The sequence below is a fragment of the Pholcus phalangioides genome, unplaced genomic scaffold (assembly GCF_987345545.1).
Source record: "Pholcus phalangioides strain wild (caught in Gottingen) unplaced genomic scaffold, Ppha-v1.0 ptg000001l_1, whole genome shotgun sequence".
NCBI lineage: Eukaryota > Metazoa > Arthropoda > Arachnida > Araneae > Pholcidae > Pholcus > Pholcus phalangioides.
In genome coordinates this window covers 19,517,643-19,589,731 of record NW_028301594.1, presented here as the reverse complement: position 1 = coordinate 19,589,731, position 72,089 = coordinate 19,517,643, and the positions used below count along the sequence as shown (strand labels likewise).

Genomic DNA, 72,089 nt, shown 5'->3' with positions numbered 1-72,089 from the left:
TCTATAGCCCAGGGCGTTAAATTTAAGCATTTAGTGGTCAAGAACATTAAATTATAAGTATAACGTGAGAAGGAAGGCAAAGCCCTTAATCCACCCCGATCATGGATGAAAGTAATTTTCATATATTACAAATGTTACTGTAATACACAGGGTGATTCAAAACTCAACCTACAAACTTTTACGTAGATACAAAACAGAATCACAAAAAAAAGAACAGATTTTTTTTTTTGGTGCATAACTGTGGATGGTAAGAACTTTTAGCACTTGTGAAACTTAACGTGTACACGTACTGTCCTCGTGTAAAGTATCGCTAAATAAAGAGTTTTTCCACCCATTATTTGCTTGTCATTTCCACATTTTCGTTTATCCTCCAGCTGATCACGTTGGGTTTTCAGGTCCATACATTCCAATGTGATTCTTTTTTGCTTTTGTGTTTTCTACCTCCCCTAAAAGTTTGTAGGTTGAGTTTTGAATCACCCTATTTATGACTATAAATACTCTCGCATTTTTGTCATGCTTGAATTTTCGCCCCATCAAATGCATTTTACATCACAGCAAAAACTTGCTATAGTACTGCATTTCTCTCCCTATTTATAAGCAATATATTTGGCAATTTTTCTGACAATTAGCAGAATTTCCGTCTATAATTGACGATGCTTTGCATTTATGATTTCAATCTCTCGTATTGTTATCGATTTTTTAAAAAAAACCCTCAGTTATAACGACAAAATTTCGTGGAATCTTCGATGTCATTATTACCGAGTTTGACTGTGTAAAAAAATGACGAAGTATAAGATTTTCATCCCTGATCGACAGAAGCAGGTTAAGGTCGATTGAGGCTCCTGGCGTAGAAGAAAATATTGGGCCCCTTAAATTAGGAAAACGTGAAATTGGGGTTTTTTGGGGCCCGTCCAGATGTCGGGCTTCAGGGCGCTCACCGTTAAATCTGCCTCTGCTGATGGAAAATATTTTTATCTACTTATATAATGAAAATTGGGATCGAATAATATTTAGTCAAATACAGTATGCATATATGTTCTGAGACTGAAGCACAAAATACTCATTCCGTATAATAAAAGAGCGTTTCCGTATAAAATCTTGTATGAAGAGCACAGGAAAATGATATACAAGTTTTCAAACAATACAACCATGGCAAAATGCTTACGGAAATTGTGTTTTTTATTATTTTTTTATTATTATTATTGCAGACGTTTTTTACAGTGTTTGTTCCATTTAATACAAGTCTTAAGCATGGGAAAAGAAAATCAAAAAGAAAAGAAAAATGAGTATCTGGAGCACATTTCAAGAAAAGCATTTTCCAATTTTCCCAAGCAAATATTGACAATATTGGAACGCGATCCGCTTTTGTGAAGCCTCGATATTCTGAAACCTATAAAATGTTTTCCTCCCGTTATTCGATCTATACGATGAAAAGTTTAAAATTGCTGTTCAGCTCCGTCCATCCGCATGGGATTTTTCGATACCTTCCTCCACACCCCATTCTCTTCAACCTTTAGAAACTGAGTCTGCCACCATTTCATTCAATTCCCTTTATATATATATATATATATCCCAGTCTTTTATCCTAAAAAATCAGCAAAGCTGCTTATAAAACTGTTAATGCTTTAATCTATAACCAACTGTAATCCGATTGAATCTCTTAGAGGGGGGGGACTTCAATAAAAAAAGTAGGAGAATACCAATTTTTATTTTGTTCTGAAGATATCGACAGTTTTTTAATTTTGAATGTTCGAAACGACCATGCAACGAACGTAGACGAAACATATAAAAAATAAATTATCTTTGTTCGTCAATGTCCTTGGGAAAAGCTGGCTCAGGGTTGGAGTGCAATGGATAATACAGTAGACTCTCGACTATCCGACTAGCGACCATCCGGTCTCCGCACTATCCCGGCTCGTAAAAAATTCATACATAATAATTCTCTATGTTTCCAAAGCTGCATAAAAACCGGTTTTGAGGTGTGGCTACGTGAAATCTCCCACGCTTTGCTAGCCACTCCTTAAAACCGGTTTTTGCGTGAGTTATAGTGTAAAACCGGGTTTTCCTAGGAGTAGTATTTCTGCGCCGTGTGCAGCGTGAAAACGCTGATTGGTTAAAAACTTGAAATTCAGGTTTTTTTCCACCAATCAGCGTTTTCAAGCTGCGCGCTGTAGAAACCTTCTCCTAGGAAAACCCGGCTTAAGTGGAGGGATATTGAGCCACAGAAGTGGGCTAAAAGGGAGAAGCCCTGAGTCATCTACATCAAGGACATAAAAGAAACTAAAATCTTTGAGTTTGACTCTTCCATCTTAGTCCTACCTTTTGCGTAAGACCTTCGATATTTGTGTAATACTTCATCAATGAACAGTAAAATATGTTTACGTATTTTTAGTAAAAACTAAACCTGCGTTTTGCGTTAATGATTTGGTTATTTTAAAAGCGTATGTATTCACACTGTGTAGCGTATACGTTTGATTTTGTTTCCTGCAATCAAGTTAGACATAATAGAATTTATCCTGAATTGTCTCCGATATTTTTTATTCATGGACCATTTATTCTGTAATAAATGTTTAAAACGTACTTTTCAGTACATAGCAATTTATTAAGCATTTATTAAGTGATCGCCAGTACTTAGAGATTGTAGAATAAGAATAAGAACGACTTTTGGTATAAAAAAGGTGTTTTTTCTAGGTCAAACGCCTAGAATATGCGTTTTTCGGGATTTATTCCGTTTTGCATGTGTGTGTAAGGCTTGCTTTTCGGCTTCTTGTTCATTCGTAAACAAAGACTAGCTCGTAAACAGATTTTGTGTTGTTCGTAAAGCGCATTGTCCGCAATCCAAGACGTTCGTAAACCGAGGGTTGACTGTTGGTTCTAAAATTCACGGACACCTTTCATGTAATTTTTTTTTTCTTTTCGTATAAACACGATTCTTATGATTTTAGAAATTAGAAATTTTAGAAAGTACCGCAAAAGTACCGTGGGCTTTCAGACTACTAATGATGGCACAAACTGGGACAAATACGGCTATTATATGTTTATTGGAAACAAAAAAACCACTTATGTCTCTCACGAAATCCCAATTTCCAGGAATTATTTCCTGACACACACCTCCCTCCCATTCATAATAATGAAACACGTTAAAAATGCTTTAATAAAAATACAAAAAAAATTATCATATCATTAATTATTATTCACAGCTCGTAATATTCAGGGATTCAACTAAAAATCTCACCATTAAAATTCATTATTACTACATCGGTGGTATATATAAATATTATTAAAGAAATTTCATACAAACTATTCTTTCTCCAATTTCTGCTAACAAAATTAATGAAACCTTCAAAATGAAACGATACATAACATAGAACAAAGAAATTAAGTATATACATTTGCATGAGGGTAGAGACGATATACATAAACATAAGTAAAACAATTCAATGTCGTCCATAAAAATGACTCTCATAAGAATAGAAATGCTTGTGGAAAATGTTTAATATCATGATCCTGGAACGCGAAACATCAAAAACATACAAATCCCTACTGGGGAATAAACGTCAGTGATTTCTCTCACGTTGTTATCCATTATTATTAGTATCATAATCATAAACGTGTTGCGTGATGTGCGTGCTTATTGTGATTATGATGATGGTGTATTTTTTGAACATGAGAACATATTTGCTTGGAAAATCTCGGAGAATTACAAAGAAAAAAAGGGCTCTTCTTTTTGTCCACTTAAACTATTTTACATGGCTGAAACTCTCATTAGCGTTAAACTCAAACGTTTTTTACGAGAGAGACACTTACAGTGTTGAATTAATGTTGAATGCGGCTCTCTGGGAGTGCCCCCCTCCTTAAACTCATTATATGGTTTTTTTTTGAAGACTATATTAGGTACCCGTAACCAACACTCGACTTTTTTTTCTTATAGTCGATCTCCATCTACGTCCTTTGTCTCATTTTCTTAAAAGAAAAGTAATTCGAAGTAAATATTAAAGTTTAGATAAGGTGGAAAGGTTAGCCAATTTTTTATGCAGCATTTTTATTTCGTGTAGAATCCAACAAGTTGTGCTCATGTTAAATGCAGCTATATGCTCGGACATGTGATATACCAGTGGTTCTCAGCCTGGGGATATGCCACCCCCCCCCCTCCACCTGCGATCTTGGAATATTCTAAGGGGGACCAGGAGTGAAAATGAAATGAAAGTTGAGCCACGACAAGTGGTGAAGGGGGTCACAGAGAGCTCTGTGAAGAAATTACAGACAAATAATAAGTTATTTATATCCTATGTATATGGAAGAAATAAAGCTTTCCAGTAAAATATACTGGGCGGGGGAAGGGGGGGGAATGTTGCTACTTTCAGAACCCAGCAGAACTGACCATAGAATCAGGGCCATCTCAACCCATGGACCCAGATTCTTATATCCAAGAGGGGGGGGGGGAGTGGTCTACACGATGAGATCTGGTACTATGATTTTCAAATGTAAGTATATAGATATGTAACTGTTACTTTTCAGCTAAGTATGTGGCCCCAAAACATCACTTTGCCCGAGGACCCATGATGTTGTGACGGCCATGTATACAACCCCTACAAGGAGGAAGCATACTGAATTCTAGCCCTAGGTGGTGTGTGGATGTCCGGTGGAGGGTCGATTTATTGCGTAAGTCCCGTTGGACCGTCCGTTGTATTTCATATAGGCCTATTTTTCCCTATGTAATTCGGCTTTTGGGAGGGATGATCAACTCCCATCTCCCATCTTCTGCACCCATGCCTGTCCCAGGGTTCCAGAGATCGATTTTACTAATAAAAATTGTGTTCATTGTAAATTTAATTTGTTTTGATTAAATTCAATTCAATAAGAAGAAAGGGGGTCTCTTTCTTGTATGAGGGGGTAGAAGGCTCTAGATAAGACGGGGGGGGGGGACAAGAAAAAAAGATGGTCCAAAGGGGTTGAGAGCTGAACGAGCTGAAAAGGTTGAGGGACACTGTGACATACCATACCATAATTTGTTTTTTACGTCGTTTCCTGCCCTGAGAAGGTATCTGACGAATTAAGAATAGCTCGTAAGAGCTTGTGAAAAAACGGGGAAAGACAAGATTGTACATATGCAGTAAGCTAAGTGTGGTTATGTAAATGCATGTGTGTATAATCAATGTTGAAGTAGGTTGGTTCTGCAATTTTTTCAAAAAATTAGTGTCCTCGCACATTCATTGAATGTAAGTTGCCAGAATTTCGGATGTAACTCATATAAACGTCAATTCGATCATGCTACAGTATTCGTCTATACAGGCTGTATCAAACTGTTTGCCGGATACCTCTGCAACCGCAGACTTTAGAAACATACCTTCAATCATAAAAAGTTTTCAAATAACGTGAAGTTACTCAAAATGCCTATTTTCCACGTACACATAAACTTTTTATGTAGACCTTTGTGTGCTAAAACTTCCAATTAGTGAGATGTAAATGCGGCTGTAAGAAGGCATTTACAAAAAAAAGCGTGTTTTAAATGCAATGTCTCGGAGATGTTTTTCAGCGTTTGTTGCAATTGACTGAGGGTGTGGTTCACAAATTGAGAATATTAAACTGAATTCAAAGTTGTAAAAATTCTAAAATTGTCAAAATATTTGTCAAAAAATGTAAATTGCTGTTTATTAATAATAATGAATAAATAAAATACGTGATGTCACATTTTATTTGTGTACAGTCCCAAAAATCGAACTTTCGAACTAATAAAAAATTGTCAATATTGTGATGTTTCTTTCTTTCAAGCCGAACACAACTCCGGTCCTATCGCAACGGGTCATTTACTACCGAATGAGCTGTGCCGGAAGTGTGTGCTTGTATAGCCTACCTAAATAACAGAATTTCAGTGCGTATCTAGCGTGCGTGAATTTTTTTTTGTGCTGCCAACAGTGATAAATTGCCAAAACATAGTGATTTTAAATATTTAATATCTAGATATAGATATTGCATTAAAAATATGATTTTTCTTTTGCAAATGACTTTCCGAAGTGGGATCTATATTTCAATAGTTGGAAGTTTTAGCACAGATGGAAATTTTTAGAGGAATGTATGAAAAGTTAATTTCTTTATTTTCTTATGTATATGACCCCTCAAACAAATTTTAGGATTTTAAGTGCACGTCATTTGAAAACGTTTTGTAATTGAAAGTATGTTTCTCAAGTCAATGGATGAAACCACACATTGACTTGAGAAACCTTCCGCTACCATACGAAGGTCGTATGCAAAGCGCTTGCAGAGACCTCTTCAAGCGCTTTGGTCGTATGAGGTTTGTTAAAAAACCTTCGTATGGTAGCGCAGAGTGACGTCATCATTGTATAAGTCGCCATCTAGTGGCAGCGGCAGCAGTTGTGAGCTTGGCCTGAGTCTGGTCTGGCCGTCCATGTACGGTCCCTTTCAGCAGGGTCGTCTTAAGAGTATCGTGGGCTCTCGGGCCAAGTGATATTTCTGAGGCCCTACCTGGCCAATTCTCGAAAAATTCCACTACTTCTCGTTTTTCCGAGGCCCCTTTTCTCTTGAGGCCCCCCCGGGTGGGCCCCATGCGTTAAGGCGGCACTGCCTTTCAGTGTACACGAGCTCCAAGGAAAGATTGAGAGATTCGGTGCCTCTGTAGTCTAGTGGTCTAGGGCGTTCCCCCGGAAAGTGAAAGGACGTGGGGGTTCGATTCTCCGCAGGTGCAGTTGAATTATCTCTCTTTGCAAAATATATCTTCGCAACAGCCAGTCGTTAAAAAACCTTCGTATGGTAGCTGATAGTGACGTCATCCTTGTACGTTCAACTACAATGTCATGATTTTTAGAGAAAAAAAATTTACTATTTACTGTTTGAGACGCAGACCTTGGTTTCCTTTATAACAAAACACACGCATTCCAAGATATTTCTTACCATTAACTATTTGGTTAGAACATAGTTTCCCAACCTTTTTTGTACCATCGCCCCCTTCTTCAGAAATTTTTTTTCTCCCAGCGCCCCCCTCCCAATGCAATCTAACCCATAGGATCCTATGCTATACCCGTAGTTTCTACCGCCCCCCCGTAACATTCAATCGCCCCCCCCCAGTGGGCGTTAACGCCCACGTTGGAAATCACTGGTTTAGAATATCATAATACGGCTCCAAGAAGAATAAGTGAATTTTGCCCCCCCCCCCCCATGGCTATTATTACCTTAGATGCCTTATAACGCTGTGCCTTACTATCCATAAAAATATTCATAGGGTATACCTTAAAACTTGAATATTTTGTGGTTGGTTTTAGTTCGAATTCAAAATGGAACAAAAATTTCACAAGAAAAATCCTATAAGACACGAAAGTAGAAAAAAAAATTCTATACATATTGAAACATCATAAAATTTAGCGTTTTTGAACGTCTGACATATTTTTATGGTAAATAAATGACGAAAAATAACACAATATAGAAAAAAAAGAGTGGAGATCAAGAGCTTCCATTTCTTTGACATGTTTTAGGACAAGAGAACTCAAAAAATACATTTTATATATACGCTACTTCATTTTTTATTATCTTCCAACGTCAAAATTTCCGTGTCAGGAATTTGTTTGTGCATTTCTTGTCAAATAGGCTACACAAATTCCTCGAGAAACACGGAAATTGTTTGAAAACTTGTTTCCCGTTGAACGACAACGAATTATTATTATTATTATTGTTGGGAATGTTTCAAGGAGAGCAACGACGAAATATCAAACATATCTTTCGTCCGATGTTGTGCTTGAACTAATCGACTGCTCGGATGTTTCTCGAATGTGAGACGAGTAAGTAATTATCTCGGCAGAGACGAAATAGATATCAATCGGAATCAATAGCTCACTGCCGACTAAGATGCTGGTCTTGACGGAAGCCCTATACTATGGCAAATGAATGGATGCACTTCCCTGACATTTTAACCCTTCCGCCTTTGCTGTTCGTAGCCTTCGCTGCAGCAATTAACATTTGTTCCATCGAACTCCTACATCGGTGATATTCATAAGGTAAAGGCTCACTGTGTGTCTCTCTCTCCCTCTCTCTCTCTTTCTGTTCAAAGGTCAATACTAATGAAAGCTTTCGAAATATATGTAACGCATCGTGCTGGGGTTATTATGACTTGCCATCAGCTTTTCGGCATCTTTCATCCTCGTCATTCTCTCCGGAACTGATAATGTGAGGAACTAAAAGAAGTTTCCATTACGGGGCATGAATTGATTCTTCTTGGTGTTTTTCCCCCAAAAAATAACAATTTAAAAATTGTAATAATATTGGAATTGTTCCTACAAATAGATAATGTTAAAAAGAAAATGTCCTTGTGGTATACCAAATGTACTACTAAACTATACGTGCACCACGTCGACACATTTCTCTGCGGAACTTCTAACGAATTGGCACATGTTGGAATGTACGTGTGATTGTGACCTGACGTGTAGTTTGTTTCTGTGTAATGCTTATTATGTGTAGTGCCGCCATCTGCCATCAGTTTTTCCAACTATGAAATAGGAAAGGATTGAAAATAATGGAAAAGGATTGAATAATTGCATCGTTGTAGGCCTGTTGCTCTCTCTCTCTCTCTCTGTGGCGAGATTTTTTAATGGGGAGATCGGCTCGCATTCACGCTTCGAAGTTGGGAACCAGAACCAAATATGTATTGCTTGAGATAAAAGAAATCCTGAACATCTACTCGTAGAATTCACAAATATAAGTAAGCCGAGAGTGATAAGTAAAATTGACAGGGATAAATATCGACAAGAAATAATAGAATCGTTCGACGTCACTTAAATTATTGCAGCCCATCCAAGACCATCCTCGGACTATAAAAGAGATAATCAAATTGATTGATATTTGTGATTCTTCACCAAAGTTTCTCTGAACAGGTATCTTCGAACCTTTCAACTACTTCCACGAGTTTTGATTAATTCCCCACTGGCACCGAATGAAATCGCGTTGATTCGCTTCGCCATTCAATAAACTCGTTATCTCGTCCCTCCCGTGGAGACTTCAGGAGATTCCCAGAACTTCCGAGCTTGGACATACATTCATATATATATCCGCTAATACTTTCCTTTATATTCAAAAAAAAATTTTTTTTTTTTCTTTTCCTATCTCGACATGATGCTTCTTTGTAGGTTTCGTTCTTTGTTGGTTGGGTAATTGCATTCACAACTGAATGAATGCGTCTTGAAGTTCTGAGCGAAACTCCAAACTGTGCTTAGATGATATTAAAATAAATAAATAAATAAAATAGTCCGTAGCTATTTTCCAAATTAGGTTATCATCGATCGTCTTTTTTTTTATATTATTTTATTTATTTATTTTTATTCTATTATTCTTGTTCTTTTTTTTTTTTGGCTCATTATTTGATTCGGGAAAGCAAAGCCGCTCCGGTTAGACCTTATTTTCTCTCTCTTCCCTTCAGAATCAAGTCAAAGTAGATGATGGGAGCTCATTTCATTAGCAGTAAATGTGTTACAAGTCCAAACCCTTTTTCTTTTCTTGTTATAAAGAAAAAAGTAATGTCTTAGATAGAAAAGGAATTTGTTTTCTCAAAGAAGCTCACATCAGACTGACATTGTTTTGTTTCTATTTCCATTATAGGTTTTTGTGTGTTATTATTACTGTTATAAGTGTGTTGTTTCTTTTCGTGTCATTAAAACTTCCTTAATATTGAATAATAAATGACTGTCTTCATTTTTGCTCGTGTAAAGCATACTTCAATTTTAGTTTGCCGTTACATTAGTAATTTTAATATAATTACTAATGACAGACTCGGTGTTTTAAAATTATTTCGAATTTTTAAAGTTTCAAATTTCAGTGAAAAACGGTTATTTTTCAGGAAAAATAATTTCTATTTTAATATGCACCGTAATTTACGGCGTATAGCGCACACGTACGAATTCCGCTACTTTCAGGAAAAATGTCGTCCTGTAAATGCACCGAGATGCAAATTTATTCACTGATAATAAAATCTTTAGATTTTTTCGATAAGCGTTTAGTAGAAAAAATGTCGATTCTTCTACTCGTGTCATACTACCAACTCTATACACTAGCAATTAGGAGAAATGGAGTTTTTATTTAATTATAGATTTATAAACATTTTAATTGATAAAATTGGCAAAGAATAATATTGAGTATTCACAAAGATTTGAGTCACAAGAGTTAAACATCAACTAAATTTTAATAAATTCAAATAAATAAATGTAATAAATTCAAATAAATTTAATAAATTCAAATAAATTTAATAAATTCAAATAAATAAATTTAATAAATTCAAATAAATAAATTTAATAAATTCAAATAAATAAATTTAATAAATTCAAATAAATAAATTTAATAAATTCAAATAAATAAATTTAATAAATTCAAATAAATAAATTTAATAAATTCAAATAAATAAATTTAATAAATTCAAATAAATAAATTCAAATAAATAAATTTAATAAATTCAAATAAATAAATTTAATAAATTTTATAAATTCAAATAAATAAATTTTATAAATTTTATAAATTCAAATAAATAAATTTAATAAATTTCATAAATTCAAATAAATAAATTTAATAAATTTCATAAATTCAAATAAATAAATTTTATAAATTTTATAAATTCAAATAAATAAATTTTATAAATTTTATAAATTCAAATAAATAAATTTTATAAATTCAAATAAATAAATTTTATAAATTTTATAAATTCAAATAAATAAATTTTATAAATTCAAATAAATAAATTTTATAAATTTTATAAATTCAAATAAATAAATTTTATAAATTTTATAAATTCAAATAAATAAATTTTATAAATTTTATAAATTCAAATAAATAAATTTTATAAATTTTATAAATTCAAATAAATAAATTGAATAAATTCAAATAAAAATAAATTGAATAAATTCAAATAAAAATAAATTGAATAAATTCAAATAAATAATACGTATCCCCTAATTGTTTTGAGTAATGTATCTTCAAAAAGGTAAATTGTTTAACAAATTAATTTTTAAAATATTTATTTCCGTTCCAACCTCCTTGGAAAAAAAAATAAAGCTGCAGATAATGCGGAGTGGTATAAAATCCGCAAGATATATATATATTCCGATGTTTTTATAACAAATAATCCGCGGATTACTCACAGGAAACTACTCCACTAGAATACAGCCCTGCCACGCATATTTGTGAATTCGATATCACGTTGATGTGGGAAATTTCTGAATTTTTGTTTTACGGGAGTAAAGTGATCAATCGCATGTTTAAAAAAAACCGCATACTCTATATTGAAAGCAATGCGCGCTTCCAAAGTTTTATTCAAACATCGTAGTGTGCTAAAAGCGAAAAAAAAGTATGTTACATTTGCTTTGTAAATCAATCATGTATCATGCGGTATCCGAAGGAGCAAAGTTTTTAACAAGTAGATGAATTTTTTTGTTTATTTTCAAAAATTCATTATTTTTATTTGTGTGTAATCGATGCTTCTCTGTTGCACTTTGCATTTAAATTCGTTAATTGGTTGAAGATTACCTGTTTCTATCACACTATTTTTTTATTGTATTATATTTTCAACGTATGAGTGTCATCTATCCCTCACAAAAGACAACTAAAAAAAAGAATTGTTTTTACGCTGTCGCAGTGAGAGAAGCATTTCTCTGACTATTCCCAAAGCCTAAGGGTTAATCAACAAACCGTAGCGAGGGAGAAAGGAATAAAAAATGTTGAAGTAAAGTAAAATTTAAAAAAAAATTCAATTTTCTCTTGCAGGGTTACCAATGTCTGGAGTTTCGAAGGAAAGAAGAGAGAACTCGAATGTATTTCTTCCACTTAAGGGGTCTCACTATTACTTCGACTTGAAAAAGTCGAACTTTCAAAAATGACTTCAGAAAATATTTAATTCTATTGCAAATAAAATATTAAAAATTTCGTGTCAATTGGTTTATTTGTTCTTTCATAATTAAAGAAAGAACTACCGGATTATAGTGTAAAAGTATACTAGAAAAACACTTTGAATGCGATTTTCTCAGATTGCAGTTTTTGAGATCCATCCGTAAGATTTAAAGAAAACGACCGCCCCAAAAATTCCGAATTTTTGCAGGAAAGTTTAGTCGCTATGTGTTAGTAGAATAGATCTCGGACTTTGATATATGACCATTCATTAGAATTTTATGAATTTTTAAAGTTTTAAAAAATATATAAAAATTTCAAAAATCTAAATTCAACATTTTTTTTTAAAATACTTCCCATTAGTCAATTGCTAAATCCGAGGTCTGTTCTACTAACACATATCGACTAAACTTTCCTGCAAAAATTCAGAATTTTTGGGGCAGCAGTTTTCTTTAAATCTTACGGATGATCTCAAAAACTGCAATCTGAGAAAATCACGTTCAAAGTGTTTTTTCTTGTATACGTTTACACTATAATCCAGTATTTCTTTCTTTAATTATGAAAGAACAAATGAACCGATTAACACGAAATTTTTAATATTTTATTTGCAATCAAATGAAATATTTTTGAAGTAATTTTTGAAAATTTGACTTTTTCAAGTCGAAAGAGTAGTGGGTCCCCGTAAACAGGGCCGAGATAACTCATTCCTGACCGTTAAAGGGTTTAGGCCCGATAAAATAAGTGAACAATTTCGCGGTATGGCGGAAATACGAAAAATAGTTCGCAAGTCGATAGGGAGAAAACTAAATTGGAGGATAGCTTCCCACACCCTATCACGGATAAGACAGAAATAAAAATTAATAGAGATTTTCAAACCCTTTTCAGTGCTTACAATAATGTAATTCAGTTCGTGGCCACTGATTCACTTTGAACATTTGGTCGTTAAGTCAACTAATATTAAATTTACAATAGTTATAGAGCTTGAAACATATTTTATTACAGATATAATTTTTAAAAAAATCGAATATAGAAGTGTGAAAGGTATTCCATAACGCCAACTAAGTTATTTTAGTTACGTACATCAACATTTACTTCAAGTATAATTTTCTTCCCCCCCCCCCCTAAATTCATTCTATAATATTTATCGTAATTTTAGGTCCACAAATCTTTCGGCAACTTTTCTCGTCTTCTCCATCATCTGTTTTCCAAAAATCTGAGCGGAAACTGCGGCAACGGATGTTCCAAATTACCCCCATGCATTCAGCTAAGTTCGTAGAAACGTCAAAATTATGCTTCTCCCCTCTTCTTAACACAGAACGACACTTGGTATTTCAAGGATCAAGGAAAATACTGATGCAAATTTACTGAGACTACACCGAATGTAGGCGACGCAATATCTCGTATGTTTAGCTCCAGAAAGAAAGAGAGAGAGACAGCTTTAAGAGATCAAATCTGAAGAAACCTTGGATACATAAACAAAGAATGTCCTCGCTCTTTGAATTGGGAAATCGAGCCATCGTTCGATCTCTTTTCAATTAACGATTTGCGGCGTTTCCCGACGGTTAAATCGATAGATGCTTTGTACCTACGAATCCAGAGCCTTCACTGCAAATTAATTTAAACTGGAATAGAGACAACGTTCCTGTGGAGACAGAGAATGAAGTTTCATCTAATGAGGGTGGACATTTCCCTCCGCGAAATTCAATACAAGTTCATCCTATTTTACGTTGACGATTCCCGGACATAGTTGTTGTTTTTTTTCCCCTAAATCTATTCCCATTTGGATCCGTATATCCGTGTGACATACGAATCCAAATAGGATGTGGATGTTAGTCACGAACAGTATTGAAAGAAAGCATCAAGTAACGAAGTTTTTGAAGTTTTCTAGTCAATTAAAACAAAGGAACTCTGAGAATTTGTCACCATCTCAATTCCTGTAATTGGTCATTATTCCAATAGTCTCCTTAGAAAAAAGTACAACTGTTTCCCGGGTTACAAACAAAAATGTTTTAGAAGTCTTGAACGAATGTTGAATCAACTTCGGCGATATTTGGTGAAAGTTGAACAGGTTTACCTGGAAGGAATCGGCTGCAACAAAGTCGTGATATGTTAAAATTTAATCTTTAGGAAATTTGATAATATTATCAAGATAGAACGATTATTGATACTATTTGCATAGTGGTGAAAATAAAAAAAACGGCTCATATCTCCTTGAATCGTACTGAGCTGAATTCAAGTAGTGGCAGAACATTGAACGTGATTGTGCGATTTTCTTTCTTTTTTTTTTATGCCATACGGGCGCAGTAACCCAAGTCGATTAGATACTCTCCTAAAGTACCAAAGGATGTTCAGAGGTGTCGCGAGTTCGATACCCGGCTCGTCCTTGTCAGGAACTTTACTGACATAGGGGATACAACAGAAACGGTGACATGACTACAGAAAAAAATTGCTACCGCGGGGGTCTTACTTCGAGGGGTTAGTGCATTAACCACTCACTAAGTGTAAAAAAGGCTACCTTTCGGAATCGGCAATAAATCGTAGGTCCCGATCTAATTAGCCATCCTGTGTGCAGGAAATGACCGTGGTGCGACAAAAATTATCAATCGTCAATTGATGCCATACTAATAACGGAATGGATTGCATTTTAAGGAACAAATGTATCCATATATACTGTGTACACGCCAAGCCCGCGACTTGAGGACCACCAAAACCCACCAAGAAAATTGGAAACCCGTGTCTAACCTAAGCCGATCCTAAAAAATTTGGCACATTTTGGAGGAAAAACATTATATTTCTAAAACTTTTACCATAGAAAATAATCAAAGCCTTCCAAATATGTTTTTCCTTCTCCCATTTACTCACTCTCCGCTACACTTTGCGAGACAGCATTAAAACGTTTACAATCCTATCAATGGCTACAGCATGGGTCAATGTCCCCCCACCCCACATCGCTTCCAGTGCACTCTGGTATCCACGAAATGTCGCATCACCACTACGATCGACCCGCTAACAGGCAACTACTTTTGAGTGTACCGTATATTTAATGCCGATGTTGCAAAAGTTGCAGCATAAAAACCATGAAATATTAACGTCAGTTTGACATTAGAGTAATTGCATAATTCTAGACATTAATGGGTGAGAAAAAAAAAAGGCGAGACATATTCAACCCCAGGCACACATAAAAATGTCTCATATTAATTAGTAATTAATTTTTAATGGAGGATAATTTCTTTCTAAATGAAGGAAATGAGAAATTTGAAAGAAAAAAAAAAGACACACACACAAAAGAAGGACGCATGTATAATGATAGTAAGCGGGTAGATGGACGCCATTCGTGAAAAGATTTTTCCACCGATGAAAGCTTTTCTTCAATAAGGAATGAATTATTCAAAGTTTTCTCATGAAAAGATAAGAAAAAAAAATCAAAGTAAAAAAAAAAAAAGTACATATATACAATAATAGTATGATGGGTGTGAGAAGGGAACCTAAGGCGACTGATTTATGGTCTAAAAATCCTAGTATTAGCATAACAATACGAGGAACAAGTATCCTCTGCACTTAAAGATAACAGCAAATTTAAACGTTAGAGGAGCAGAGAGAGAGAGAGAGAAGCGCTTAATGGATCCGAAGCGTATTTCCCGTGAAATTGAGAAGAACTTCGTTTTCTTTCATTCGCGAAATGCTAATTCCACGTGCAAAAAAGAAGTTAGCCCTAATAAAAGAGACCAAAAAAAATAAATGAAAAATAAAAAAAATTAGGCAACTCCTTAATGTATTGCTATTGAAGAGAGAAGAATCCTCTCTTTTCTTTTGTGTATAAGAGCACACACACACATACAGAGAGAGATACGCTTTCAAGCAAAAACAACTTGAGGAAACTTTCGAAGCATTAGTAATGGCTGCTTTGAGGAGCATATGCAAATGTATGCAAATAAAAGCTCCCACTGGTTTTAGGACGCAGGAAAGGAAAAAAAAAATTAAGGAAAAATTTAAGGGAGGAAAGAATAAGAGGGAAAAAGAAGAAGAGCACTTAAGAGGAATCTTCTCTTTTAGAATGTGTTTCGAGGAATTCGCTTATTTTCATATCTATTTCAAGCTATTTTTCTACTTTCCCTGGCATAAACAAAGACTGGAGGTATTAAATCAGGGTACAAGAACGGCGGATACAACACGCGCTTTAATACCTATTCAAATATACGTACTAAGTATATACTTACATTTTCGCACATCACGGTTAAATCCGTTGTCTTCTTTGATATGCAAATTCGTACTTACATTCATTAGTTATACATAGGTTCACGCAATTAAGTTATCGATGGGAATAAAAAATTTGGAATTAAGTAGAAATTGAAGGATTTTTTTTTTTTTAAGTTCGTTTGAAATTTCTTCTCAAAATTTTTGTTCTATTCAAGACATGATAAAATTTCAATAGATATAATTTAATATTTTTATGCATAATGCGTTTGTGTTGTAATATATGTATATATTTAATAAATGAGGGTAATTCATTGAGAATATGCATTCGTTTGTGGGAATTCTTCCTGTTTCGATTTCATTTGCTCTTTTATTGTTCTATTTCTTTCTTAAATGTTTCACTAGCTGTTAAATACGTCTCTGCTATTAAGTTAAGATATTGCAACACGATTCAGTGCAGACTTGATGTGAATGTCGTGAAATCACAACGCTGGTCGGAAGTAGACACCATTTGCATCCAAATAGGAATATCCATATTAAATTTGGAATTCCTCTCAAGAAGAACAGCTGACACTGCTTTAGCCTTGGGCCTGGGGAATGTGATCTCATATTTGCTTTAATTTTTCGTATTTATAATTTCAGTAAAAAATCTTAATTAGCCGCCTTGCCAAAAGTCTTTGGGAAGGCGTAGTCCTATTCCAAAATGGCCTGTCCAATTTTATCGACAGAGGCCTCCACTTCTCTTGATTAATTTCGATTTCATTTCTCTATAACTTTGACACACAACCACCACTATATAATTACGTACATATAAATCTTTTGACACACACACTTACAGTAAGCTAACTCAATAGTATTAGAGCCATGAGTATTTGTAGCCATGTGTGAAGGTTGCCTGAATAAAATAATTTTCCAACTGCATATTATTTTATTCAGACAACCTTCTCATGGCCGTCCCTTGAACGTGTTCATTAAGCTCGGATTTTTGGCTAGTCTTTACGCTATATATATATATATTTGGATTTTTGGCTGGTCTTTGCGTTATATATATATATATATATATATATATATATATATATATATATATATATTCAGTGACTTCCTTATATTGATTTTATGATAAGTTTATAGCGGGGAGAAAAACTAAAAACACATGGTTGATCCTGGAGGCCCCAGGCTATAAATCTCTGGAAACATCTTCTTTGTAAAGGTTCATAGTCTATCTACTTCCTTTGTTAAACACATATATCTAACCTTTTACCATTCAAAACAATTAGTCGTCCCACGCAGAATACATAATTAGTTATTTCCTATTTCAATAGCGTTGACGTTCGTTATAACAATCCCCATCATTCTATGGAAAACGGACGTTATATTGGGAGGTAATTATATGGGAAGTTTAAAAGAACAAGCTTCTCTTTAGGAATTTCCATATTTGGACTGAATAAAAAATTATACTATTCATTTTTATTAAGTAAGCAGTTGCAATGGAAAGGCGTCAGGTTAAAAAATAATGATAATATTTTAATAATTAATTGCACTTACGAAGTCTCATGCCTTTTAACATGGTGAAAATCTATGCTCTAGTAGAAATATCATTAAAAATACTATTTATATATATGTAACCACTGATTTATTTCAATTTTTTACACATATTTTTTATTCTATGTATTATCTTATGTCAGTGTAAAATTTTATATGCCTCTAATCCTTAATTTTTTACAAATTTTGAAGAATGCTCTAAAAACAGCTTCCGTGCATGATAAAATACCATGAAATCAATGTAATTGTGAATAAAACTTGGCACAAAATATATAAAAGAAACTTCAGTTCATGAAATGATACAAAAGATTGAGATTTAATTTTGACTCAATCTTATTTAATATTAAATTTTTAAATTTTTTGAGTGTTTAAAATTCAAAATATATTTTTTTTTTCCTGATATAGGAAGGGTAGCATGAATAATCAAAAATATGTGCAAAAATTTTGAAATTAATAAATGGTTAAATAATATTTTAATGATATTTCTACTAGAGCAGGGGTTCTTAACATTTTTTCAGTCACGAGTCAAAATCAACAAGATTAGCTTTGCGATCCATGGGACAAATTTTTTTTTCGAAATTAGTGAAAACAGTGACTCATTAAGTACATTTAAAACAGGACTGTTAGTGGATTTGTATTACTCATATAGAACGCCCCTGTGAATCAAGTTTGGGTCGTGACCCATAGCTCAAGAATCCCTTGCTATAAGTAGATTTTCATGACCCATTTTGGAATCCCTGCGAATCAATTTGGGGTCATGCCCCCATAGCTCACGTATACTCGGCTGTAAGTAGGTTTATACGACCCATTTTGGAAATAATTTTTTGGTCGTGACCCATAGCTCAAAAATACTTGGCTATGAGTGGGTGTACGCAAAAAATCTCGAAGCTCCTGCGACCCGTAGGTTAAGAACCCTTGCACTAGAGCATAGTTTTTCGCCATGTTAAAAGGTATGAGCCCCCCTAATGTTCCGAATTTTCCAATATCAAAGATGGTTTTTTTGTTATTTCTTTACAAAAAAAGAGGCGGTGGCAAAGCTTAGCTCGGACATTGTATTGGATTGAATGGTCTTTGTGGCAGTATATATATTTTGTACGCATTTTAATATTGATTCAACAAATAGTCATTTGTATAAGTAATTTATATAAATATTTTAAAAAAAGATAATTACAGAAATCGTTCTACCTATAAATGAGGCATCGATTGCAAATAAAATAACCAAAACAAAACGTATTTAAATATTTCACATCAACCGAATAGCAAGAATCGATTTAAGATTTCCTTCTAATATTATAGTATTATAGGAATTTCTTTTTTTTTTTATTCGCTTGTTGCAGAAATAGTAACATTAATGGATTCCAAGAAGTCACTCGTATTGCAATTCTTACAATGTGTTCTGACATTAAAGGATAAGCAATCAAGCGAGTGTAACAGCAGCAACACGAAATGAATTTCCAGATACCGAAAATCTCTAAAAACTGAGTAAATACTTTCTCACCATCGATTCCAAGTGTTTTCTTTATTCTGTAAGAAAAATCGGAGTTTTTTTTATTGTTATTCTTTTTCTTTGTTCTCCATTTTTTTTATTTCTTATTACGGTTTATGTTATTTCTTTTCGATTCGAAAGATGGTCGTAATCAAGAATACAGTATCGAAGAAAGAAAAGACATCTAAGGTCTGATGACGAATTCGTCAAATAGCAACGTAAAGGAATGTGAGATGGAGATAGAGGAGTGTAATAAGAATCGGAACAAGTATCTACTTTGAAGTACTCAACTCGATTGGGAAAAAAAAAAGAAACCTATCGGGATCGGAATCTTATATTCATTCATCGAGTTTTTGAATTATTCTTCTTGTGTCTTTGTATTGGGAATCGAGGTGGGGAGAAGAGAAAAAAACTTTCATTTCTGTTCGCATTTTTCGTTTCGCCTATAAATTCGATTTTCATTCCGATAAATATCGCCATATCTTGTAGATAAGACACAAAACTATGATGAATTTTATTTTAAAGAAATTATTGACTTCTACTTTTTTTTATGGGTCTGTATGTATTGTACTTTTTATTTTTGTATTACACATGGTCTGTAGACATTGGCGTGAGCAAGGGGAGTCCTAACCCCCTCCCATTGAGCCATGATTGTAGTGTTATTTCGCAGGAGAAAACGTAACCCCCTCCCTTCAGAAGGAAAAAAATCTGAAACCCCCAAACAAAGATACTTTCTGGATGACAATGCTGAGAGATGAACCTTAGAAAGAAAAGTTTGGTGCCTCCGCCAGCAATTGAACCCTGTTCGTTTCTTTGGCGTGTTGTGAGCTGAGAAAATAATCTCTCTCTCTCTTTCCTGTTGTCACCCCGTGTTTTCCCAAAGTCACCCCACTTTGTCTCTGCTCAGCGTATCGCACTACTGTGGGTGGTATAATAATGAAAAAAAATAGCTGCGTCTCTGTGGTATATTGGTTTGTGTGTTGGTCCGGATTGCAAAGTTCGATTTCAACGCCATAAACTTTTTGTTCCAGAGTTCATCTCAGCATCAATATCCAGAACGTCTCTTTCTTTGACGTAAGGAGCTGTGTTGTACCTAAGCATGGTCACCCACATCTTGGAACAGGGCTTTCTGGCTGAGATCTTTGGCGGCGACCCCCAAGCTAGACTTTGTTGGGTTATTGTCCCGTGGCCCAGGGCTGCAGCCCTCTCAGCCTCACCCTTGGGGGAGGCATTGAACCTATGTCCATACATCCCGTTTTTTATCCGGCTGAATTACTTGTATGCATGCACACATTCATATACTCGGATTTGGTATTTTCCCGAAGAACTTTCAGCCGCAGTAATGATCTGTGATTGCGGGGAAATACCGAGAGAGAAACGCTCCTGAATATACTTCCATCTGCAACAAAGAGACTACACAACTGCTAAACCACACACATGCACCTCGCCCATATTCTTCTGTGGAACTTCTAACGAATTGGTGCATGTTGCGATGCGCGTATAGTGAACCTGATGCGAAGTTTGTTTCCGTGTAGTGCTGCCAACTGCAATCAATTTTTCTAACTGTGAGTAAAGTGTAATGATTGAATAATCGTGTCGTTGTGGAGGTGTCACAGAGAGGCCCGCTGTTCTCTGTGACGAGATTTTTAACAGAGAGACCGGCTCGATTTCGCACCTCGAATTCGGGAACCACAGAAAACCAACTTCGGCCGAGCACCACTTTGGCAACATCGGGGATCAAACACGGGTTCTCGCGATGCGAGTCCGTCACTATGACCACTCGACCACCACAGCGGCTGCAAAAAAGACTGTGTATTGAATCCACATGTTAGTAGGGAAGTGGGAGAATGGGATGACTTATCGAGTAGTAATAGTGAAAACGGGTATTAAGGTGAATTCGATGCAGCAAAGGGTGTGTATTGAATCCACTTTAATACCAGTTTCCACTATTACTAATAGCCCTCTCCCTCGCTTCCCTTTTAACATCAACACCACTATCGGTTGCGGCTCCAGTATTCTTTGAATGGGAAAACGTACTTCATGCTCCCTCTATATATGTGACGTGAAAAAATTCCGAAAATATATCTTTCAACGATGATTTTGAATCGTCACAGAACTGCGGAGACTAAAATCTTTTCATCAGATGATTCAAGTACTTTTTTTCTTTCTGTACAAACTTTAACAAAATTCTATGATAAATTTTTAAAAATGTGTATAAATTAAATTTCCCAAACTTTTATATCTCATGGAAAGTACATGGGAAATCAGTCTGCATCATTCAATTTCACGATTCAATATCACAAATTTCGTTTTGTCAACACCACAAAATTCTGAATGTCTGTCTCGCTGATGTCTGGTATCGGACATTACCTAAAATCTGTATTTCGAGTGTAAAAATTTGTGTTTTTCGTGATAAATGCAGTATACTTCAGAGATAAATAATTCCCTTTCCAAAACTCGTGTGTAAAATTTCCACTCTTGGAGGCTACGTGCAACTATGAATTTTCTATTATAATTTAGTTCCAGGTTTCAAGTTTTATCCATTTCTGCTTCAAACGCGATGTTTCTCGTAGATTTTTCGAATTTATCAAGAAATTTATATTGAATTATACCTTTTTATAGACTATAACCAAATATAGAAGAGTTGATCAACTTTGCCCAAGAATATTAAGAAGACACCAACGAATAAGGCAAATACACGAAAATAAAAAGTCCTTATATTTTCCTTTATTTTCGTGTATTTGCCTTATTCGTTGGTGTCTTCTTAATATAACCAAATAATTTATCATGGAAAACTAAAATACTAAAAAATTAGGGATATCACGAATCGATGCAAAAGAAAAGTTGTTAACTACAGTAGAACCTCTCGATAAAGGACACCCATGGAACCAAAACTTTTTCCCGCTCACGAGGAGTGACCGCTATTGGGGAGGTACGATATGCAATATAACCTCGTTTATACGACTTTCACATTTATACGACTCGTTTAGATTAGGTCACAATTGGTTCCTATATGTAAAAGTGATACACCGGTGGTTATGCATAATCATCAATCGTCTCGATAAAGAAAGTTTGATTAAATTTAGCACTACATTTATTACTTTTACCGGCAATAATGCATAATTCCCAAATAAAGTTGGAAAGTCTGATTAGTATAGAAAAATTTATAACCTTTCTTCTCTTCATTAACCAATTTGATTATTTTTACCCGAACATGATACTTGCACTACACATACTTTGCAATAAAAATTAAATTAAATTAAGTGTGAACCAGAAATAAACGTTCAAAACAATATTATCAGTAATGTTGGCCCTCTTCACATGTATCAACACGTGGAAACAAAACCACCATTACCATTAGGAATCAGCATCCCGGACCATAGTTATATTCAGCTAATCAAATAATTAACACACGGTTTTGCCGTATTTACTAATACGAGCTGGGATTATACATGGTCGCATTTAAATATGATAAATTCTCGATTTATGAACAAAAATTTACAAACTAGAAAGAAATCATCTGAGATAATATAGGTAAATACTGGTATTCACTTATACGCCTCTCTCACTTAAGCGTCTTATTCTTTTCTTGTTCCCTTGCAAAGACTCATAAGTGAGATATCACTGTAATAAAAAAACCGCATGAAAAATACATGAGAGTATATGGAAAATACATACGTAGTGTACTTGAGTCACAACTATCCCCCTTCAACTTCCTCCCCTAACTTCGAGGTGCAAAGCGGGCCGATCTCCCCGTTAAAACGCCTCACCGCAGAAAGCAACAACCATACAATTAATCAATCATTACACTTCACTCATAGTTAGAAAAACTTATGACAGATGGCGGCACTACACATAACAAGCATTACACAGAAACAAACTTCACATCAGATTTACCAAACACGTACACACACACATTCCAACATGTACCAATTCGTTAGAAATTCCGAAGAGGAATGTAGACGAGGTGTATGTGGGGTTTAGTACTAGTAGTAGTAGTAGTGATCTATCGTAATATGATTCTTAAGTTCATACGTTAACAAATTATCTCTACAACCGATTTCATTAAACATTGCAGATTCAAGTGAGCTTTGATGAGGAAACCTGGGCGGTAACGTATTTACGGGGGGAAGGGGGAACTTAGTGGGCTATAGCCCAGGACGGCAAATTTGAGGAATGAGTGGCCAATAAAATTGGTAAAATGGGCGAAGGGTGGCGAAATTTGTATAACCCTCAATTATCGCCCCCCCCCCCTCCTCCTCACATATTGGAGTAAAGGCCCTACGCTGTTACCTTTATCGGGCCCCCAAGAATTTGTAGCATGAAAAAAACAAAATGGAAATTGTCCCAGGATCCATGGCTGGAGCACTGTCAACCATACCCTTGTGGGGGCCATGCCCTCAATAAATCCGCCTCTTCTCAGAGAGCAAGGTGTGTGCTCAGTGAGCAAAAAGTGACCTAGAGAGTTAGTTTGCAAGCACGTGAGTGAGCAAAAGAGTGACCTACAGAGCGAGGGACCAGGTCAGTGAGTGACCTAGAGCGTGTGCAAGCATATGAGTGATCAAAAGAGTGTGCAATTTTGTGAGTAACCAAAGCAGTGTACAGGCATTTGAGTGGTTAAAACCATGTGCAAGCATGTGAGTGATCAAAACAGTGTGGAAGCATGTGAATGACTAAAAGAGGGGCTTTAGGGATACAACTGTACTTACGGCGGGGGAAGGCGAAGCGGTTTACAGCACACTCCCTATCGAATTCAAGGAAAGAGTAGTCAAAAAAATTAGACTATAATGGGAGAAGGGCGGCAGAATTCGTGTAACCCACAGGACAGGCAGCAAAACTATATGTCCATGATGATCTTAAGACGGCTCTGCCTCCGAAACTCCTGGTTATGATGTTGATTTGATGACACGCCATTTTTAGGAAAAACATTTTCTTTTGTTTCCTCCCCTCATCTAGGACCGTCTCCAGATCATCATGGGCCCTCGGGCTTATTGATCTTTTTGAGGCTCCCTACCTGACTAAAAGGGATTGCTTATAAATTTGAATTTCACAAAGAAATCTTTACCAGATCTTCATTACCTATCGATTTTATTTAATCTTTTTTTGGGGGCGGATAACTTTCAGTTTTTATCATTTCTGAGCCAACTACTGTTATGTCGTTTGTAGTTTTAACTTATCACATTGTATACTTTCGCGTAATTTTACATACACCTGAGTGACCAAGCCTCTTGGTCACCTCTTTTAATAGTTGTAGAATATTTTATATTTTATTTTTGTTTCTTTTATTTTACTTGCTTGTTCATTTTATTTTTTCCCCTTTGTTTATTTGTTTGTTTTTTGTGTGTGTCTTCCCCCCCCCCTTCTTTTCCAGCCTGCCATTCACAAATAATGTAAATAAATAAATAAGGACTCCTCTTCCCCCGAGGCTCCCGGAATGTGCCAGGGTGGGCCCTTAGAAGCTTCTATTGCTTAGCTCTTAGAAACTTTTTACTAGATTTTTAGCCACTGCTCTCTTCCCTGTCCCAGCTTTCTTCATCACATGATGAATTACCGTGTCCATTCAAATATAGTTTTTTATTTCTCTCTTTGTACTTTCATTCAAATATTATTGTAAAATATGTAATTTAATTGTAAACTCTAATTAGAATATTTTTATCGTAATTGACTGGAATCGAATAAGTTATGTTATCTTATCTTATGCTATACCTCCTCTAAGGGTGGGCCCGTGTATTAAGACGGTACTGCTCTCATCTATTGTTCGGAGATCTAGAAGTTTTAATTTTAAAAAAATATATTTCATCAGATTTGTCTCGTTGATAATAAAACATTGATGAGAGACGAATAATGACTTGAGAAGACATACGTAAAATTAAGATTGACAAAAACCATGTTTTTCGTCGCACTTCCATTCTAATCTTCATCTGGAATTTCTCTTTCTTTTTATAAAATGAGTCGTTAAAAACTGTCACCAGTGTCCACCAATTCGCATCTAGATGCGTGATTCACGCATCGAAATTCAATTTTACTTCTCCAAATTTAGTTGAGGAGTGAAAATATATTCCTTCAAATTTTAGCTAATTTTTGTAATGCTTGCTAATTTTGCACTGATGAAAAAAATATATATACCCGCTCTTTTTTTTTACATCCCTTAGCTTGAAAAGGGGAGAAGTTCTCTCCAAATTATATTTTCAGACAATACTGAGTGTCACGATCAAAGGTGTATTGAAGAGTCTTGCATTGCTTCTTAACAGGGGCGTCGGAAGTGTTTCGAACCTGTGGGTGCCCGTCTTGAGATTCATGTAGGAAATTTCGATTTTGAATCAATTCTGTGGGTGCTCGAACCCGCTCTACAAACTTCCGTGGGTGGAAACAGCACCCCCGGCTCCGACGCCACTGCTTCTTAATACAGATTGTATTACTTTTTAATGCAGCTTTGGTTCAGATGTTGAAAAAAATAATAATAAAACTATGGCAAAAAAGGGTTTGGACTGCCATCTATCATCGTGTTGAAGAACTGTATAATTGCTAATAGATGGCAGTAGGTGATCACCGACCAGGTTAATTATATTTTCTTCAATGATTTCAGTATTTTTTTCCCCCAAATTCACTGCACTGTCAAAAACCATTAAAAAAACCGGGATATTTCTATTCTATTTATAAAAATAAAGTTGAGATGGTTTAAATAAGGAAAAATATGGGGAATGTCCTGTAAAGTAGGGGTCATATGGTCATCATTTATTGTAAACGTTTATGGTCTGATTTTTGAATAAAGGCAACACGCATCAGCCCAAAAGCCAAAAACTCAGTCACGGCCGTCCGGGTAAAGCCACGCATTGTATAAATTTTTGTATTTGCTATGTCTATGAAGAAGAAATGAGTCGTTCAATTCATTGTGTGTTTTAAACTATGGAAGGAAAAAAAACTTTATCCACCTGGAAATGATTGAAGTTTCGAAGAATGAATCATTTCCTTTCCAAACTGTAATAATCAATGTGACGCAATGGTTGCAGCATGGTAATTGATTTGTAGATAATTATGATTCAATGCATATAATTTCTTTCTTCTCATAGTATTTTTTGTTTCACTTTTTATTTCAAACTTTTGAATGACTATTGATTTGAATTGAATACTCTTAATATAAATACTAGAACAGCTTTAGTGCAGTCCTTACGTGGTGATTTGTTCTTTTTTGGCGAGAAAAACGCCCACGCGATAAACAGTGGCGTATTTACGGAGGGTGAGGGGGGTTATAGCCCATTTCGGTAAAATTTGAGGAGTGAGTGGCCAAGAAAATTAGTAGAATTAGAAAAGTGTGACGAAATTTGTATAACCCTCAATATCTCTGCCTAGGCAGTAAGGGATTAGAGTGAGCAAAAGAGTGACTTGGAACATGGGCATGCATGTGAATGACTAAACTAGTGATGTATAGAGCGAGGGACTATTTAAGTGAGTGTGTAAGCAAAAAAGTGAAAGTGCGAACAAACATCTGAATGCCCAAATGGGTGACTTACAGAGCATGAGTAAGCATGTGAATGACCAGTTGAGTGACATACAGAGCATGAGCAAGCATGTGAATGACCAGTTGAGTGACCTACAGAGAAAGGGACCAAGTCAGTGTGTGACCTTAGATCATGTGTAAGCATGTGAGTGACTGATGCAGTGCACTTGCAAGAGGAGAGGCCAAGCAGGTTATAGTACAGGGTGACGAATTCGAGGGAAGGGTGTTCAGGAGAATGAGACTATAATGGGGAAAGGGCAGCAAAATTTGAGTAGCCCACAGGCGGTAAAACCACAAATGTGCCTCTGATGGTGAGAAGTCACCAAAAGAAACAAAGTCAGACTTTTGGATGCCTTTATTGCCAAAGAAAAAAAATCACCAATACATTGCTAAAAAAGACTATTGTACTACAGCAGTTGGGACGGGGGGGGGGGGGGGAGGGGACAATAATAGCAAAACAACAATCATAAAGTATCAAGATTTAAAATAAAACATCCTAGACTAGATGCTGGATCAAGACTAGGAAATGAAGCAACATATAAAATGAGCAACAATAACATGATTTCGGAATGAATATTCTGGAATAAAAAATAAGAACCCGATATCTCTAATAATACAAATATTAAAGTTACAACCTGAGACACTATGATATCTAAAACAAAATAATCCAACATGAAAAATCAACGATAACATACTTCATTGGGGAAAACAAACAGTTCATGCCGTGCAAGGGAGAAAAAGAAAAAAGCTTCAAAATATTTTCAAATCATTCAAAGAATGTGGTAATACAAAAGCATATTATAACCATCGTCCTCTATAGGGTAGCATCATTTAACAGTAAAAAATAAGGAGGGCAACCTACAAGATGAAGTAAATAATAATAGCTTGCAGAAAAATAACACCAACGTTCGGTTTATGTAAGGAGTATTCAAACTAGCACCACTTGCATCACAGATGGAAAGAAAAGAAAGTTCCAGAAGAAAAAAGAGGAAATGGTCCAGAGCCAATAGAGGATTGGCAAAAAAAAAAAGCACCTTCCTTCCAGTAAGTGCCAAAAAAAAAGTTGCCAAAGGAATCTCTTTATTATACCATATAGCTGTTCCTTATTGCGGGGACCCGGGTTCGAGCCCCACCGTCGCCACAGTGGTGGTCGGCTGAAGTTGGTTTTCTGTGGTTCCCAACTTCGAGGCGCAAATGCGAGCCGATCTCCCCATTAAAAAGTCTCGCCACAGAGAGCAACAGACCTACAAACAGTACAAATATTCAGTCACGACACATCACTCACTTCACTTATGAGATATAGATGGCAGCACTGAAAAATCATACACAACACTAGATACGCAGTCAGACTGTTAGGTACACACAATTACACTTCCGGCACAACTCGATAGGTAGAAAATTGCCTACGGCGATAGACCTGAGTTGTGCTCGGTCAAAAAAAAAAAAAACTGTTCCTTATTCAAAAAACTGAAATATATTTGAGTGAGAAGAAACTAGAAAGGTAACACTTATAGATAAGCAGTCCCTATGGCTCCAATAGCTGTGATTTGGCGATATAACAATCTGTGCCACCAACAAGTGCTTTGGCAGTTAATTGGTGGGGGGGGGGGAGTTGAAGAGGGCAAGCGCCCCCCCCCCCCCCCCCAACCCCAAAGCAGAATGTTTTGCATTGTTCTGCAGCGAACCCTCAGACATCGCAGACTTTGGTATATTCTGCTTTGGGGCCTCCCAAGAGCAGATTGTATGGATAAAATATGGTATAATCCCCTATGAATATAAACAATTTATTTCCCTTCCGGACACACTACCCAGAATCTGTCCTGCTTGCAACTATACTTTCCTTCATTATATACCTTAAGTATCATTTGGGCATGAATTAATTCAATTTCATTTGATTGTATGATAATGTGTATATAATTGCTGTATAACCAAGCACATAGGTATAAAGTTATTGATAGCATTAGGAGGGATTATAAATATTTGAAGGGGGAAAAACATCCTTAATAAAACAATCTTCTGGATATGGACAGCTCAGAACATGCTCATTTTTTGTTAGCTATTTTTTTCATAAATTCATTCAAAAGAATCCTTGGAAAATATCCTGGCGTATAGGGAAGGGGGGGGGGGCAATGCTTCTCAAAGATTTTGGCCTTTAGGGCCTCACTTCTGTATGTTGTATGCATGGCATGCAAAGTGAAAACATAGCTGTTGATGAGTGTTCGAAGACGAGAATGGTGAATGATACTGCTATTCTATGAGGATTTCCCTCAGTGAGATTATTTTACTCATTTCATTATTCATGAACGAATGAGAATAATATATTTCCTCTATTTTTTCATAACTTGTCATCTCGACGAAAATTATTTCATATGCAAGATTTCTATATCTCAACTTTGTCCGATAGTTGCTTCAAGTAACCATGTTGGATGAAAATGAATTACCAGAGGAACTGATGTTGATGAAACCAAAAGAACCTTCGCCAGAAGAATGTTGTGGTTCTGGATGTAAGTCGTGCGTTTATGATATATATGAACAGGAACTTGCTGTATGGCAGAGAGAATGCTTAAAATTCAACTGCAAAATAACGGATGATACTTGTGATGGCGAACAGGTAACTTTATTCTTGTAACATATATAAAACACTGCGATTCAGAGGATTGAACTCATGTAATTACAATTTGCAGGAATAAAACTGTGCTTCAATCCATAATGCTATTATTGGTGGGTTTGAAAAATCGAAAATTAATTCCATACAATGGATCGAAATAAGAATCCAATGAACAAACTATGGTAGAAAATCTAAATTGATTTCTTTTATGACTACTGTTTGATTTTTCATATTTATTTATTTATTTTAAATTTCTTTTTTTTATATATTTCAAATACATACACACACAGACAAAGGTACAAAAAATACAGTGAACGTCAAAATACAATGTACAATAAACAGGAAAATAAACAAACACACACACTTTGTGACCTGTAGGTATTTTGTAATCCTTCCTAGATAAGACATGTAGATGGGAAGTTGTTACAGTGCAACAGCATTGGTTACTATGCAGGGCCGGATCTTGAATCCTGTGAACTATGTGGCCGCAGAAGGTGCCAACTGGAAGGAGCTGAGTTTTTAGGATGGCATTTGAAAGGAAGGGTGATTTTTAATCGCCAAAGTATCATTCGCTTACACTTGAAAAATGCCCAGAAAAATGCCAATATTCAGAGTTGCAAAAAAGTAGCTTTTTTTAAAAAAAGTATTTCATTTGTTTTTGGGATGTAATACATTTTTATGTGTCGCTTAATTTCTGTTTTGGTGGTTTTTTATCAACCTGTTATTACTTAACGATATCAATTTTACAATCTTGTACATATAATTTTGTCTAATGTATGACATTCTTATATTAGCAGCCTTCTTATTAACATTTTTGTGTTAATGTATGACATTCAATTTTATTTGGATTAGTAGTATTTATTTACTGCATATGTTTTTCAGTTGATATATGTTGCTACCATATGTGCCGCTGCCTCCCTTCCAAGCACAAATTCCATAATTCACAATTGAATATATCCATGCATAAAATGCATGCACCTAGTTCTGCAATATTATTAAATATAATTTTTCAATTATTGTATATTCTATAAATAATCACTTATTATTCCCCTCGTACAACTGACAGCAAAAGTGCAATAATGCAATATTTAAGGTTTTCCTTTTTTTTCCTTTCAGGAAAATGTGATTTCTCCTGATGAATATTCCTTCTTCCAGTTGACCGATATAATTTATCAAACAAAAAATTGCAACTTGTATCGATTTGCTGTACCTGGAAACAAATCATTAGGCTTGAAATTAGGACAGCACTTGATACTGAGGTGATTTCTACTTTGTTTACGATACATTTTGCTGTTTGACAGTTTTTGTAACTTTTTTTGTTACATTTTCATTGGTTCTTTGTATTTAAAATTACAAACCAATAAATTATTAAATGCACTGTTACTCTTTTATGACAATTCCCAATGGACAAGAGAAACAAATCATTGTGAAGGATTTATCATTATGGATAGAATGTATTAACACTGTGGAAGATGCATCGGGGCCAGAGTAATATTGTTATATATAAGTAATTACTATTATATAGGGTATCATCATGGTATAAGGTTTTTGCTGTATATACTAACAGTATTTTTGAATTGGCAATCCTAATTTAATTTATGTATTTTCTTCATGTGTGTAGAGTTTTTCAAAAGTGTGGTGATAAATAATTGTGCTTGAAAGCTTCAAATCAATCACTAAATTGCTAGGTTATTATTCATGCTTTCATGTTAGTCTATAATTCCGTAATTCTTAATTATTTTATGCACCTAAACCTGATCTCAAAGCACTCTTGGGACACTCCTATAAATTTCAGTATTAGATGACATTATGTTTTGATAAAACAAACAAGGCTTTTGTATCCATTATGTAGTGCAAAATTCAGTTTTCTGGTTTTTAGGCCATGATAGACAGAAGTTTTTCGTTTACACGGGTGGTAAATATTTTCAAGAAATCTTGTGTAATGTCAAGAAAGATGCTACTTTTCTTCTTTCTTTTTGTAATCTCTTTAGTATAATTAATATAAATAGTAGCCTCTTTCCTGTATTACGTAAGCTTTATTGAAAATGTTCGCCACCTGTATGAACAAAACGTTGAAAAGGTAAAACTTTCTATTGTATTTGCCTGAAAACCAGGAACTATGAATTTTGGTATCATGTTTTTTTGAGTTTGGCTGTGCTTGCTGCACTTTCAGGCGCTTTCTTCAGCTTTTGGCCATTTGTCATCATATAAATCTAATAAGAAATGGGAAACTACAAAGATGTATTCCTTTTCATTATCATTTCTATGTTTTATATCATTTTTATTAAAATTTTAAATGACATGTCGATATGAGGTTTTCTATTTACTGGGGATACTATTACCAGTTATAAGAGCAACAGATGATATCAGCAAGTGCAAGAATTGCGTTTCTAATATTAATCAGGTTCGACTACATGTAGCATACAATCTAAAAAACTATTTACAATGCATACTGCTGTGTACGCTGAGATTGAGTCCAAGTACGTATTAGAGAGATCAGACCAGGAAACCAAGTTTCCTGGTCTTAATCTCATGGACTAATCACTTAGTCAATCTTAAAACTTATTTAAATTTTGCAAAAAATTAGGAAAATGTAGGCATATCTATAAAAATTGTATTTTTATATGTATGGAACAAAAATAATAATTTTATTTGCCATTTGTGTTTGTTGCAGAGGAAAAGCAAATGGTCATTCTATCTCAAGGCAATACACACCCGTGAGCTCACCGCATTCGAAAGGTTACTTTGATGTGATAATAAAAGTAAGACTTCCAGTTTTCTTATGCATTATCATATATGCAATATATCAGTAAATGCTTCATAAATAATTCTTTTTATAAATCACTTAAATTTTTGTTTACTAAAGAAGCTCAGTTTATCGGTTTTATACTGTATGTAATTTAGCTATGCTTTTCATTGGAAATATGTCAGTTATTATGTATTAAAGATACCTCTTTATATAACTGAGAGAGAGAGAGAGAGAGAATTTGTATTCAGATAATTTTTCTAACCCATGTACCATTCATGAATAATTTATCTTTTCTTTTAACCCTCTAAAGCCCGGTGAGAAAATGTTCTGTGAGTGTATGGGCTGGGTCTCGCACAGACCCCTATATATCAAATTATATACAGTAAAACCTCTTCTAACTGCCACCTCCAAATAGTGGCTACATTTTCAGTCCCGTTAGTGACCGTTGTTGGGAGGTTATACTGTATTACATAAAACATTTATACACTTTCTTTTTTCAGTATTTTACATTTATTAATACATTTATTATTGAATCTTCATTTCAACTACAATATCAACATAAAGTGAATGTAATCACCTATTGCTGTACTATTTTACAGTAAATTTCAAATTAACATCTATGGGTTACTCATAACATCATACCAAACTACAAACTTAATAAAAATGATTAAATGCATTTTTTAATGTGTGCAAAATAAACCTTATAATATGAAAATATAAACATTTGTATCTAATTTTTAGTCATTTTAAAATAATCATATCAATTAACATTGGAGAAAAAAGAAGTTGCTTGACTGCACGGGTTGGGTCTCTCAGACCCATATGTAGAAAAATCTTTGAATAATTCTGGGGGGAAAAGCCACTGCTCCAAAAGTCACACTATAGATAAAAGAGTTTAAATAGAAAATTAGCGAGAACCTCAATAAAATTGTTCCTGCCACCTGTCAGTGAATCAGAAAAATACATATCCATGAGTCTCACAGACCCAAGCCTTGCAATCGAGGGTTAAATATCCATTAAAAAAATTTATAATTTTTTGCATAGTTATATAAAGAGGTATCTTTAGAACTTTTTTTTACATAGTTAACTTTTTTGTTGCAACTGTTTTAGTTCTATGAAAGTGGTGCAATGTCAAAATTTGTCTCCACTTGGACATGTGGCATTCAAGCTGAATGGAGAGGTCCTTTCGGCTCATTTGAGTATGTTCCTAATAGTGTAAGCTGTGCTAATTTCTGGCTTCCTCAATGAATTTAATGTAATGAGAATGAAAATTGAATTGGTGTTTGTCAGATATGTTTTCTTTTCCTAGATGTTTGAATGAAATTATGTCATTATATCATTGTTATCATTAATTATTACTATAATCATTGTATTTAGTTTCGAAGATTATTCCTGATTGCAGCGGGGACTGGCATTGCTCCAATGATTCCGATTATTGCAAATATTCTTGAGAATGATGATGAAGAAACTCTTATTCATCTTCTATATGCTTGTAAAACTTCAGAGGATGTGCAATTGAAATCAATTCTGAATGAATTCAAGCGATTTTGGAATTTCAAGCCAACTTATTATTTTAGTCAAGTGAGTATCTGCAGGTTTTCTTATGTTGCAATGATCTATCTCATGATATTAAGCCTATGTCAAGGCTGTTGAATTCATCATTCCATCTTCGTAACATATTAGAGCAATAATTTGCTATTAAATATGTACAAGATTCATCGACAGACTGGTTATTTGTGGAGATGAAGATTACAAGGAAGAAAATTCACGGACGAGTGCTCTACCATCTAAGCTATGGTGGTAGCTTAGATGCTAAGCTACGGTGCCTTTCAACATATATACGCTCCAAGGTTGAAATATTCTATCTGCTTCCATATCTTAGATGGTAGAGCACTCGTCCGGCAAGCGAGAGACCAGGGTTCGAGTCCCCGTGGGGGTAGTGGTGAATTTTCTTCCTTGTAATCTTCATCTCCACAAATAACCAGTCTTTCGATGAATCTTGTATTGACAAGTGGAGAGGATGTTTCTGTATGTATTAAATATGTGTTAGCATTCTTATCCACAATGACTAATTCCGAATAAAGTACCCAATACAGTCAGCCATTGACAGTGCAACAGTTGGTTAACGAGATAAAGGCTGTGCTTGTCTTTATCTCATCAACCAGACACCCTGTATAGTGTGATAAATACTGGATGAATGAAATGAATTCAAAAACAAATCAGCTGAATGCTGATACAGAAAATAAACCGTAATGAAATTTCAATTTTAAATTATGATTATTATATTTTCCAAAGTTTTCAAAATCTTTGGTGATTTCCTATTTTTTGCCTAATCATGGCGAGATTGATTGATGCATTATTGGCTTTTCAGCATAAAGTCACTGCAATAGAAACTAGTTGACACTATCAAAATTAGATTTCCTCTTCGCTTTTCTGATCAATGCTTCAGTTCTTGTCCAAAATCTTCAATTTCATTCACATTTTTTGTAATGCTTGATACCTGAGCTTCAGAAATTCAATGCTTTTTGGCAATTTCAGTTTGTTTTTATTATTATTATTATTATTGCATTAAAAACTTTAAATCTGTTTCACAAACAGAAATTCTTTCTTTTTGTTTGATTTTTTGTAATTTTAAGACATTGCATGAAGCCATGGTGTTTGGTTTGTGTGGATTTTTAAAGATTTTTTTCTTTTATTTCAAAAGTTAACTGCTGTCTATGGGCTAAACAACGAACAAAAATAAAATAATTAAATGTATTGAAGCCAGCTTTGGCATTACAGGGCATCAATTCTAAATTTTTCTTAAATTTTAACACTTCACATAATTATTTTACTTAATTTCTGAATGCTTCATTCAATAAAAATGTTATGTACATAGTGGTTGATATGTGTTTACCATCGAGCTTATATTATATATACTGGCAGGAGCATCCAGCCGCTGTGACGGCAGCTACATCTAATGCAAGAAAACTGCGGGACTCAGTGAAAACAAAATTCATTTGGCCATAGAAATGTACAGTTCAGTCTCTAAATATTGTGTTTTAAAGATTAAAAAAAGGATTGGGAACTCATATAAAGATGGAAAAAGATTAAATTATTTATTTCATTAATGCTGGAATAATTTTTCTGTTAATGCTGGAATAATTTTTCTGTTAATGCTGGAATAATTTTTCTGTTAATGCTGAAAAATTTCTTTCATCAATTCTTGAATTTCCCTTCATTAATTCTGGAATTTTCTTCATTAATTCTGAAATTTTCCTTCATTAATTCTGGAATTATTTCCTTTTTATTAATTATTATTTCTTTCATTACTTCTGGAGTAATTGCTTTCATCAATTCTAGATTTGTTTTTCATTAATGCTAAATTATTTCTTTCATTGATTTTGAAATTATATCTCATTAATTCTGGAATTATCTTTCATTCATTTTGGAATTATCACTTCTTCATTAATGCTGAAATTATTTCTTTAATTTATTCTGAAATTTTATCTCATTAATTTTGGAATTATCACTTTTTCATTAATGCTGAAATTATTTCTTTAATTGATTCTGAAATTTATCTCTAATTCTGGAATTCTCTTTCATTAATTGATTCTGAAATTTTATCTCATTAATTCTGGAATTCTCTTTCATTAATTTTGAAATTATCACTTTCATCAATTTTGAAATTATCACTTTCATCAATTTTGAAATTATCGCTTTCATCAATCTGAAATTATCTTTCATTAATGCTGGAATTATCGCTTCCAATTATTTTGGAATTATCATTTCATTAATGCTGAAATCACCTTTTTCATCGATTTTAAAATTATCTCTTCTATAATTTTGTAATTTTTCTTTCTTTAATTTTGGAATTATTCTTTTTTCTTAATTTTGGAATTATTCTTTTTTCTTAATTCTGGAATTATTTCTCTCATTAATGCTGAAATTATCGCTTTCATTTATTTTGGAACTGAAATTATGTTTCACTAAAAAAAAAACTAGAATTTTTTTTTTCATTTATTCTGGAATAACCTTTCATCAATTCCAAATTATCTTTCATTAATGCTGGAATTATCACTTTCATTTATTTTGGAACTGAAATTATCTCTTTCATTAATTTTGGAATTATCAATTTTGTTAGTGCTGAAAGTATCTCTTTCATTAATTCTGGCATTATCTTTAATTACTCTCATGAAAGAAATGCCATGTGCGACTTCATGAAAGGAACAAATCTAATCTAAATCAAAGAAACAGAAATGAATCGATCTGCCTGTTTTTGCTTCAAAAAATGCTTGATTAAAGCTGCGGTTCTTCGATGTAATTTATATGGGCCCATAATTAATTTCAAAATGTCCTAAACTATATGGATTGATGCAATTGGATAATATAAGACAATACTGAGACATTAATTCTGATTTTCGTGCTTCAGACAATATAAATAAAAAGCTGAAATTAATGTTATTGCATGGATATCTACCTCAAAAGTGGCAAATTACTTTATATTTCATTTTCTGGGCTTCGTATTTCTAAGCGAACTCAATATTTTGAAAATCAAAAATTCAATTCAATTTTTAAAATTATTGATGTGGTGGAAAACTCTACTGAATTTCCGCATTTCTATGCTAAAATTGGCAATTTTAACATTGATCTCTATGGTGGATCGTGTTTGTTTGCATTGAGCCACGTGATCTTCCGATGGAGATGTTGGGGGACACCGTTCTCAGCACTGCCAAGGCTGAGACTGCTGACGTCATACTCCCTCCAGTAATGTTATCTCGATGGTATTTACAGTTTTGTGTGAATTCCAACACTCCATTAAGCAGGGAAGAGTTTTAGAAATTGTCACATTAAGCGGGGAGCTTTAGCATTGTCTCTGTGGAAGAAATTTTGGTACTAGAAGAATTGTGTCGGTATAAGCATACTTAAAATGATTTTTCTGTAATTACAGGAGACGGAAGCATTTATGAATTATGGTGATCATATACATTTCGGGCGCATTGATGAAAGTAGTTTACGCTCTGTACTTATAGTTGCTCTTGATACGAAAATTTTAATATGTGGATCAACCGAATTCAGTATAAGTATGACATCTTATCTGAAAAATATAGGTTTCAGTGATAATCAATATTTTGTATTTTAACAGTAAATTTGTATTTATTTTTTCCACCTGACTATCTCTCAGTTTTTCATATTTTGTGTATATCAATATGGGGTGTGTGTGTGAGACAGTAAAAACAATTTGTCTCAAACAATTAGATACATGCTTATAGGGGAAGGGAGGAGTGCCAAGTGGGCAAATTCCAATTGAGCAAGTATGGGGAATGTGTGGTCGAGTAACTAGGATGGCATTAAAATGTGTAATATGACAAAGGCAATAAAACCATAATTTTCACCTGAACGATCGATATGCAAACAAGTCATCTTGGTAGTATTTGCCTTTCTTTTTCTTTTTTTAATATTTGAAGGGGAAAAACTTCAATTCACTATTGACCTCAGAGTACTAATATATTCAACCTAATTATATATAAATCAAGTTCTAAGACCAATGGTTTATGATTTAGCTAGTGGATAATATAAAGAGTGAACTTTATAATACAGTGTGTGTTTGTGTGTAGAACCTCTTTTATCATTCTCTGTAAAGATGAAACACAAAATAATAGTAGACCAAATATTTGGTTTTATTTCTTCGGTTACTGGTATCACACACATGCTCACCTTTTTATCCTCCCTCCAAATATTTGAGAATACATGTGCATATGTAAAACATTAACTTTGTTGGTTCCGTATAAATAGGAGGTTTAATTGTTAGATGTAAAAGCATTTGATTAGGATTTCACATCACTGTATACAATACTCTGACTTTCAGAGAAAAATGTGCATTCTTTTAGCCTTAAGTACAGTCAAATCTTAATAAATGTTACTCTGCTGACTAAGAAAAATATTGTTATAGTGGGATTAATCTTATACAGAGAAGCAGCAGTTTAACATAAGAGTATAGGCATTTCCAAACAAGACTAAAAAGTATTGTTGTAGAGGGATTCATCGTTATATCAAGTGTCGTTGTAGTGAGGTTTCACTGTATAATCAGATCTGTGTAGCGATGGTAGTGATTAGTCAATGATTGAATCAAATAAGAATTGTTTGGTTGATTAGAATACCATATGTAACAAAACCATGCTGATTTTTGAGAGTGTACTATGTAGTCTAGGAAATCTGTCAAGACAGGGACGCCTTAAGAGCATCATGGGCCAAGTGGTTTTTCTGAGGCCCTACCTGGTAAATTTCAACAAGATCTCATTTATGAGGTCAATCTTCTCCATAGGCGGAGATAGACTTGGAAGTCTGGGGGGGCACGATGATGTCAATTCATATATATATATTAGATCAGTCAGGGTGGAAAATGCAAATTTGATTTTTGTAGCAGCATTATCAGTTTTGTGGCACTTTAAAATTTTGGCAGTAAATAAAATACACATTTTTATATGCAATAGCATTACACAGGATTACTTTTTAACTTTAAAAAAAGTTATTTCAGCTAAGAAGAGTGGAGTGCTCCCCTCCTTCCGCCAAGGCACAAAAAATACACAGATTTCCTATAGAAGAATGTTTTTTTTTTATTTTTAGATCATAAAAAATTTTTGAGAGCTTTTAACATAGACATTTTAACATATAGTATTTAAAAAGTAATTTGAAAATGTTTTTGGATTTACCTTGTAAACTTGGTAATCATTAATTTAAAAAAAAAAAATCACTACAGGAGAGACTTGAAACACTCATTGGAAAAGTAATTATTTTTCTTGTTTTTGCCGCTAAGTTGTGCTTTTGTTCTCTTCAGTTTCAAGCATTTTTGAACGTTTGATCTTGCTTCTTTTACCAGAAATTTATCCATTTCATACTTAAAATGATAATTGTTTCTTTTTGAGTTCACTCTTGATCATTACCTGTTTGATTTAACATAGTTTCAGATTACTTCTTTTGCTGGGTCATTCTTAGAATATTTAAGAGTGATTAAAAAACTATAACTAGCTAAATTATTAACTATATATAACACACATAAACTATACAATTTATTTTTAATTTAAACTCTGGAAATAAAAACTAGAATAACGAGATTAAACTATTATATATATTTAATAGAACGATTCTAATTTTTACAAAAAATCCAATCCGAGCACATCTGTTTTCATTTCTATTTTTCACTTATTCTGTGACTTTTTTCCATGATTGTGGAAGACAGATTCGTCATTGTATTATTGCACTGGAAAAACAGCATTCTTTTGTGAACTTTTCCATTCTGTTAAAGCAGCTCGAGAAAAATAAAACCAGTAAATTTGAAAAAATATATTTTAAATAACAAATTAGTAACTTTGATGAATAAATAAAAAATAGGCCTATGGGGCTCCGCCATAGAAATTGTAGATCAGAAAGGGCTCCGCGAGTCAAAAAAGGTTGAGAACTACAGTGTTAAAGGATACACAAAATGTTTTGTCAAATACAGCCAATCAGAGGAAATCAACACAATTTGAAAAATAATGTAAGAGGGATGCATAAATCAAAGGATTACTTTTTTTTGTGAAAAAATAGCTGGGAACAGCGATTGAAGGTAATTTTTTTTTTTTTTTTGGCGTTCTGCAGCCAAGCGGCAATTCGCATAATTTGACCCTATTTTACTCTGAAACATGGGCACAAAATCCTGGAGAGGCAGCCTCAAGAAATCAAATTTACAGGGTGGACAAATGTTATCAAAAAGTGAACTTCTATTGCAATGCAACTTCAAAGTTTGACGGGAAAATTTTGTTTTTATCACAAGATGGCGCAGAATTGAAGAATGTGTTTTTGTCGCAGAAATTATAAATTTCCCACTCCTGCTGCAATTTTTCAATATCAGTTGTACTGCTATACATTAATGCTTTATTATGTCGAAAAAATATGAGAAAACTTGCATGTGATCATTTTATACACGAGGCCAATTATAATGGCAGCTATAGTTTTACATCTCGTGAGGGTTTGAACTAAATAGACTTTGGGAACAAAGGTTTGAAAATCATTTGGTAAGGAACAGTTTTCTATATTTGTGTGAAAGAAAAAGACAAAAAATGCACTGATTTCTCTTTATTTCCTTTCCAAACGTTACAAAAAAAAAACTTTCTCATTCGTTTTATTCTTTAAAAACATATTCCAAATTCTTTTCAAGCACTCGCAAAACAAGCTCTTCTTGCTTATTGTTTCCAGTTGAAAGGGAGAAAAAAAAAATAAAGCTGGTCAAACTACAAACTCAACAATAAAAGGGTCAAAACTAGTAGAGCGCTGCTTATATAATATGTAGAAAAAAAATTTATAAACAAAAAAAAAAAAAAATCAAATTTAATATAAATTTCAATTTAAAAAAAATTTGATTGCCAAGTCAAAAGGACTTCTTTTAAACTGTGTACAAAAAAAAATTCATTAAAACATAAGCAGCAACTCTTATTTGGGAAACATTATGCAAACCTGTAGACTAGAAAATTAAGAACACCATGCTATCAACGGATTGGCGCAACTCTTCAATAAAGTTGGAAATTTGAAGATAAAGAAAAAGGAAAAAAAAACAGCGTTGGTGTCGATTTCATTCCTTTCCTGATCAGATATCAAAACACTCTTTCATTCATCCTCTTACGTACAATTGCTCCCAGATTTCAACATATCAAAAAATAAAATTTTAAACAGAAGTGATCGTAATATGATGCTGCAGAGAAGTTTCTAGCAAAGTGGCAAATTCTGCAGTTCCTATGTTAAAAAAAAGTCGAATGACTGAAATATCCTCTCTACAACATGATTCTCTTCTATATATCTTGTACTCTTAATTTTTCCCTCCCGATCTTATATAGTACAAGCTATAACTAGAGCAGAGTTACATCAACGTATGAATATTTCTTGCTATAGGAAATTCAAGCCCAGGGTAAATGAAAGTTATTCCTCCCCCAGTAAGGACACTTAAGGAGTACGAGTTATTAGTATGAATAGATATTCCGAATTTCGACAAAAAATTCACTTTTCAATAATTCAATGATTGAAGCAAATCTCTAACAACTAAAAGAGAACAGTAACAAAAACCCGTTTTCTTCACAAAAGTGAACAAATGAGCAGACAGTTTAAATGTTACATTGAAGCTACAAATATCACAAGCTTCCAAAAAGAATTTTTTTAGAGGAGAAAGAAGAAAATAACACTGTTGATAAGAGACTCCTCTTTTCACAAAACTGGGTAAGTTGAATGTTTAACAAAAATATGTACGCTCACACACAAAGACACTAGTACAAAAAATATCCAAAATATGAAAAAGGAGAAAAAAATGAACAATAAAAGAAAAAAAAATAAAAAGGTCCACGGGGAAAAAAATAAGGGCAGGTTACAGTCATTGTCAACCCTCAATGGACAGTGACTCAAGGCTTTTCTTGAGGCTCCGATAACGGCGTTGTGCCAGCTTTGAATCACTCGGTGGTGACAAACTGAAGTTCTGCGAAGAAGACCCACTGGAAGAGGAAGCAGGTGGGGTGGCCGGAAGTTCTTCTTGGACAAGATGAGGACGAGACAACTCCATGCTGTAAGCTAGATGGCGAAGAACCAAACGTTTCATCGCATTGGCACTTTCTGCAAAGGCAGCTAAATCCCTGGCACTATTATTTCTGCAATGGAGAAAAATTTAGTTACAGAAGGCATTAGAATTTTCCCATGTAATAAACCAGTTTGAAAAAGTTCATTTGTTTTCGACTACAGTATGAGATACAAGCATTTCAAGAGTTCATTTTCGAAAGGAAATGGCATTTCAATTTTTTTTTTTTTAATTCATTTGAATGGCTTTTGAATCTTTGAGTGAGCTCTGTTGAATTATGCATCAGTATTTATTCGAATGGGAATATTTTTGCTAGAAAGTACAATGTAAAGTTTGTCGTTTCAACTGAAAGGGAACATATCTACATTGTTCATTCACTTTATTTTTTTAATTCAAAAGCAATTGACATAGTAACTTTGCTAACATAAGGACAGTAAGGATATCTGCCTTGGCTAAGTAAAGCTTTCTGGAATCAATAATGGGTGGTGTAGGAATTTTCAATTTTTCAGATTTACAAAAAAAAGCTCCAATTTTAATCAAAAAGGTAACATTTCCACTCATTTTTCAAAAAACAAAACACCATTTTCAAAATTTTTTACATAACTCCCTTAAATGTTTATTAAGAAACATAGTATTTAAATATTTTATCACTTCCGTATGCTACCTGTTGCATTATTTTCCACTTCAGTTAAGCATTCCATCACAGAGAAATGTTTACACTTACAGTGTAAATTTAGTAATTGTGGAAATGTTTCCTTTTGAAAATAAGCTCCTCATTTGCAGATTAAAGTCAAATTTAAAGAATACCAACCTTCGGATGATGCTTGGAGTTTCCAGAGGAGTTACTGGGCCACCACAAGCAACCCAGTGATGGTTGAGAACCATTTCTGCACTATATCGTTGACTGGCATCTTTAACGAGCAGATGACGGATCAAATCCTTAGCATCTTCTGATATGTATGCCCATTCACGATCAGGAAACTCATAATCACCCTCCTGAATGCGATTGAACAGCATATCCTGCAACAAAGAATTTGGTGTTTATGTAATCTCTTGTATATCTGAAAACTTAAGGGGGACCAGCAGGTATAAATTAGGAATAAAAATATTCTGGTCGATCTGACAAAAAGTTTAGGAAAAAAGTCAAAATAAGATCTTATTTTCAGACTAAATTATAAGTTTATATAGATAAGCAGGCGAATTATCCTTACAACAAAACATCTTGTTTCATCACATCTTACAAGGTTAAGGTCCTTAGATAAACTATCACATTTGCCTGCACACAAATAACTTTGTTTAAATAAGTATGAAAAAATTGTGTTACAAGGAGTGTCATTGGAGGAGCTGCCTCCCCCCCCCCCCCATCACCACAATGAATTTGATTGACTACTAATATAAACTAATGACTACTAGCCTATATCTAATGTCATTAACACATTATAGGATGTCAAATGCCAGAAATGTCTTTTTTTTTAGTCAAAATTCAATCCATAAATCTGGTGGTATGTTTTTTTCTGGTGTAATGTTTACACATTAAGACTCACATAACTGCTACATACAGTAATCATCCTGCTATATCAGTGACACTTATGTGTCCGTGCAAAGGAAAAAAGGCACATAAGGGAATAGCATTGTTATGCTATATCTTTGACAAGGAATGCAGAACATTGTCTTATATAGCTGAGAAAAATGTTAAGTGAGAAGGTGTGTAAATGAGATCACTGTACATGCACACAAGTGTTTGCTAACATCATTGTGAACCCCCTGTCCAGCCTTTGAGATTGAATTCCCCGAAATGAATTAACAAGGTGCATTAATAATTGAGTAGTAACCTTTAAGATCTATTTCTTTCCAGGGCTGATACTAAGAATGTAATGGGTATACGAGAAAGGTATTAAAAAGCTTCTTAATGCTAATCATAAATGTACTGTGGCAAAATTTACACGATCGCGTAATCCTTAAACTGTAATGTACTTGAAACATTTCGTCAAAATGATAGAAATGAATAAAATTATTAACTCACCTGACATTCCTCACAAACATCGCCTCTCTCCCATCCACAGTCACTACCGCATCGTCCGTAAAAAGGGGGATAACCACATAACAATATATACCTATAAAAATAAATATGTTCAATCAGTGATACACAATTCAGGTTTATAACTTGACATTACATGCCAATTCGAAAAAGTTAAATAACGTCATTTTAATACAACTTACATGATCACACCAAGGCTCCACAAATCACATCTTTTGTCATAGGAAGAAGCCTCCCCAATAAATGCTTCTACGACCTCTGGTGCCATAAACTCAGCTGAGCCAACCTATAGATACAAATAAAAAATTGAAATGTTAAAATGGGATAAACAAAAAAAAACACTACTTTGACTACAAAGTTTTTATTTATTATTTTCTAATATAAGGTTGTTAATAAATAGAATTTACTACCCCCTGGGGGATAAGTTATTCTAATACAATTGACACATTTAAAAAGAAATTAACATGTTGGGGTAAATCGAGAAGCTATCCATACTTGTATGGATGACCATAAATATTTTTTTTATGGGGTATTGTATAATATTTCATCAGGTATATATAGTTTTGTTTTTACAATTGTATTTTCAATTGGGTTGCTATATTTTTGAAATATATGACATCCATATTTGTTATGAACATCTTTTTCTTAGCCTATACGTACATAATCACACACTCAAGATTAGTACTTACAGGTGTAAGAAGCTCTGGGGTACTGACTGGTGTAGCACAGTTGAAGATGATGCCACTCCCCAGATCAAAATCACAGATTTTCACGGGGCAAACCTTGAAAATGTAAAAAATAAATTTTATAAGATAATTTTATGAGTATTCTCTAACAGCAATAATACATCTGGTACATTAACTTAAGCAAAAATATAGATATATTAATTGTGGGATAAATACCTGATCTTCACTATAGCAAAGAATGTTTTCAGGTTTCAAATCCCTATGAGCAATACCTTTAAAAAAAAAAAGCAAAACATTATGAGCAAAATTCTTCCCAATGGATGAGAAACAAAATATATAGCTCAGATGGAAATTCCAATAACAAAAAAAACCTCGGCAAAAACACTGAATTTTTTTAATGTTTAAATAAATGATAATGCAATAAGTTTATTAATTTTAAATTTTCTTTCGATTCAAAAGGACTAGCCTTACCTTTTGAATGCAAAAACTTCAAAGCATTTGCAATATCTCGAATGATCATGCTGGCTTCATGTTCTGTAAAATGGACCCTTTTCTGAATATGAGCCAGCAATGGTCCTGTGAAAAAAAATTAAAACTAAGTTCGAGCAGATTATATATTTTGAGTTTCACTTATTCATACCCAAGATTTATTCTTGTTTCAGAAAACTGCTATTTGAAAAAACTAAAACTTATTAAAATGTTTTTCATTATAATGAGTCAAATGAGAACCTCAAAAGCTTCAAATGTTACACAACTGTACTGAAAGTCAGGAACGAGAGTAATCAAGCTGAATAAAAATATAGTTATCCACAGGTGGGGTAAAGAATTAAACAATGATTTGGCAGCATTATTATAAGATGTATTCCTCATATCTATGCATTAAGAACAACTTTGACACTTGGTTTTCTTTAATAGTGAACAGATTAGACAGGTTTTTTTAGAAACCTATGTCTAAACCTTTTTCTTCCTTTAAAATTAAATGAATAATGTAAGTTCAGTATAGTTGTGCATAATTATATCAACTATAAGATGTATATATTCTGGGCTGGGGAGATAACACACACAATATAATTTATTATTTTGTATATGGCAGTGTTTAACCTTTTTTGCTGGTCCAACCACCTTTGTACTTTTTTTTTCATGGCTACCCTTTCTTACCAGTCTTCTACCCCATCCAGAAATAAGATCGTTTCCAAGTATTGCATTTTTTTCATTAAATTTATACTGAACTAAAATTTTAAAAATAAGATTAGTCTCCAGATTACTAGAATTTATTGAACACTGTTCTATTCAGGGCAGTCTCAATATCATGGGGGGCCCCCCTAAGCAAAAAGTAAAGTGCTGGTTCTAGTTCCATACTCAACTTGAAGTAACAGCCCGATTTATTTAGTATTTATTACTCATTTTCAAAATTTATTGTACAAAATCTCATGATGTGGGGATCACTTATGAACACGAGACCTCGGGCATATCACGTCATAAGAGTGGGGCTGACAGCTACATCCCAGGAACACGATGATTCATCATTGGTTTTCACACGGTAAATTTAATATAGAAAAACCAGTGAAAAATCCAGCTAGGGAGCTCTAGTGCAAAATAAGGGGTCAGGATTGAATGGGTCCACGCTTTAAAATGGGCCCAGTTTTATAGGTAGTTTTGCTGGATTCTGCGAGTATAGTCACACTTTTTCCCACCCATATTTCACTTACAAGCTTTTTCTTAATTTGATCATTTTTGTCATATCGCAGTCATTTTCTGCACACGAGAGCCAATATATTAAATGCGACATACAATTTATTGCCGATTCCAAATGGTAGGCTTGTTTTTATACCCAGAGAGGTTGATGCGCAAACTCCTCAATGTGGAACTCCCTGTGGTAGTAATTTTTTCTGTGGCCATGTCGCCGTTTCTGTTGTACCTGTGTCAGGAGTGTTTTTCTGACAAGGTCAAACTGGGTATCGAACTTGCGACACCTTTAAACATCCTTCGGTACTTCAGGCGAGTATCTCAATGACCTGGGCTACCACACCCAGCTTTATTTCTTCACACTTCAATTTTTCACAGCTCCTTGTAGATTTCCAAATCTCATCACGAGCCCCCTTTCTACTTTATTTTCTCCTACATTCCCCTTTGAACCATCTCAATACCACAAGGGGGCAGTATGCCCTGGTTGAGAACCACTGGTATACGAGTAGCATTTTATTACATTATTCCACACAGATACCAAAAGTCCATACACAAATTACAAACAGGTATGTGCAAATAAAAATATACAGAACATGTTCTTGAACTGGATTTTGATTTATTTGAAATGAATCAAACACATGTAAGAAAACAGGGTCTTCATTGTTGAAAAAGAGATGAAGCAAACATTATTTGGCTACAAATCACAGCTAATTTGAATATTCATGCATATGTAAACATGTGTTGAAAGATGTTTTATTGAAGAGTGGATGGAGAGAGCATTTTATAAGAGACAAATGGGATGTTTGAGGCTTTCATTTGACTTTTCTCGGATTTAACTCACTTTATTTGTCTATTCATCTAGGAAGAAACAAATACACACAATAAAACTTTCAGGCTTACCTCCATTAACTTTTTCAAAAATCATATAAAACCTGAAAGAAAAAGAAAATCTGAATAAACTATTTTCTCATATACATTCATAAAAATAATTCTCATTAAACGCTGTTTGAAATTGACCATTTTAGTCTATATTGAAATTTAAAGGATTACACATATAGCATATGCTTGTTTATTACTTCACTCTATGATTGAGAAGCTTGAATATAATGGTCTCGGACTAGAAAAACACCAAGCAGACATTTACATTGCATTTGCTGATTTTGAAAAGAAAAATTTTTACTCCATGCAAAAGAGTTTAGCAAGAAATTTGATGATGGGTCTGATTCATGTGGCTTACCAAGATTAGCTCAACAAATCTGAAAAAAGACATGGGACAGGCCCATAACTAGGCAGGGGCAACTGGGACCGCAGAGCAGAATGGGACCCACAAAAAATTTACACATATTTTACATAACAATAACCCTTTTAAGAGGGTCCCAAGAAAAAGTCTGCCCCAAGAAGGCCCTGACACAAAATCAGAGCTTGATATGCAAGATAGATATATCAGATTTAAATTTATTATCGACACTTTTATTTTTGCATTTTAAGGGACTGTTTGTATTAAGTGACTAAGTTTTGCTTTCCCTAATGAATAAAAAAAAAGGGTTTTGTTTCTTCAAGGAAAAAATTAAAGGAAAAACATTTCATATAATTTAAAAAAATGACCCAGTTTGTGATGTGATTTAGATTTTTTCATAAAGTACTGATTTATCCTCAGTAAGATTCACTTGTACTAATTCCAAACTTAAGGATATGAAAAACATATAGAATTCTCTCTAACATTCAAAAAAGAAAAACTTACTTGTCCTCTTCTTCAAAAAATTCGATGAGCTGAATGACATTCTGATGGCCATGACAATGATGGAATGTTTCCACTTCACGAAACACACGTGAACGGCTGTGGCCAGGTTCTTTCTCGATGATCTGAAAGGGAAAAAATTAAGCTACAATATTTCACAATTATGAAACATCAATTTCTTATAATATAAATTGAAGACTGAATTTAAAAATTCAAATCAATATTTAACATGCACATTACATTTCTCTCATCCGATTTTTAATTTCAATTACTCAATATGAAACTTTTATTTCATTTACTTGGTACAACCCAATTAAGATCCTACGCTACAAAAATATGAATTTAATTAATTGATAAATTATTTATTCAATTCTATAACAGATTTTTTCATGCGTGGACTATCAAAAACCACTACTTACTTTGACGGCAAACTCTTTTCCTGTACAAATATTTACACAAGTTCGAACAGATGCATATGCTCCTTCTCCAAGCACCTCATCTGTCAGTTTATACAAATCTAAAATGAAAAAAATATATGTATTGTTAACTACAACTACAAACTTCAGAATGTTCTGTTGTATATCAATAAAAGAAATCTTTCAATCCCTATATGTGAAAACTGAATAAGTACATATTATCACAAAAAAAAAAAAAAAAAATGAGTAACTTTGCCTGGTTTTAATTTACACAAAAATTGCCACGTTTTTAAGACAAATAAATCACACTGGTCGAATGGTCGACGCGTTTCGGCTCTTCAATGGAGAGCCGTCATCAGGACCTCGTGGTCAGAACTCACACGAATGAAGAGTGATGTTTACGTCTGGTCGTCCGAAGAGTTCGCCTTTGTATTTGCTGCGTCCGAGTGGTCTTTGGATGCGAATTAACCTCAGTCGTGAAAAAACTTTCAACACTTTACAACAGATGGCTCCCCAATTCGCATCCAAAGACCACTCGGACGCAGCAAATACAAAGGCGAACTCTTCGGACGACCAGACGTAAACATCACTCTTCATTCGTGTGAGTTCTGACCACGAGGTCCTGATGACGGCTCTCCATTGAAGAGCCGAAACGCGTCGACCATTCGACCAGTGTGATTTATTTGTCTTAAAAACGTGGCAATTTTTGTGTAAATTAAATACATATTAGACCTTCTGGAAGGGCCTTATGGTTCCTTGAGGTCACAAAGTGTTTTTTTAAGTTTATATGTATCTATGAGTGTTTTGTTGTTTTAAAAAATTAGTTAAAATCTCTGATAACTCAAGAGTCCAATGATACAAAACATAAAATGTATAGAAATCAATGTCTTATTAAGTTCCGAATTCAGTTTGAAACTTTTAGTTGGTTTCAAAAATTGTTTAGTGAATCCCAAAGTTTAATTCAAAGTTTCATGTCTTATTTCACATGTTTACTTTCGAACAAAAGAATTATTTTAAGAAAAATTACTTGTTTTGGATTGTTCTTTTAGCATAATAAACTTTGCAAAGGAACATTCACTAAACTTAACGGAAAGTCCAAAAATATTACTCTTGATAAACTTAAGTACTCATAAAAGAACGCAAGGTGTCTCTATAATGATAATTGCCTGTATAACAATATTACGGTCTGGTTCCGATACACTTTTCATAGTGCTAATACATTCCATCTCTGTATAACTATAACTTTATATCGATAACTTTCTCTGGTCATTTAAGTATTGTTTACGTAGACATTTTAATGTATTGCTTTAAAAACACTTATTATTCTTGATTTTTGTCAACCACACCTGTGTTAAACCAGGTTGCCATGGTGCCTAAAAGTCACTGTCGGCATCTGAAATTTTCTATGTGTAATTGCTCAATCAGTCTAAAGAATGAAAAAATTTCCAATTTCATAATCAATGTTTCTTCAAACATGAAAAAGAAATCGCTGAGTTTCAGAAAAGTCAAAAATAAAATATTTATGACTGCTTTTATTGGAAGAAAAACTATGCTTGGCTCCAAAGAAACTTGTCTAGTGCCTAAATTTCCCTCCGATTTATCCAGCCCTGATTAAACGAGTTTAACTATATTTCACATGTGAGAAAAGATTTCCCCATTTTTTTTTTTCAAATGAAAAATTAATGTAAAAAAATTTTCATTAGATTATACTTCAACATCTAAAAGAAGTCTTACCAAAAAAATTATCACAAGTAAAACTGGCCCCTGTGCGTTTTTTCTTACGCCTTCTCCTTTGTTGCTGATTATTTGGCTGTGGCGCTTCGATGGGTTTAGTTGTGGCTGCAGTTTTATGATTAAGGCTTTCATCACAGATTTCTATGTCATCTATAAGATAAAAAAAATTATATATAGCAACATGTTTACATTATAATCATAAAATTTTATTTCAATGAAAATTGAATGTCCATAATTATTAAATTTTATCTTATGAAGCTGTTTATACAATTCAGGTTTCACATTAATCAATAGAACTCATAAGTAATTGTACCTCTGATGAAGTCTCTTTACTATCAACACCCTATGCTTATAGAGCACTAATTTCAATAAAATGATCATCAATTTTCTCAGAACAGATATTACCAAACTTTTCCTTGGAGCAGCATGTAGAGCAAGATTTAAAATACCTTAATGGCATCATACTTGATCACAACACTGGAAGGCATAAGTGCATACAGGGACGTATCAATATAGTCCACCTCCACATTCCTGCCTATGCTAATACAATTTTTGGGAGGAAGGAGTCGCCCACACGCACACACCACCCCCCTTCCCCTGTATCTACCTATACTCAGAGCAGCATTCTATTAGGGAATCACTGCATCTGATCCAAGTATGCAAGGGGTAAAAACCAATCTCTCACAACACTGAAAAATTTAATATTTCTTTAGGACTTTGAAACATTTTACTAGCCTTAGCTGGGGAACAAGGTTACTATTTTAAATATCTCAAGGCAGTGTATGGATAACCCTAAAAATGTCAAAGGTTGGAATTGCAGACCTATTACAGCGAATTCTGCTCATAACAAATCTCTGGATGTAACTTTTTGGTCCCATTCCTCTATAATATTACCTTGTCAGATCTAATATAGCAAACCAAAATTTATATATAGTCCCTCAAGTTTGTATAATGTAGACAATTTAATACGATAGGGCGTTTAATATTTTTTGCCAAAAAATCTCAAAACACCCGAGACCAATCGAGAAAACATAGGGTCTGGCACACAGTTGGGAATCAGATATAACATAGTTAAACCTACTTCATTTTTTTCAAAGTAAAATTAAAGTTCTTTATCAATTTGTGAGGCTCAAGCTCAATAACATGGTGAAATAAATATTTACAGTCCTATTCTCGCATCAGTCCTCGATACGGTGGAACCTCATAATAGACATTTCCATTAGTAGGTAGAATCCTTCCATTAACAGACACTTTTGAAGTCTGAAACAGAGTCTCAATACATTTCCCTATATATTAATGGACACTCTCCAGTTAGTTAGCAGACAAAACTTTGCTCCATGGTGTTAGTTGTCATGAGCTTCCACTACACAACAGACTTTGCTTGACTAACTTGTGTTGAATATTTACTAATCTCACTAACTATATTCGAAAAATGGATTCACAATGAAGTTTAAGAAACAGGAGGTGAACATGTCAGAGTCTTTTAAACAATTAGAAGCAAAAATTGAGGGTTTGTAGACATTTATAAAATTCACTGTTGGGACTTCCAATTATAGTGAAAAAACTTAAATGCATAACACTGGTATTCTGGCAGATTTTTACATGGGTGTACCCGGCAGGGGCAGCTGCTTCCCCCCCAGAAGAGAAATTAAGTTGCAGTAATGGGCATACAGCATAGACGTATCAATTTAGTATCTGAGTTGCTCCCCTTTAATTCAGATCCTGGGTACGCCCTGGGCAAGTGATGCATTTTCTTGCAACCTCTTATAATTTTGAGGCCCCAAATTTATGCAATATGTATTTGCTGACAAGCAACTGCGTGTAGCTTGAAGGTCAAAGATGTTTTCATACAGAAAAGTTCCAGCATGCACCATCCATAAATTTGTTAGAAATTAATCAGAAATGTTTACAAGGTGCAGTCTTGCAACAATGCCCGTACTATTTGATCAATTTCATCAGTGGTTTTTTCCAAGGTGAGCCAATAATAAAGCCTAGGCCAAGAATGGAACATGCCCCAGAATAAATATTATTCTGAACTTTTTTTAATTGTGCACAAATTTTATGTAGTTCTTTGTTTTATAGAAAAAGTAACATTCACAAGCAGGGCGAAAACTAGGGGAAAGCAGAAGGGTCTGGTGCCCCGGACCAAAGGGGGCGGAAATTTCACTCCTCTAACCACTCCTTCAAACATTAAAAGGAACCCTCAAAATGCATGATTGCCCGCGGCTGGCCAAGCATCTAGTTGCGGCCCTGTTCATGTGTCCGCACTGCAGCCAGAAGACTTGGCATCTCTTCCGCCCCCTCCCCAATGCAAAACATTCCAAACTTTGTTCAATGGTATATCTTTTTGAAGAAATCCTCCCCCCCCCCCCCCCAGAACTGTATGAAATCAGGGTCGACAGGGGCTTTCAAAAAATGGTTTTGGCAACAGAGCCCCGGAATCTATTTACGCCGATCTGAATTTCATGTACAACATCCTCAATATGCGTTGTTCTCCCTTCAAAATAAAAATATAAATTGTCAAAAAAAATATTAAAATTAAAACCTATGTTACAATTTCTCGTAAAAATATCGAAAATTCCGTGCTCAACCCACCCACGAAAGGGACAAAACCTCCAACATCAATACCAGATGCATTATTTCTAACAAGAAAAAGATTCTGTATTCAATTATCTTTACATGGAAAATGGGGGAACCGAAGTAATTACATTACGCGAATCTTTAAGACAGGAAAGAAAAATTTCTCAATTTCTATGTCCGATAATCGTAAGGACCGAGCTGAAGATGTTTTGGCGTCTGGGCCATGTGCCAAGAGAATATCTCTCTCTCTCTCACGCAGAAGAAAATACAGAGATGGAGGGGGCACCAGAGAAACAATCAATGGCCTACACGTGCCGTGGAATTGTGCTGCTCCACTTCATCCCATTTCCCTCTTTGTGTGGACGCTGCGGATGACGTCATCTGAATCAATGCCACACAGCGAAAACGATCATCTTTTTTCCCCTTCCAACCATTATATGATTCGCACAATAAAACAGGGCGACTGATATCGAGCCTCAAAAAAATGTACGGATCCACAAAATCTTGGCAATAGATACATCTTGAAAGAAAAATCGACCTCTGGCATTTTGTGGCAGTGCCGTCTAACCGGATCGGGGGGGGGGGGGGTGAGGCACCCCACCCGGTGTCTCAAAGGCGCGGGGGAAGGGGGTCATGATAACGAAATCTGGTTACAACTTTCCAGAGTGAGTAAATTGATGGGCTGGTATTTCTAGCCATGAAATGACCCATGGGCGGTGATACGGGGGGGGGGGGCGCTAATCTAGTGTATACATGAATTGACATCGTGCCCCCCCCCTCCAGACTTCAAAGTCTATCGCCGCCTATGGAGGGCCTCGGGAAAGTCAATTGACACCGGGATGCTGTTAAGACGGTTCACCCGTTTTGCGGCCCAGCACAAGATATATGTGCATGACCCTGCAAAGAAGTCAGAGGGCTCCGAGGTCGACCTTTATATATATCCCTATACGCATTTACATAATACATATGCAATTGATAGAATTTTAAACTATGGATTCAGTGATTAATATGGAAAATTTGCATCTATTTCCGCCGACTCATGTCATTGAAACACAACCGTACACGCACCTCGTAGACATTCCTCTGGGTTATTTCTAATGAGTTGGTTCATGCCGGAACGTGTGTTTGTATTAATGTGCGACCCTAACGTATCTATGCTTCAGTTTTGCTTTTTCTGATGCTGCTACCAGTCTTTTATATCTTGAAGTGATAATGGCGAGTTATTTTATTTTCATGTTATGTAAGTATCGTGTTCGAGATCTTCGGAGACGCTTCTTTAAAATGGGAGCCGGCACGCATTCACGCCTCGAAATTGGAAAACCACAGAAAACCGATTTCATTTATTTCGCCATTTAGTCTCGGCGGCCTGCTATTTACCCTAATGTTCAGTCGAGTTCCGATGATTATCAGATCTGATGCAATCGAGCAAGGGTGCTCAACTTTTAGGAGTGCAGACCACTTCATTTTGGTTTGAAAACATGTCGCGGGTCACTCAAATGATCTTTAAATATGCTGCAGGTCACATAAGTGATCTGAGAATGTGCCGTGGGTCACTTGTAATATCTATAATTCTGCCACGCGTCACTTAAGTGATCTGTAAAAAATATTTCACCGATCACTCGAGCGATTTGTGAATGCGCCGCTGGTCACTTAACTGAACTTTCACGGTGACGTGTTCTACTTGAGTGATGTAAAATTAGGCCGCGGGCCATTGAAGTGATCTTTAAACGTGCCACGGGCCGGTGAAATACTCTGGAACTCAGGGCCGCAACTAGGGGGGGCAGCAGGCGAGTCTCGTGCTCCGGGCGCTGGACCAGAGGGGGCGCAAATTTCAGTCACAAACCTTTCCTTCAACATTACAAGGGGGCACCAAAATGCACACTTGCCCCGGGTGACCAAGCATCTAGTTGCGGCCCTGCTGGAACTGTGCTGCGTCACTTGAATGATGTACCACTTTGCTCATTTTTAGTAAATTAGGTTTGAGGTAGCGACCAACGGAGGGGCCCCATGAATTGAGCAGTAGAGAGTACTGATCGTCTAAGGCTGGTACTTTTAAAACAGGTAGAACCCTCCAGAACGCACTGCCCCGAGAGCTCTCGATGCTGTTTGTCTTATCCTGAAGCAGAGATCTCATAATTCTTAACCGAAAATACAATTAACCACAGCACAAACGAGGGTGGGATTAAAGGCATTAGCTTCATAATGGGTATTGTGATGCTAATATAACAAACGCCAGGAAAAGAGACTTAAGCGCGGGCTTCCCGTTCATATACTTAATATGGAGCAACGGCTCGAATTTGTAATAAGGCTTCTTCTAAACCGGCTTCGTGTTTTTTTTTTCCCCCATTGAAATTTCGTGTATAGACAACCAAAAAAAAAAAAGGACAAAACCGGTTCCTTTGGATAATTCTATGAAGTCTTCCGATTCGAAAGGATGTCGGTACCAAAAAGGTGTAGTTCCTGCAGCGTTTGCTCGAGGTTAGGCAATAGATTCGGGGTAAAAGATACAGATTGCGACGTGGAATTCGGCAAGAAAAAAGTTCTCATCGGAACGAGATCGATTCGGAATTGGAACCTTAATGTAGCTGCTAATGTTCGAGAGAAATTCTTTGGTGAAAATTAAGAATAAATGAGAGCGCTGCAAAATGGTGGTTTCTGGCGAGTTTCCTCAGAACTGATTGCGCCAAATTTTGAATCGTCGCCCAAAATGCACGAGAATTGAAAATAAACGCTTTATAACGACAGAGACACTTGCCAGACGTCAATCTAAATCAAGAGCTTAATTTTAAAACGGAAATAAAGCACAAACTACCATCGGACAAGGCCGTCTTAATAACTGGGACCCCTTCCAAACTTCACTGAAAAATTACCTTCAGCTGCATTTGCACATTGAATCCAATTCTTTACATATGTATAATTACTAATTTTTAATTCAGCAAGAATGAAAATCCTAAATTATTTGTGGGCCGTCTTGATAGCATAATGGGCCAACGAGAAAATCGATTTTTCTGAGTCCCCCCTCCCCTTTCTAACTAGAAATGACTGCCAACATATTCACAAGCAAATCTCACATTACCATGAGCCCGCTCTGCACTTGAGAGCTCTGGACTGTGCCACGACCTCCTAATAACCATTATATAGGTTATATAGGACGTGCTTTAAGACGACAGTGTGGGGGGGTCCTGTTTGTAGGTGATGCGTTTTGGAGATCTTTAAGGACTTCAAAGTCCTTAAAGACCATAAATCGATATCACGTCATTTCTACTAAAATATATATTAAAGTCGCTCTATATAAATTTATAAGTATTTTCCAGGGGTTCTACATTTTTATGTCAGTATTGATATCGAAGCCGTAGCCAGATATTTACTTCGGTGAAGGACGACTAGTATTTGGCGGGGGGACCAGAGTAATGGAGGATGTAATCATTAAATAAAATCTCATTTTTGCCCTCCCCCCCCCCTTCCCTCGCTACGGCCTTGATAGACATGCATAGACGTAGTTATTGGAAATATTGGGACTTCAAAGTTTTCAGGACTAGTATTTAATACCTATATAGGGATGGTGGCAATCATTGGAGAATGGGGGGGGGGGGGTTCCGGGCATATGCGAGTTAACGCTTATGAGTACCGATTAAAATCTTGTGGGGGTTTGTATGATTTAGGTGAGAATTAAAACATAATGGCACTTGAAGCAACCGATATAAGCCCACGCCATATTCAGGGCCGTATCATTGAGTCGTGGGTTCGGATCCGGGCCCCGATCGAAAATACAATACACAAAAATATGCCCACGCTTAAAAACGTAACCGAGGTTTAAAATGAATGTTTCAACTATTTGAAGGCCTGTGTTTATTAGAGATAGAACTGGCTTGCCCGTTTGAACACCCCCTATATATTGATAAGAAAAACTTCCATATTTCGTGGAAGCCAGTGCCGTCTTAAAGCACAGGCCCTCTCAGGCACACCACGAGACCTTAGTGCACAAGGGGTGTCGTGATAAGATCAATCAATTATATCAATTTTGTAGTCGCCATGGCACCCCACCCCAGAGAAAGCATATAAATTTATAAGCAGGCAGTGCCGTCTTAACGGGTGAGGATACACGAACATGGCCTGGGGCCACGAGTGCCAAAGGGACCCTCGTGATAACGAAAACTTGTTGAAATTTTCGAGATTAAGCAAGTAAATTGGCAATTTCTTCTAGTGTGAGGTAGAAAATCAATTTTCCAGGGGTCCATGGTGCTGTCAAGACGGCCCACGTACTTTCAGCTAATTAGGGAGGGGGCCCAAATACCACATTGCCGGAAGTCCCTGCAGGGCCGCCTAAGAACATCATGGGCACCGGGCCAAGTGATTTTTCCGAGTCTATCTGGCAAATTTACCTGCTTACTCTGGAAAATTTCGACCGGATCTCGTTTTTGTGAGAGCCTCCCCCCCCCCTTTTCTTGAGGCCCCGGGAAGTGCCCAGGTGGACCATTCCCTAAGACGACACTGTGTTCTTGGTGCTGTAAGGATGGCTCTGTCGAAAAGAGGATGAGGTAAGGATGGCTCTGTCGTAAAGAGGATGAGAAGAGGTAGGTGGTTTGTTCACTGTGTGTGGAACAAAAAAAAACCCAATTGAATTTACAAAATTTCATTCATTCGGAGCGATCAGATAGATATCCATGCAAAACTAGGGAACTATTGATATTTATGTTCTACAGAACATCCATACACTAAAAATCGTCAAGTGGTTTATTGTAATTACCTCAATAAACATTCTGAACTACAGTCGAATCCCGTTTTAACGATTACCGTTATAACGAAAATCTCGTTTAACGAACACTTTTCTAATCCTCCAGATAAGTTTACATAGAAAAAAAAGCAGAGACCTGGAATTCCTTTATAACGAAGTGATTTATCTGGTCTCTTGGGAGTTCGTTATAACGGGATTCGACTGTACTGTTAAATTACTGTAACACCTCTTTTGCGGACACCGGTGATACAAAAAAAATCCGTACGTAAAAGACGGGGGTGACCGTTAATCAGGGGTTTGAAATGACCCCTGAAAATTTTTTTTTATTTTTTAATTTATTACACAAGAGAAAATTAGTAAACGGGAGTAAAATAGAGGCGCCAACATCTGAGGGATGTCCGTTAAGAGGGGTTTCACTGCATTCAAAAACATTGCGAAGCTTCTATCTCTCGCGGAACCCCTTGCGATCTGTCGGGGGAACCCCAGAATCACGCGGAACCCAGATTGAGAAACGGTAGTGTTAAAAGGTAGATGCGGATTGTCTACGATCGATAATCTCGAGAAAAAAATAAACAAACACGGGAAAAAACAAAACTGATGCCGCGGTGAATCGCGTCTCCCTCAAAATCGATCCAAAGCCGCATCCGTTTGAGGAACGCCGAGAAATTTTACGATCTTAGAGAGAGAAAGGATCGAAAAATCCTGTACAATTTCATCGACTGAAACCAACCCTTGACACTTAAAGAATTATTTTTCGAAATCGTTTTATGAAAGCGGAAGATCGAAAAGGCGCGTCGTGATGCGAAAATCGTTGAAGGGCCATCGACATTAAACAAATGCAAGAAATTCAATCGTGGAGGCAACGATAAAATTTTTAACGCGGGGGCCCTCGAAAAAACTTCCGAAAGTTTTAGAAATTCGTTGAGAACACTAAAACAGCTGAAATTTCTTCATACATGTTCTTTCACTTCTAAAGCAGGGGACCCTTTAATCGGAAGGGCCGTTTTTCTGTGGGGAAGGGGATGGTGTGTAGTCCCCCTTTGTAAATGCAAATGCAATAGAACCTCTCCAAAGACAAAAAATACATTTCTCATTATCATAAGGGCAATTAATTCATCTTGGTCACTGAGATTACACAGGCACTCTCGGGAACCCTATTCTGGGCACTCAATTCCCATGGGCCGAAACTTGGGATTTTTGTAGGGGTGGGGGCAAACATGATTTAGCCGCCACCGCCATCCTCCATTGGAAAGTTAGATGCTTTTGTAACTGTTTTGTTCCCACCTAAAATGTTTCCCCCGGGGGCTGTTGTACCACCTCTAGTTCCAGTCCCGGAGGCAACGTAGATGGGACGGTGACAACAGGGGTAGGGCATAATCTCCTTCTCAGTGACAAAAATTGTATTATTGGCGTAGGCAATTATCAGATTGTGGACCTGAATAAAAGTTTGCGCCATATAACCCTCTGTGTTCCACGCTTCCTCCCCCCCCCCCGCCTCCCAAAACTTCAAAATTCGATCATTTTGTAAGTGTTTGTTCCCACCTAAAACCACCACCCCCCTAAATTTTGCTGTCCGGGGCGGTTGTCCCCCTCCTTCTAGTTCCAGCCCTGCGAGAGACCCTCATCTTCCAGAGAGCCCCTGGTGTGTGTGTGGCCGAGTAGTCCAAAACGAAGCTCCATTTTAATTCATTTCCTACATGGCGTAAACATCCTGATGCAGGATGTGGAGGGGGGCCATGCCGACATTTCGCATCAGGGCCCCTTAGATCAAGATCTTTCTCGGGCGCGTTAAAAAACGGTTTTTTAACACTTCCCTTTACAGTGAATTTATAAGGCGATAAAAAAAATAGTAAAAAAAACAGCAGGAGCGCTGTGATCAACACCCTCGTGGGGCAAGTCACGAATTTCAGTCATTAAATAGTTAATACAAAAGGTACTTTCACAGGCCGGGGGGCTCCCAAAATGAGTAACGTTCTTGCGGGTCCGGCAAAGTCCCGCATTCATATCGCTTGCCGGAAGGCTCTCCACTGGTCGAAGAATTCGCTTCACACATGGTCACAGTTACTCTAATTCCAGTTTTTATCTGGGTAGCGCCACGGCGTACCTTTCAAAATCGCCGGTCACTATAAAATTGTTTTCAAATATTAATAAAAAAAATTCAAAAAAAAAAACCACTTACCTGAAGAAATGACGACGTCGGATCCAGGAGTCCCGATAGGAGTATCATTAGGAGGAGTATCCAGCAACAAAACAGAAATAACGTCCGGGCTTCGACTGGCCGAAGCCCCAAGACCCTTCGTCCCTGACGAAAATGCTTCTTGTTTCATCGTTAAACAGTAGACCGGGGGAAAAAAAATTTAAAAAGTAAGATTCAATTTTTCTTTGGAAAGTAGTAGTAAATTCGAAGGCCGGCAACGAGAGACCCTTCAAATTAAAAAATGGAAATTTCGAAAAAGACTTGAAACTAGAAGCAATCTTAAGTAAATCCTTCTCTCCTTGTGAGCTCTTTCCTCCGGATAATGTAAAAATCTTTTGAACTTTTCACTACATGTTTTCTTCAATAAGGATCTAGATTCCGATGATAAACCCTCCACTTTTTTTTTTCTTCAAAGCTGAGCTTTTTTTTTCTCTTGGTAAATTTCCTTCGTTATTTGGAAACGAAAGAAATTAATACTTTTTTCTTTTTTTTTAAAGAAAAAAAAAATTTAAAAAAAAGAAAGGGGAGAAAAAAGAAAAAAAAAAGCTAGCTTCGCTCGCAAGCCTGAAGAAGCTCGGTTCAGAGCTAGGCGAAGAACGCTCTTCGGCTGCTGCTATAACATCGTAGTCTTCACTCCTTTGCCTTCAAACGCGGTCTCACAAAACTAGAAGCTTCCAAACGGTTTTTATTAAAACCCTCTCTCCAACGGACGCTGCGCAGTTGGATTCGGTCGCCAAACGATTGTCGCCAAGAGCTCCTTTTCAATCTCTCTCTCTCTCCCCTTTTTTTCCCTCCTCTCTCCGTTTCTCCGGCACGTTTTATCGTGAAAATGTGGGACTTTTAAATCTTTATTTTTCTCTACGGTGTAAACACAAATGAAAAAATAGTGTTAGTCATCCGTAATATATATATGTAATGATTGACGTTCGGAATGATGATAAGAGTTTGCGATACGTGTCTTTCATTTTAGGAGACATTTAAACGTCGCTCGAATTGATGCTGTCATGGACCTGCTGGACACTCATTCTGGACAAATTAATAGCTAATGATGTATTATGAGTGCATAGATTACTCAATCAACTCGAGTGATTCCCCCGAAACATAAAATGTTTTGTAGAAATGGCTCAGCGTCATATTTAGATCTTCAATCATGTCAGCATTGAAGATTTAAATGAAGATTTTTAAAACACTTTACTCTCTTCTGCCGAATATCAAACCAATTCGGTGGTACCTAAAACCAGCTGCTTTACACTTGAGGCCAGTCATTTGCGGGGGGGGGGGGGGGCATTGCCCCTCTGGCTTTTGAAAATACGGTAAAAATGGTGTATATATATACAAATATATATATATATAATTATAAATACATTGAGTACATGTTCTTTGCCCCCCCCCGGGAAAAGTTGAAATGACGGCCCTGGATATATGGGGCCCCCTTTGTGGTCCTGGGCATGACCCCCAACAAGGATGGGGCTGACAGGATCCCTGAGGCCAGGGAACCTGTCGAACGTCCTGGCCTAAGGACCCTGCTACAAGATATGGGGGGCCATGGTCATGGATATTCTGGGAAGGGGGTCTAAGGGTCAAGGGTGAAAAGGAGGTGGAAGGGAGAAACCAGAAAGGTGATCACAGAGAACTGTGAAGAAATTTGATTGTGAAGAAGTATGTGCAATATTGGTTGGATATAGTGGGGTTTTTTTTCTACTACAAGAAATTCTACTTTCAGAATCTAGCACATAGTTTTTCCTAAACTTTCCGTTCCTTCACCAAAAAAATTTTCTTCTTATCGCCCCATTTCAAGAGAGCCAACCCATACTAAACTTTGGATTTAGAATCCTATACTAAATCCAAAGCTTCCACCACCTCCCTGGACTATTCCATTTCTCCCGGAGTGCGATATTGCCCACTTTGGAAAACACTGATCCAGGAGAACCGTCCATTAGGCTACGTCGTCTTAACCCGTAGGGCCTATCCGGGCATGGGCCGGGGCCTCGTGCCCGTTTGAACGTTTTATCGTGTGTGTGAATGTGACTTTTAAATATTTATTTTTACGAGTAAACAATAACGAAAAATATTGTTAGTCCCCCTACACAATGATTGATGTTGAATGCTAACGGTTGATATACGTGTCTTTTATTTTAGGAGACATGCAAAACGTCACCCAAATTGATGCAGTCGTAGTCCAGTTGGACACTCATTTTGGAAAATTAATGGGTAATAATTCATTATAGCTCGATCTGTAATCAGATTCGTGATACGAAGGTTGAGCTTAATAATTAGATAGTATCATAATGAGATCTGGTGTTATGATTTTCGATTGTGAATATGTAAATGTGTGCTTTATACAAAAAATAATTTTTGTGATAATAAATGTGAGCTGTTACTTCTCCAGCTAAGCACCGGGCCCCGAAGCAACACTTTCCCGGGAGCCCATGACGTTGAGACGGTCCTGCATAGAAAGTGAAATATATAATTAGGTTCACTGCCTCATGAAAAAAAAAATCATGCCTCCCTCCCACCTCCTAGAGTTGGCTCACAGGCTGAGAACTTTGTCAGGATCAGGGCCAGGATTTTTCATGGGTCTCTGAAGTTAATTTTTAATGCAGAAAACGTTATTTGGGCCTTCACGTCGGAGACGTTGACAGGGCTCTGGCTCCGAGAAGTTTAGGGCGACTAACTTTATTATTATTCTTTCAAATTTATATATACAGTATTCCCTAGAAAATGCTGTTGAAAAATTTTGGCCTGGGTGTTAACCAAAGACCAGGTCTTAGATGCCTAGCTTTAGGTTACGAGATTTAAAAAAAAAGCATTATTAAAAATTAGAAGGAAACTATTGTCAAGAAAAATCATTGTGTTTAGGTAAGTACTGTTGAAAAGTCATTGTTTTGGGTTAGTACTGTAGAAAAATCATTCCGTTGTAAAGTATTGTTGCTAAAATCATTGTTCAGGAAAGTATGTTGAAAAAAGTCATTGGGAAAGTATTGTTGAAAAAAGTCATTGGGAAAGTATTGTTGAAAAAAGTCATTGGGAAAGTATTGTTGAAAAAAGTCATTGGGAAAGTATTGTTGAAAAAAGTCATTGGGAAAGTATTGTTGAAAAATCATTGTTGAGGAAAGTATTGTGTGTTGTTGAAAAATCATTATATATACGACAGTATTGTTGAGAACTCAATGTATTGTTGAAAAATCGTTGTTCCTATTGGAAAAATATATTATTTTCAGTATATTGAAAGCACAAAAGCAAATTTCAGAAAAAATACAGAATGAATGCCATTCGCTTGAAGATATTCTTTCTTATATCTGCATTAGGAGACGACACAACAAACACGGGTGGGCCAAATTTGTCGGATCCATTGGCGTACGCAAGGGATTGGGAGGGGGGGGGGGGCAGGATGATGATGCCAATTCATAAAAATGCAAATACACTAGATCAGTCGGCTTAGTCATTCGCTGCCTTTCCCCTCCCCCCAGCGTATCTCTACCCACGGGGGGGTGGGGGTGACCCTCGAGCATGCCGAGATTGTAGTGTTATTTTTTTCAGGAAAAAAAACACAACTCTCCCTCCTCCCCTTCAGAAAAATAGAAAGAAAATTGAAAATCCCCCCCCCCCCCCGAGAAAATCCTGTTTATGCCTATGATCGGATCTCATTAAAATTTCAGATCATTTTTCGTTTGCTTTCACTAATCTTTTTAAATTTATTACGTGCATCACAATATTTCCAAAATTTCACTTCATTTTGTTGTTGGCAACTCGATTCCAGCGCATACTATTTAAGAAAGCCGAAAGAAAAAGTCCCCAAAACCATTGTGGACCTGTGTTTCGAACTCATTAAGTAAGAGCTCGTAACAGACGCAGGCAAGGCAAAGGAAAGCGTAACTAGCCTGGAGGCCCGGCATTTTTTAGGTCTACCGGCACGATCTTCAGAGAGGATGCGACTCAACCGCAGTGCAAAACCGGCATCCCCTGGTTGAAAAACTCAATCCACAAAGTTTTGCAATAGAATTCTTTAATGACAACCCACCCCCAATTCCTAAACTAATTATCTGAATCGAAAGAGCTATGTAAGCGGCACGTATCTACTCCGACACGTGTATATATCCACTCCAAAATATTCTATTTAATATTGTAATATGTGGCATTTCCCCGTGATAGAGTAGTAATTGGCGAGAGAAATTTATCTATACTGTCGATATAGCGCCAAATGTGGGGGTTAAGAAACAGATTCATATATATAATTGTGTGTGTGTGTTTTTTTTTTCCTGCATGGGATGGGTTGGGGAGGCTGTTAAAGTCACGTGGCTACTTGTTTATAAATATCTGTGGGATTGAAGAGAGTGGCGCGACCTGGAGCAGAGTCATTCTCTAAAAGCAGGGGTGTTCGCTTTTCAGAAATGATGGGGTCCCCCACTCTCTCTCTCTCTTCTCCCTCTTTCTCTCTTTAGTACCGGTAGATTACGTGACTTGTGTTTTGCTATGGCACTACAGCAGGGAATAGGGAAGTTTCCAGAAAGATAGCAGGGGTGGTCCACACATTGTTAAAAAGTTCAATTATCGATACGTGACGAACGTCAGTTTGCAAATTATTGGGGGGGAAACAAAATCATTCAAAAAAGAAATAGAATCGTCCATCCACAGGCGCTTGAACTTTAAGGCTGAGTGGCGTCGGAGCCGAGGGTGCTGTGGATGCTCGAGCACTATTTGTATCATTTGTCCGAGCAGCTCCAGATTTAACTTAGAAATCCAAATCCGCTATATAAAACTAAAAATGGCCACACGGAGGGCCGCAACTAGATGATTGGTCAGCCGGGGCAAGCACGCATTTTGGTACCCCCCCCCCCCTCCCTGTAATGTTGAAGGAAAGATTGAAAGGTTAAATTCGCGCCATATCTGGTTCATCGCCCGGAACACCAGACTCACCCTAGTTGCAAACATGCAACAACTGACGCCCTTGTTGAGCATGCCACTTTAGTCCTTCTCGATAAATTCAAAATGGGGGTCATCCCTCCCCCCCCCCTCAACACATGGCCTAACATAGTGGGAAGGGCTGACAGTGGTCCAGTTTCAGAGTGACACGATGGATTTTTTTTATTTGTACGCAATAAATTTGCTATGGGGGCAGTGAAAAATGCTTCCCCCATAATTTATGAAAACACATACATAAACAGTATTCCCCCAGCACTAGTTGGCATGTAGTAAATCGAGGAAAAGGGAGTTTTTTTTAATATTTGGATCTGGGCATGAGAGAGATTTAATGAGGATCACGTTAGCTTATTCAATGTATTATTCTCAATTTCGCTGTTTCCCGACATTCCGGCTAATACGGGGAAATGCGGCAAATGGAATAAGATGATCAAATTTACTATATATATATAATGACCGTATTCAGAAATTCCTTCTTTTTTTTTCTCCACTGAAATTCATACTCCAGTAATCCAGGTCCGTAATCAGAAAATCCTTTCGGAGAGGGAGCAACAGGTCCCGACTTAACAACACCATTCTACAACGTACTTTATATATACGGTATATCAGTCATTTTCTCACATTTCGGGGAGAGGGCCGTTGGACCTCATGTTCTCCCCTTTCTCGCAATCTTGTTTTTCTATAGCTTCCTGGATGATACCACTGGTATATCTATGAAGATTTGTTTTTTCCCGGTTTCACCCCCTCCCCCGCCCTCTGACGACAGCCCCGCACGATTCACAAGCTCAGGAATAGCTTACAGAAGTGTTAGTCAACCGGGGGGGGGGGGGTACCTGTGGTATCGTAAAACCACAGGTATTCTCCCCCCCCCCCCCCCCAGTAAGGGAATGTCCAGATCACTTATGTGATTAGCCGCACATTTCTTCCAAGTGTCCCGCGCGACACGTTTTCAAAGCAATGAAGTATATACAAAATATGTATATATATATAGTCCGCACTCCTGAAGATTGATCAGGAATAGCAAGCATCTTCAACCCGTTGCTCGCGAGCACCACGGTGCTCCCTGAACCACCTAGAGTGATCGATGCTCGTGTCCGGTTTGTGCTCGTGATCAACAGTTGAAATTAAAGAACGTGCACACATTGCGTTCAAGGATTGAAATCATCCTAATCATGATTTCAATCCTATTTCATGCATTCGTATGTCAAACATGCTGTAAGGGTGCTCTTCTTTTGATGAGTACAGACAGTGCTCAGGACTAGAAAAAGGTTGAAGTTGAAGACCTCTGATATATTATATAGCAAAGCAATGTTTCCAAACTGTTTTGATGTTGCAGACCCCCCCCCCCCCCCGTTGTGAATATATTGTTAAATCGAAATGGTTTTTTTTTTTTTTTAATATTTTGCGTATCATAAAATAATTGAATAGATTACGATTTCCCAGCACAAAATGTGCCATTCATGCAATATTGGTAAATGAAAATGGTCCCGCGGACCCCCCTTACGAAGGATACGGATTACTTCCTTACACGGATCACAGAGAGTCCGCGCGATTCCCAAACACTTTTTTAGTTGTGGATCCCCCCCCCCCATCTCTATAGCAGACCCCCCCCCCCAACACCTTCTAGAGCATAAGCTGACTCTAGAAGGTGCTCTAGAAAGTGTTGCCCCTTCCCCCAAGTAAATAGGCCATAGACCTCCCCCCCCCCCCCCGGGGGTCCAAGCAACCCAATTTGGAAACCGCTGATCTGTAGTATTACCAGTCACTCACACTCCCCCCTCCGCGATGGAAATTTCTGCCCTGCCTTGCATCATAATAAAGGGTGACGTGTCGAGCAACAGCACATCACCTTATTAGCTTGACACATCCTCACATTACATAAAAAAATAAGTGAAGAATTCGTATCAATCAGTGAATGGCGAAAAAGATAATACGAGTTGCGGTTTTGAACGCCCGGGAAATCAACAAACACCCTAAAAACGTTGCTTTATGACGTATGAATCTCAAAACCTCAAGGTCGGTCGTACGTGGAAGCAGCAACGAACGAAACGTCGAGTACTTAATATTTACATTCAAAAAGGGGGGAAAGAAAATCATGATGTAGCAAATATTCTTCTCAGAAATTATGCATATGGGCATTCCTTTCTTCATGACCTCATAAAGCGTTATCGGCAATCATGTTGCCACGCGAAAGTGAGCTATTGCGTGCGAAATTATGCTTCCGAATTACTCTTTCTGGCTTCCACCATGCATTTTCGGGATTTGCAAGGAGAAGTCGAAGTTACATCAGCCGTGATTCATGCATGCATGCTTTGAATTGTGTTTAGTCAACTTCGCTGTGATCGATATACGTTGTTGTTCTCGCTGACGTTATTCATATCTGATCACAAGAAAAATATACTTCACGTATTTTGATACGTTACGTATATAATCATTAAAAAATAATTTCAATAAATTTAGAAATGCATTTTGTTGTAATCACATCAAATAAAACTATATCAGTTCTTGGTTTTTCTTTTAGGGGTGAATATAAGAGACCCATGACGTGCTCTTGAGAGGGCGCAATCAGGGGCTTGTGCCTCCTTCCCCCCCCCCCCATAACGATCAAAACTTTAAAAAACTTTAAGCTTGATGAAAAATTAATTTACTAATTGTTTTTATATACACCAGGACCGGAAAATTGCAGGCGCCTGGTCACTAGGGCGAGTAAAAAATTGGCATTGGCACCTAACTTTTTCTCTGTGTAGTTACTAAATTGCAGGCTAACAGCAGCACAAAATGTCTGGAATTTATAGCAGTCAACATGAAAGACGGTCACCCAGAAGAAGGGCGCGGTAGCTCAGGTCGATAAGATACTCACCTAAGGTACCAAAGGATGTTTAAAGGCGTCGCGAGTTCGATACCCGGTTCTTTCTTGTCAGAAACTTTCCTGACACAGGGGTACAACAGTTACGGCAACATGACCACAGGAAAAAGATTGCTACCGCAGTTAACCCCAGATCGACTGTTTAGCGCACCAACCTCTCGATGGGTATAAAAAACAAGCCTGCCGTTTGGAATCAGCAATAAATTGTAGGTCCCGATCTAATTTGCCCCCGTGTGCAGAAAATGACCGTGGTGCCACAAAAAAAACGATCAAAATGGCTTGAAAAAGTCAAAAGAAGCATTATTTTGGACTTTCTCCTTTCGGAATAAACGTTTTTTAGCACCTAAATTTTTTTTCTGGCGCATACATTTTTTTGCGATTTCCCAGCCCTGCTACATGCTGAATATTATTTTGTAAAAGGGTCTGTGGCTTCTATTTTATTAGCGCGGGGGTGTTTCACGGGTTTCATCTCATTGGAACAAAATGTCCACGGAAAAGGATGAGAACCTCCCTGCCATCCTGAAAGTTCTGCGCGTTTCTTATGGGCACATGTGTCATGTAAAATGAACAATTTAAAGCAACACGGGCTAGTTGAAAGTCTACTGATATTCCTCGTCTGGACTGAATTGTAATAAATTTATTTTGAATATTATTACATAATGTTCCACATGGTTGATCAAAAACTGAATGGACTAAAATGAATACAATGATGATAATTGAAACGCTAACACAGCGCTTGACAAATCGGAGAAAAAGAGAGAATTAGGTGCCAGACAGGTTTCTTAGAGTCTAAACATGGTTTGTTCTCGGGAATTATTGGTCTAGAAAAACATTTATTCGATTTTTTCGAGACTTAATGACCCCTTTTCTTTGTTGGAATCGTAGACGGAGATATACATATATAGACTTGAATGGCATGATGATGATGATGATGTGAATTCATATATATGTAATATCCGTCGCATCAATATCTCCGCTATTGATTCTGGGGGGGGGGGGCGTATCTCTTCACCTATTGTTGGAAGATGCGGTGCCATGAAATCAAAACAGTTTGTGTCATCTTTGTACTGTAATTTACATTTACGTATACAAAATGTTATATGCCAATACCAATTTCCTAGTCACCGTAGTGATAAAGATGTTATTCTTATTTATTCGTGTAAAGCAGTGCATGTATTTCCAAGATTGGGAATATATCGTCCCTGCGGGCGATCAAACGTACCGGGGAGGGCAGGGGTTGCGATAATAGTTTTAGATACAATATTAGATTCTATGGGATTGCCAAGGAAAGCAGGGGCGATGAAAAGAAGAAAATTCTGAGCGGAAGGGCGATGAACAAAAAAATTTGGGAAACCATGATGTAAAGTAAAAAGCATTCAACTGTTATTTCATGTAAAGCCATCAGTCTTGTTATTTCATGTAAGGCATCATCTGTTATTTCATGTAAGGCATCATCTGTTATTTCATATAAAGCATCAACTGTTACTTCATGTAAAAAGCAAACATCTTCAACCCGTTACTCACGAACACCACGGAGCTCTTTGAAGCACCCAGAGTGCTCGATGCTTGTGTTCGGTTTCGTGCTCGCGAGCGCTCGATCAACGTCTCAATTAAACACCTTGTATGGATTCCATTCAATTATTGAAATAATCCTGATTTTTTGAATTCATATTGTCAGTTTAGCCGTAAGGGTGCTCTTCTTTTTAATGATGGGTACAGGAAGTGCTCACGACTATAAAAAGGTTGAAGACCTCTGATGTAAAGCATCAACTGTTATTTCATGTAAAGCATCAACGACGAGAATGAAACAACAGTTTGACGTTTTGTACGAAATTTTAAATCCAGGAATTCAAATCCAAAACAGTTATACTGAATTTCTCTTATCCTTTCGGGGGAAACTTGAATAATGTCTATGGTCTTCGGAAATCGAAGAGAACGCAAAGTTTGACCATTTAAAACTTGTCCAAGATTCTGAGTATTCCTAAAACATAAAGCTTATAAACATTTCATGCAGATAGTCGTAGAATAACAGTGTAGAAGATCGATATTCAGTGTGTGGCATGCTTTTAAAACGGAATGAAAAGAACGCAGTTTTAAAAGACACCATTTTTCTTTAGTGACGTGACCTAAAACAAAGTACACGAGATAGACTGGAATGGTTTATGGTTCCCATCCATTATAGTAAACAGGCACGACACCATCTGAATTTTTGTTCTCTTCAAATATTTTATGTATTAACTATTTGAGTGTAGAATTAAACTGCAGCATGAGGAATGTTTTTCTTTATCAGGGGAATAAATGTTCCCAAGTCACTGGAAAAAAGCTCAAATCATCCAAAATTTGAATTATTCTATTTAATCTTCATTTATAATGCGTCTGTAAAATTACTACAAATTGCAACATAATCACAAACATTCACATAGGATAATAACTATCAATTATTTAAACTTTATCATCGGTTACGAAATTGTTTTTCCCAAATTTTAATAATTTATAATTATAATATTTGATTGATCTTAGCTGAAAAATTATTCCACTGTTCTGGAATCAGCATCACTGCAGTATTTCCTGACTATATTTCTACGAAAACCGTTCATGATCATCCATTATGAAGCTGTTTCCCAAATTCTTATTCTTATGCTATCAAAGAAATGTGCTTTCATTAACGTATTACAAATCTGAACTTCCCGATACTTTCCATACTCTTAATGATGACGAAAGGAATCAGATTTCAAATGTTACACCTTGATCTATACGTTGAAAAAACATATAAACATTTACTTCAACTGAACGATGATAAAACGGGCATTAAATCAAAAGAAGAGTAGAGAAAATCAGAATTTTAAAATTTTGGTCTTTAAAAATATGTTGTTTAACAACTTGATCGAGAAAAGAAAAGTCAGGGCTCCTTTTTTGTAGAATTTTTCCAAACTAAATTTGCTCACACAAAAATCATGATTTCCCTCCCCCCCCCCCCCCCCACACCTCGAATCAACCAAAAAACTCGAAAAAAGTTCGGACTAAACAAGAAATTTTAACATTAAATTAGATAGAAAATTCAGGGGGAAGTTCGTAAAAATTCGAACAATCCAAAATTCGAATTAATTAAGTTCTGCTACTATGTATAATCTTTTTTCATCTTGCATATGTCGCTAAATGTCGATGTTTTTTGTGAAGAGATATCGGGGCCCCTGAAGTCGATTTTTAAAAAATGACTTTAAAGAATATTTAATCTAATTGCAAACCAAATGCAAAGAATTTCGTGTCAATCGTATAATTTGTTCTTTCAAAATAAAAGAAGTATTGAATTATACCGTAAATGTATGTTACAGTAAAAGCCCGAAGACTGGTAAAACCTAGACTTTATTAAGGCAAGTTGCTAAAAGCCCGAAATACGCTTGTAAACGTTTTCAGGGGAACACTTTGACCGCGATTTTCTCAGATTGTAGATTTTGAGCACATCGAAAGATTAAACAAAAATACGACACCAAAAATTTAGAAATTTTGCAGAAATGTTTATTCGAGACATGTTAGTAAGGTGATCCTCCGATTCAGTAATTGACTGATGGGATGTATTTTTTTAAAAATGTTTAACTTTTAGATTTTTGAAATTTTTATTTTTTGACAAACTGACCAATTGAGTCGAAATTTTTTGCATTTGATTTGCAATTAAATGAAACATTTTTGAAAAATCGACTTCAGGGGGCGAGATACTACTTCAACCTATCAAATCTATTCTACATATACTATACATCTAAGTATGTGAAGTTCTATTTGTATTTTTCTGCCGTTATTATTTATATAATAATTATTGTGTTTATTATTTATGCAAAAATTATTATCTCGTTTCATTTTTTTTTTATTATTGATAAAAGCTAGCTTAGTCTCAAAGTTTTTTGTGTCTATTTTGATCGAAAATAAATAAAATTTATCTATTTTTTAAGGATTCAGAGAGTACATGTACTGATACTAATGAATTTTGTCTGCGTGCGTCGCTTCGAGGGATATAGCGTGACAAACTTTATTCACAAAAATTCTCTAATATAATATTGTCAAAGTAGCATCGATGCTTTCAAACCTGCTAAATGATGAAAGTTTGAAAATGGCTGAAAAATAAAATGGACTAATGTAATGTAGCCTACGGAATTTAAATGTATACAATTGTGAGAAAATCATATGGTCGTATAAAAAAATCATAATATTTTATCACATAAATATATTTTTCTAAGAAATAGTGATGGGATCTTAAAAACATCTTTTTCTCACTAAATACTAACAAAATAACCGCTAAGTCCTTCGGAAAAAATTAAAATCATTCTTCATTTCACAAAGTCGCGAAGAGGCACTTAAGAAAAAAGAATTACCTTGAATTTTTGAATGAATAAATTAATGAAAGATAAATATATAAGCTTATTAATATCCCAAACTTTTTCCATTGTACTTTGCTTTAGTTTGTTTATCTCTTTTCGCTTCCTCCTTATCCTTTAAAGTCATCTTCAAATCCATCCTAATCGGATATCTGATATGGAAATTCGTTTCTTTTACTCTTTTCGGTGGCAACTTCACTCCAAAATGGTGCAATCAACGTCAATCGGTGCATGAAGCGGAAAAAAAATAGTAAGAAAATAGATTTAAAAAGTAAATTATAATAAATATTCAAGAAAATCTTTTCTTGTCGTTCGCCATCAAGTCTTTCAGTTCCACTTTATTCGAGGGGAAAAGATTTATTTCCCGTCATTTCTTAAACTTTCAATGCATCAGATTTTATCTTACGATTTGAAATTTACAATTATCAGCCATGTTTGGTTTTATCATGGCAATCTGCCAAGTTTTTAATACGTTAATAATTTAACATTTTCCATTAAACTCACAGACCAAAAATCAAGGAAAATAATGGGAGTATTTTCTTGATGTCAATGGAATAGAATAATTGATTGCAGCTTGTATCAGATGCATCAAAAACGGTTGAAT

The 72,089-nt window shown here is 35.8% G+C and overlaps 2 protein-coding genes across 3 annotated transcripts; one reads left to right on the top strand and one right to left on the bottom strand.

Annotated features, from left to right (window-relative positions):
* The first annotated feature begins 25,901 nt into the window (after nucleotides 1-25,901).
* On the top strand, nucleotides 25,902-37,094 carry LOC149090032 (NADH-cytochrome b5 reductase-like). Of its 2 annotated transcripts, XM_089232011.1 has the most exons (7): nucleotides 25,902-26,107; nucleotides 28,996-29,202; nucleotides 30,316-30,458; nucleotides 31,874-31,961; nucleotides 33,059-33,163; nucleotides 33,326-33,529; nucleotides 36,879-37,094. In XM_089232011.1, the coding sequence occupies exons 1-7, from the start codon at nucleotides 26,105-26,107 to the stop codon at nucleotides 37,068-37,070; spliced, it is 942 nt and encodes a 313-aa protein (XP_089088137.1). In that variant the 5' UTR covers nucleotides 25,902-26,104; the 3' UTR covers nucleotides 37,071-37,094. The 2 variants fall into 2 exon arrangements, with proteins under 2 accessions (XP_089088137.1, XP_089088138.1); XM_089232012.1 differs by lacking the exon at nucleotides 33,059-33,163 and having other exon boundaries at nucleotides 25,908-26,107.
* Nucleotides 37,095-40,027: 2,933 nt separating this feature from the next.
* On the bottom strand, nucleotides 40,028-59,992 carry Lk6 (MAPK interacting serine/threonine Lk6 kinase). Its single transcript, XM_089232010.1, has 12 exons — nucleotides 59,315-59,992; nucleotides 49,821-49,970; nucleotides 48,090-48,187; nucleotides 47,674-47,795; nucleotides 46,833-46,864; nucleotides 44,718-44,822; nucleotides 44,463-44,518; nucleotides 44,250-44,342; nucleotides 43,743-43,846; nucleotides 43,546-43,636; nucleotides 42,334-42,542; nucleotides 40,028-41,595 (listed from the first exon to the last, which is right to left on the bottom strand). Exons 1-12 carry the CDS (start codon nucleotides 59,460-59,462, stop codon nucleotides 41,331-41,333), a joined length of 1,473 nt encoding a protein of 490 aa, XP_089088136.1. The 5' UTR covers nucleotides 59,463-59,992; the 3' UTR covers nucleotides 40,028-41,330.
* Between the last annotated feature and the right edge of the window lie 12,097 nt (nucleotides 59,993-72,089).

What these genes read in the sequence shown, in the direction of transcription:
- LOC149090032 (XM_089232011.1), top strand. An exon ending in ACTTTGATGTGATAATAAAA is followed by an intron (nt 31,962 to 33,058) that starts GTAAGACTTCCA and finishes CAACTGTTTTAG; the next exon opens with TTCTATGAAAGTGGTGCAAT. An exon ending in CAACTTATTATTTTAGTCAA is followed by an intron (nt 33,530 to 36,878) that starts GTGAGTATCTGC and finishes CTGTAATTACAG; the next exon opens with GAGACGGAAGCATTTATGAA.
- Lk6 (XM_089232010.1), bottom strand. Translation starts at nt 59,462, where the DNA reads ATGAAACAAGAAGCATTTTCGTCAGGGACGAAGGGTCTTGGGGCTTCG. An exon ending in ATGTTTGTGAGGAATGTCAG is followed by an intron (nt 42,543 to 43,545) that starts GTGAGTTAATAA and finishes TCTTTGTTGCAG; the next exon opens with GATATGCTGTTCAATCGCAT. An exon ending in ACTCCAAGCATCATCCGAAG is followed by an intron (nt 41,596 to 42,333) that starts GTTGGTATTCTT and finishes TCTCCATTGCAG; the next exon opens with AAATAATAGTGCCAGGGATT.